At 37.2% G+C, this 72089-nt stretch overlaps 1 protein-coding gene across 2 annotated transcripts; it reads right to left on the bottom strand.

Annotated features, from left to right (window-relative positions):
• Positions 1-40855: 40855 nt before the first annotated feature.
• LOC127104993 (uncharacterized) lies at positions 40856-43340 on the bottom strand. 2 transcript variants are annotated; one of them, XM_051042142.1, is made up of 6 exons: positions 43204-43340; positions 42731-43086; positions 42229-42353; positions 41748-42068; positions 41480-41649; positions 40856-41393 (listed from the first exon to the last, which is right to left on the bottom strand). In XM_051042142.1, the coding sequence occupies exons 2-6, from the start codon at positions 43064-43066 to the stop codon at positions 40975-40977; spliced, it is 1371 nt and encodes a 456-aa protein (XP_050898099.1). In that variant the 5' UTR covers positions 43067-43086; positions 43204-43340; the 3' UTR covers positions 40856-40974. The 2 variants fall into 2 exon arrangements, with proteins under 2 accessions (XP_050898099.1, XP_050898100.1); XM_051042143.1 differs by having other exon boundaries at positions 43209-43317.
• Positions 43341-72089: the final 28749 nt, after the last annotated feature.

The following is a 72089-nucleotide window of genomic DNA, read 5'->3' as shown; positions in this document are numbered from 1 at the left end:
TGGTTGTGGCGCATGCATTGACCCTCATGAGGATGCGCCAACGCCTCTGGCGCCTGAGTGTGTTTCTTAAGGTGGACGCCAATTCAACTGGCGCTCACGTGTTTTGTCGAATAGATGTTCCGTCTCTATAAATACCACGCCTTGCATACAATTATTTTCACTCAAATTCATCTCCTAGTCTAGTTCAAACATCAATTTCAATTTTCTTTGTTTCAACAATGTCTACATACATTCAGAAACGAAATGCTGATGTAATATTTTCTGCCGTTGCGGCTCCGATACAAGTTCGACTTTGGAACACATATACGTTTTAACGTCTTAATCGGACGTTGTACAGTTGGTTAGAGGGAGAAATTAGAGAGGGTGAACAGATTAGAAGAATACAATGGCTTGTGTCCACATTCAACCAACACGGAGAAGTGCGCGAATGGGTGGATATTAAGACCGACCAAGACGCTCGTAGGATGATGCATTACATGTTCAAAATTGTTTTGATGGTTGTAATCATTCTAGTTGTTTTAATTGTTTGTGTTATTTTTTATGAACAACTGTCTTTTCGTCACAAACGTCTACTATGAAGTAAATTTAGTTTTCCATATATTGCAACAGAGGTACTTTGAAATAAATTTAGTTTTCCATATATAGTAACAGAGGTACATCTGAATTTATCTGGTTGTGCTCGTTCCAACACTAGGACAGTTATTACGATTGTGACCTGGTTGACGGCATGAACTACATAGTCTAACCATTTTGTTCGCCGTATCCATTTCGGTTCGAATCCGGGTGCTGTTAGGGTGACCCTTTTTCTTCCTTCGCATAACTTCGTTGTGCCAGACGATGTCCCCTTGATATTCTGGCCAATAATCTTCTTTTGCCACTACCGAAAAACTAATTTTATAAACATTTGAAAGGCTGACGACTTTGTAAACTTCAGATAGCAAGTAGGATGGATCCCTTCGAACCTTTGAGCATGCCGCAATGACATGGGAGCAGGGGGTACGAAAGACTTGGAAACTTCCGCAGTCGCACCAACCTCTATCTAGTTCGGCTCTGTATTGTCCCATCGGCATGCCCTCATTGTGATCCATGGACTCGACAACACTAAACCAACCTTTAGTTCGGTCAAATACCGTAACCACATGTGTGTTTGCTTTGGCAGCTTCATGTCTGATGAATTTCATTGAAGCATCACTGAACAACTGTCCAGATTGCAACACTGAACTCCATTTTGAGCGTCTGGTTTCAAACAACGCCCCTAGCCTGAAATATGTAGCTTGCACCAAAGCGGTTATTGGTAGGTTACGGATGCCTTTGAAGACAAAGTTCATTGCTTCCACAAGATTTGTTGTCATATGGCCCCAACGCTGACCGTTGTCGTATGCCCTAGTCCACTTCTCCAACGGAATACTATTGATCCACCGAACCGCATCTTCATTCGACAATCTTATTTCCTCGCGGTAGTGTTTGAAAGAAGGTTCTGATAATGCGTAACCTGCATTGACAACCTTCTTACGCAACGTCTTATCTTTGATTTCCCGCATGAAATTCTAAGCAATATGTCTAATACAAAACACATGCGTCGAAGGAGGATTTTGCCAGCCATTATCAATGTTATTATATGCACTGATGATTGAGGGGTGTCTATCAAAGATCAAAGACAAGTTAGGCTGAGGTGCAACGTGCAATCATAGATTTCTTAGGAAAAAACTCCATCCCTCAGCAGTCTCCCCTTCAACTAGGGCAAAGGCGATCGGAAAAATATTGATGTTCCCATCTTGTGCCACTGCCACCAGTAACGTTCCTTTGTATTTTCCATACAACCATGTACCATCAATTTGTATAATTGGTTTACAGAAAGAAAAACCTATGATACACGGTTGATACGCCCAAAATAGAGGGTGTAATATTCTATTTCCAACAGCACACGTACCATCTGGTGTATATGCGGGCAATGTTTCCATCTTGAAAATTGTCCCGGGAGCATAGTGTTTTAGAGCCAACAGGTATTTTGGAAGTTGTTTGTAAGATTCCTCCCAATTGCCAAACACTTTTTCAATAGCTTTTGTTCTAGCTATCCATGCCTTCCTATATGATGGAGTGTACTCGTACTCTGTCCTAATATGCAAGATTATTGTACTCACCTTTAACGACGGATTATCGCCAATGACAGACAATATTTCTTCGCATATTAGCTGAGAGCTTAATTTACGATGATCCTGCATTGGGTTTGCCAGCATGCATGTGTGATCTGGATCCATTGATCCAATCTCCCAAGACCCGCTCCTCTTCCGGTACGAAGCTGACAACCTAAAAAGGCAGTGCTCATTCGGACAATAAACTTTATACCTCGATGCGTCAGTTCTGTCTACTCTGAAATCTGCTGATAGTTGCATGTGGAATTTCTTAATGGCTTTTACACATTCCTCTTTTGTGCGAAATGTGTCTCCTTGTTTCAGAGATCCTTGCATTTGCACGTAAGAATTGTACCATACATCTACCGAAGGTTCATCTGAACCCAAATTTAACCTTGTCATGTGTTGGGATGGGCAATATACATGACTTGCTGGTATTGGCTCCTCTTCCTCTTCAACGTTCACCATCGAATCAACCATGATCTCAGGTTCCTCTTCTTCATCGTCTGGAACATTCACCTCAGTTTGTTCGTCATCAGTCTCACAAAATACTTGTGACTGATCAATGTACTGAGACTCCTGTTGTTGATGTGGTAATATATAAAACTCTATATCGTTGTAACCGGATTGTTCGTGACTGCCAAACATATGTTGAACATCATCATCATCTCGAATCTTCTTATGATAAAATTTTACCTGGTTTTCTGCAAACCTAACCGGATTTTTATAGATGATCTGACCCACATTATTGCACTGCAATTTCTTTTCTATTCTTTGTTTCAGATGTGAAAAATTTGCTCGTTGATTTATTGTAAACCGAGTCACCTTTGTGTTTCGAAAACAAAAACCAAACAACTGATGATTAAATATTTCACCTTCGACATGTGCACTGATCATGTAATGTTGTGTGGAAGACATTGTGTTGAAATATTAAATATGTAGATAGTTTGAATGGAATTGAAACTGAATGCATTGCTAAGTTGTTCAACTGCACAACATAAATAGGTTGGTCATTGGTAAGTTGGTCGTTGCATTGATAACTTGGTAATTGTCTGTTCAGACTTGACCATGCATGCAATTGAAGGAATCTAGCACGCAGAGAAAAGATTGAAAAGAATACACAAGCGCCAGGGAATCAAAGAATCTCTGAGCTCTGTGCCCTAAGATTCCAACCTAGGCGCCCATTCCCTAGGCGCCATAAAGTAACTGAGGCGCCAAAGGGTTGGGCGCCTCTTCATAAAACAACACTTAGGCGCCACTATGAAGGGCGCCCCTTCCAATTTCCCTACACTAAGGCGCCAAGAGGAAGGGCGCCTCTTCCTTGCATGTGAGAAATCACATGTAGGCGCCAAACTCAAGGGCTCCTCTTCCCTTGCATGTTCTTTCTTCACATGCGCCAAGAAGATTCCTCACATGCTAGCTTTCTCTTCCATGCTGAATTTTGTCATTCTCTTGTCTCTTCTTGCCTTTCCATGCAACCAATCACACTCTTTTTAGGTTCCAAACCTACTCACTCATTCATCTATAAATAGTCTCTCATATCAACAATATCAAGTCATCTTCATCAATACTCAAGTATTTTCTTCTACCACACTTCTTTCATCTACCAAACTCAAGCTTTGCAAATTCAAATCATGTCTTTGTTGACTATGGGCGATGAACACAGAGGCACAATCGAGAATATCTCGACATTTGTATGTTATCTCTCTCTTTTAGTTTCTATTTTTGAATTACTTCTAATACATATCTTCTTTGTGTTATACCTTTGTAATCTCTCTCTTTTTAGTTTCTATTTTTGGATTTCTTCTAATACATATCTTCTTTGTGTTATACCTTTGTAATCTCTCTCTTTTTAGTTTCTATTTTTGGATTTCTTCTAATACATATCTTCTTTGTATTATACCTTTGTAATCTCTCTCTTTTTAGTTTCTATTTTTGGATTACTTCTAATACATATCTTCTTTGTGTTATACCTTTGTAATCTCTCTCTTTTTAGTTTCTATTTTTGGATTACTTCTAATGCATATCTTCTTTGTATTATACCTTTGTAATCTCTCTCTTTTTAGTTTCTATTTTTGGATTACTTCTTATAGATGTGTTTTTGTTGAGTATGTATTTCTTCTTCTAATTGTATTTTCTTACTTTTTTGTTATTAGGATCCAAAGCGGTTTAGATGCCGTGTACATGAATATGTACCCCACGATCCTTTAATAGAACCATATATTAGAGGATGTGGATTTGGAAATCTACTAAACATTGTTTCAATCCAACGTTGCAATCCATTCATACCACCCACCCAAACACAAAATCAAGAATCAAACCCCACAACCACAACCGTCTATAGCCCAGATGATTCATATGGGTCACGTCATCGTAGCCCCCACCAATGAACACCCAACCACTGTTTAACTATAGTATGCCCCAGGAACCATTGCTTCGTTTTCAAAACGACTCAATGGCCCAATTTGGGCAACTATACCGTCCCCAATTCACCCAACCCCAACGCCCTAACTACGATGACATGAGCACCGAACTCCATTACGGAAGCGACATTGGCCAGAGCCCCTCCGGATATTGGGAGCAAATGATGACACATCTGTCAAATACCGCCGGAACTTCCGCCGGACCTTCCAACTAGCCATCGCTCGATCAGGTCAGCATCCAAAGACCACAAACACCTCAAGAAAATCGTGGGAGACCTCGGAGACAAACTAACGCACCGGAATGTGGAACCGGGGGATGTTATAATCGGGCGGGTCATTAGGTTTTTTGTCTTTCCAATGTAACAAATTATTACATATTTAATGAATTTTTTTTCATTATTATTTTTTATATATTAAATAAAAAATATTAAATATTAAAAATAAAAAAAATAAAAAAAGTTAAATAACTAAAAATATATATATAAAAATACTAATAGGAGGGGGTGTATGCGCTAGATGAATTGGCGCATACACTCAGGCGCCAGAGGCATTGGCGCCTCCTCATGAGGGCCAATGCAGGCGCCACAAGCATTGGCGCCTCCTCATGAGGCCCAATGCATGTGCGCCAATGCTACTGGCGCCTCCTCTTATTGGTATGGGGGTGCGCCAATTCATCTGGCGCATCCTCTACCAAACTTGGTTATTTTGGTATTTTTTTTGAAAAATTGGTTATTTTCGATTTTTTTTTGAAAAATTTGGTTATTTTGGAAAAAAATTCTATAAGTGATGTGTAATTTTACTTTTGCTACTTACATCATCCACGTCATCACATCATAAAAAATCAAACTAAACGAAGGCGAGGGATTAAAATTTCAATAAATTAAAATAAAGAGTTTTTTACTAAAATAATTTAGATTTTGAAAAAATTTCGCAAAATAACCTGATTTCAAAAAAAATCCCAATCTACCACACTTTTAATAGGAGGCGCCAATCCAATTGGCGCCTCCTCTTAAACTTAGAGAGGAGACGCCAATTAGATTGGCTAGGGCACATGATGCAGCCAATCCAATTGACGTCTATGTGTAAAGGTTAAAGGGAGGCACCAATTGGATTGACACCTCAGTGTGTTTTGTAATTTTTTTTCAAAAATAGTCTTCATGATACATAAAGTCGAAATCAGATCAATTCATATTAATATTAATTCCCGTTTACACAAAAAAGACTAATGTTGATGACCTGGATCACCTAACCGACCTCCCGTCCCACATCCCCTTGTTACCCGAACCCGTGGCCCTAATCCACGTTGTTGATTCACCCTAGGTGTTTGAGCATCTGAGGGCCCAAGAACATCACTACCAACTGCAGGAGATGGCCTGTTGAGATAGTCAGACAAATCAGCGTAGTCTTGTGTATGCATCGAAGGTGTATCGCCATAGCTGAGTTCATGACCCATGCCAGAGTAGTTGGGTTGTGTTTGACTTGTTGGAGGGCGACCAGGACAATTGAAGGGAGACATTGGTGTGAATGATGCATCGAGGAAAGGTTGGAAAGATTGTTATGGTGTTTGGTAGAGATAGGGTTGTTGAGGGTTTCGGTTTTGAGATGTTTGAGCTTCTTGGCTATGGTAGGAGGAGGGACGGTTGATGTTAAATGATCGTAGAGTGTTTTGGCTAAGGCGACTTTGGTAGGGTGATGTGTTGGGTGCGAAACAATGTTGGATCTCTGGTTGATGATCTAGTTGTTGGTGGTGGTATGGGGTATGCTCTTGGTATTGTGGTTGGGTGTATGACATGTTAGGGTTGTATGTTTGTGGAACATAAAGTTTGACGGATAGGGGGTTGTGTGTAGTCGGTCTGACAATGTTGTTGGGGGTTAGATGTTGAGGCGTCTGGTGTGTAAGTTGCATGGCGTGGGTCATATAGGTACATATCCTCGGCGATGAACTCAAAACCAACCGATTTGTACCAAGTCATATAAGTACAACTTGGTTTTTCTTCAGTTGGCATCACAACGTCAGTTAAGACATGGTCATGGCGGTGCTTCCATTTGTGACACTCAGATCTAGCGAAGCTTTGCCATGGGTTGAAGTTCCATTGGTTGAAGTTCCATTGGTTGTTAACTTTGCGTAGATGCCATTCTCCTAGGTTTGCTAGGGGATCTGGGATGTGTTGAAGCATACCGAACTGCAATTTCACACGACCATTATTGTGCATCTCCACAGTGGTGAATCTTATGATCGGTGTGCATGCAGTCCATACGGCTGCGTCTTCTTCGTTGATTTCATGGTCATGATCCAAATTTTGGTATGGACGCCAAATGAAATGAAAAGTGAACGTATGTTAGATTATAAGCTTGGTAGAAGAAATTAACAAATTATTACGAAATAATTAGGTTATTATCCATACATCTGTCGGTCGAAGGTGATCCAAGAGATTGCGATACTGGGTAATATAGTGTCTAGGACATCTGTTATAACTCATACCACGTGCCGACCATCTGCACCATAAAGGTAAAAATATTAGTTAGAGATAATAATCGGTAAAGTAAGTAAATATATAGCATTTTAAACAACTTACTTTTATGCATACGAGAATGTGAAAGGGTTGTTGTTGACCAACCTCATGCTTAGAGCAAAACAACACATCCAGAAAAGGTAGATGTGTCTTTGTGTGAATTTTTACACAAAGAGCTATAAAGATAGGCCAGACAAGCGGATCCCCAAATGTAACTTCCTATTCTATCTACATGTCTTAGTAAAGGTAAATACATAACATACATACTAGAACCATTACCTTAGAGAAATAAAAAAGAACCAATTAAAATCATAATGTAACACCTAGTTTTTATTATTCGAGCCTCTTCAGTAGAATGCTCATCTAAATGTAAGCTGTTATAGTATGCCTTAAGGCGTGAAAGGAGTATACCTTGACCTCTTGAGTTATCATCTAACAAATCAACATCCAAGAGGTCCATGCAAATTGAATTCGCATAATTGGTTTTACCATTTACAGCTTTACCTTTGATAGGTAGTCCAAATAGCATGTAAACGTCTTCGAACGTCACAGTACATTCACCGGTTGGAAACCAGAATTGGTGTGTCTCGGGACACCATCTTTCACATAACGCAAGAATGAATTTATTATCCACCGACCAAGATATTATTTTGCTTATATGTCCAAAACCGGCGAGTTCGACATACAGTTGAATCGTCGGGTCCATGTGTACATATTCGTGGACCCGAGTACGAAACCTTGAAACATCCTATAAAGAAACAATAAAACACGTCACTAAGTTGACATGTTATTAAAAGGTATTCTAGGCAAATAAAAAAAGAATTAAACGCTTACATAAGTTGCTATGTTTACAACTGTTCCTTTGTGCGATTCGCCCATTGTGAGGATAAACATCTTGTCGGAGATGAAAGAGGTTGATGCATATGAAAAAGGTTGTTGCAGATGAAAGATTTGATGTTGTTGAGGAAGTAGTGAGTGTTGGTGTGGGAGAAATGTGAGAGTCTCTTGCCTATTTATAAGGTGTGACATGCAAAAGTGTGGAAGCTTGGAAAAATGTGATATCATGTGCTAGCCAAATGAATTGGCGCCCATGTGCATTTGCTACATGCTAGCGCTAATCGAAATGGAGCCTCCCTAGGCTCATGCATGACACATCTAAAGCTATCCTGGTGCATGCATGACTCTGCATGCTTGGTTACGAGGTCTGCATGCAAGACATGGTGTCTTAAATTGGACTGGCACCCATGTGCAAGCATTGGAAGCAAGCGCCAATTAGATTGGAGCTAGGGCTTGCATGTGTGACACGTGGCTCCCCTCTCTCTTGCATGTTTGACACATGAGTCTGAGTTGCTTGCATGTTTGACGCATCACTTTGACTTGCTTGCATGTTAGACACATCACTTACCTATTTAAGTGTCTTAATATCTACATCCAACAATCAACACACATTTATCTGCAACAGGAAATTAATTTTGATATGCACAAGAAATATTACAATGTCATCTTCACCAAAATATATTATCAATATTCACTGCAATGGTGAGACATATGAGTCTGAGCTATACGGGTTTTGTTTTCGAAACACCGATACCATTCGACTTACGATCAAGAGAAATTCAAATTTCTTGCATTTGAAAAAACGAATTCAATTCGGTATAGGATCTGGTATTGTGTCAAAGATCACGTATCAAAATCCAATTTTTTTGAGAACAGTCAATGCAAGTTTTTCCCGCTAAAGGTACAAGATGATGAAGATGTTGAATATATGTTTGTTAGTCATGAACATTCTGGTTGGAATTGTATTGAGTTATATATTACTCTTCAACCAAGTATACCATCTCAGCAATCTCAAATAACTAATCAGGATGAATCTGATGAATTTGATTCATAATACTCAGATGACGTCAACCCAGAAGCAGAAGCAGAAGTCAACGCCGTTGATGAAGAAGAAGAAGAGACCGAGACACAAGTCGATCATATGTTGAACAAAAAACATTGAAGATGATGATTAACTAACGCCATTACCTCCAAGTCATGTCTACAATCTACCTCAACATATGGCAAACATGGATCTGCATGACGATGAAACATCCAATAATGTTTTTTATAACCCATATCCACAATCAGAAGGCGAGTTAAAGGTGGGACACATGTTTCGCACAAAAGAAGAATGTGCGTGAGCTATCAAAAATTTTCACATGAATAACTCTGCTGATTTCATAGTGAAACACACTGATTCGAGAAGGTATGTCATCGAATATCGTAACATCCTTTGTAAGTTTGGCTACATCTCACAAGAAGAAAAGCGACTCTTGGCAGATAACTTCAATAGACCCATCTCACAATTGCATTGCAACTAACGTTGAACAAGATCACTGTAAATTAAGCGCTGCATTGATATGTCAAGACATTTTGCCTCTTGTTAACAAAGACCCATAAGTGAAGGTGAGTATAATAATATCTCATATCAGAACAAGATATAATTATACTCCATCTTACAAGAAAGTATGGATTGCAAGGACAAAGGTTGTTGAACAGGTATTCAGCAACTGAGAGGATTCATACAAAGAATTGCCATGACTTTTATGGGCACTAAAAACATACGTACCAGGAACTGTTGCAATTATGGAGACATTGCCAGCAATTACGCCAGACGGAACTTGTGTTGCTGGAAATAGAATCTTTCACCGTCTCTTTTGGGTGTTTAACCCGTGCATCAAAGGTTTTGCATTCTGCAAACCTATTATTCAAGTTGATGGAACATGGTTATATGGAAAATACAAGGGTACTTTGCTTATGGCGGTTGCACAAGACGACAACAACAATGTCTTTCCTATTGCCTTTTCCCTAGTTGAAGGTGAAACCGCTGGTGGTTAGGGTTTCTTTCTTCGACATCTCAGAACACATATGGCTCCACAAGCCAATCTCTATTTGATTTCTGATAGACATGCTGCCATTGAGAATGCTTACAATAACCATTACAACGGATGCCATGATCCTCCTTCTACCCATGTCTATTGCATTAGACATATCACACAAAACTTCATGCGTGCAATCAAAGATAAGAACCTTCACAAGAAAGTGGTGAATGTTGGGTATGCTCTAACTCAGCCTTCATTTTAATATTACCGTGATGAAATTAGACTATCTAATGAAGATGTAGGAGGATGGCTGGATAACATACCAGTAAAGCAGTGGACAAAGGTATTTGACGAAGGCTGTCGATGAGGCCACATGACAACAAACCTTGTGGAATGCATGAATGACATATTCAAGGGCATTAGAAATATACCAATAATCACTTTGGTCAGATCAACCTATTATAGGTTGGCTTCTACCTTTGCAACCAGAGATGAAAGATAGTGTGCAATGTTAATGTCTGGGAAAATATTCAGTGAGTGTTGCATGAAAGTGATGAAAGAAGAGAGCATCAAAGCTAGCACACACGCGGTAACAGTCTTTGACCGTCATAGGTAAAATTTCAGCGTACAGGAAACAATGGACCATAATGAGGGGAAAGCAAATTTATCCTATGCTGTCAAACTAAACAGAAGCCGGTGTGACTGTGGAAAGTTCCAGGCCTTCTGCATTCCTTGATCCCATGTCATTGCAATATGCGCACATACTCGCAAGGACGCTTACAACCATCTATCTGATGTTTACAAGGCCATTACCGTCATGGATGTGTATAACAAAAGCTTATCAGTGCTACTAATGGAGGAATAATGACCTCCATATGAAGGTGACATAGTTTGGAACAAGGATGAGATGCGTAGAAAGAAAAAAGGACGGCCAGACTGCACGCGTATTAGAACAGAAATGGATACGACTGATAAAATGATAAGACTATATAGTATATATCGTTAACCAGAACACAATAAGAACAACTATCCCAATTGAGGAGCAACATCTGCGTCATAATCTTTTTGTAACCTTCAATTTTTATATATCATTAACTTTTTGTTACAACAAGGTTAACAACAAACATCACTATAACATAAGCAAACTTAAAATAGAATATTTCTAACTGATTACAACAATCAAACTAATGTTATATCGTCCAAACATCATTTCCCTAGTATCCTTATCAGTTTTGATTCGCACCCAACCAAATATACTGTCGAGTCTCTCAATACTTCTAATTTTTCTCCCTTCTGGTATTTTTCCATCTAACCAACGAACCAACTCTCTCTTCAGTTGATCGAAAGTAGTGATGTTCCATAAGAGCATTAACATCTAAGGTTTGTCTCTAGAATAGATCACCTTTCCATAGCGACGACGAACACCAAACATGTTTTTAAAATGATGAAATGAGATGTGGAAAAATGATTCACACAACACCTCAATTTATAACAAAAAAATTGCACTTTACCCTGAGGCGCCAGACCAATTGGCGCCTCCTTTCAAAAGTAACACATGGGCGCCAATTGGATTGGATGCAACATATACCCTAGTCAATCTAATTGACGCCTCCTCTCTAACTTTAGGAGCTGACGCCAATTGGTCTGACGCCTTTCTTAAAAGTGGGTAGTTTGAGATTTTTTTTGAAATCAGGGTTATTTTAGAAATATTTTTGAAAAATTGGGGTATTTTGGTAAAAAAAAGCAACAAATTAGCCAGATTTATATTTTGCACAATTTATATTCCGTCAGATTTGCACAATTTATATTTTGGCTAAATTAAAGTTTTAATTTTTCAATTTTGTCAGATTCACAAAATTAATCTCTCTATTTTAAATTCAAATGATTTTGACCCCCTATTTTAAATTCAAATATTTTTAATTCTCTTTCACATTTTTTATAGAAAATCGATGAAATGTTCATTTTTTTAAGTTATATATTTATCTATAAAATTCAACAATATCTTTATATACAATAATTTGTCATGTTTCACAAGTAACTTGTCATTTGAAAAATAAAAACATCTTTTATTTTAAATGCAAACTTATGATAGAGGACAAAAACTGTTAAAATAAAAAAGAGTTTAATTGATATACACGGATAGTATAAAGATTTTTTACACTGTCAGTTAATCACAACTATTGATTTATGTGAAATATTTGACTTTTATTTAACCACTTGAAAAGTAACACAAACAGATGGTAGATGGTTGTGATGCATAGTGGAAAAGTTTTTTTTACAGTGACAATGCATAACAATCAATTTCAAAAAAATAGAGGATTTAAATTTAAAATAAGGAGAAATTTCGTAAGTTAGATAAAATAAGAGAAACAAAATTGTAATTAAATATTAAATCTAAAATCTAAAATATAAAAATACTTTAATTATTTATATTAAAATTTTAAATATTAATTTTTTATTGTAATAATTATTTTATTATTTTAATTATATTTATTTATTTTGAAAAGTCATTTATATATAAATAATTTACAAAAGCCGGGTTCAAAACCCCAAACTCTTGGAGAATTCAACTCGCCACCCCCTCTTATACTTGACACCCTCCAGAATTTTAGAATTCCTAAATCATCCATGCTATTATTTACCAATCAAATTTTACTTTTCTTCCAAAAATTTCACTCTTAATAACATATAAAAAACAAAATTTCTTGTAGTTATTTTGTAATTTCCGGTATGCAATTTTTTGCATTTATGCAAATTCACGCATTTTTATCGGAAATTTGAAAATTTTCGGAAAAAAAACCCAAAAATTTTAAAAAAATATTGTATCCCGTACCAGAAATTGTCAATTTTTTTGGAGAAAAACAAAAACTTCCGAAAATTTACAAATTTATGGAATATCAGAAATTCGCAAATTTCTGGAATATCGAAAATCTTGAATATATTTGAAATTTCCGATAGCAGAGTAGAAAACAAGAAAAATGCTTTATTTGTATGGTCTGGAGCCGGCAAAGCCATCTACATATTTGTGTATCGATTATACGCAATTCTTCACCACAAACGCAATATGTTTTCTATGTAACAAGTTTGAATTAAATATTTTCTTGCCCTTATATGATATTGATAACATATTTTTTATGTGATGTAAATGACATATATTTGAGTCCCGATCGGAAGTATTAGTCTGAACACAAAATATTGACAAACAACCTGGTATTATTGTTGTGATTGTTCGTTATGATACTGCAAATGGAAAGAGGAAAGATAAATTTGTTATTGATTGAGAGAGGAGGAAATCATAAAAGGAAGAATACATATGAAAGTAGTAAATCTTCAGAGGACATTTATAATTTGAAAATGAAATGCCATTTTAGACTGAGATCTACGCCGAGTGGCAGCGGTTGGAAGGTAATGGTTAGGTGTGAGTTGCACAATCATAAACTATATAAGGATTTAGATGACCATGACATATTGGATCGTCTAAAAGTTAATGAGAGACAGTTTGTGAATGACATGACGAATTACAACATGGCTCCACGGTACATTCCTGCCTTGAAAGACAAAGATCCAAAAAACCTCACCCGTGTTATCCAAGTGTATAAAGCTAGAGCTACATACAATGCGAGCAAGAGAGGTCCATTGACGAAAATGAAAATATTGTTGACTTTTATTCATAGAGAAAAATACATGTGATGGACAAGAAATAAGGAAGACTCAAATGTTGTTACTCATATCTTCTAGACACATCCTGAATCCGTGAAATTGTTGAATATGTTTCACTTGTATTGATTTTTGATTGTACATACAAGAAAAATAGGTAATGTGCATCGTGATCATACTTTGATATTATTTCGACATACTTTGATTGATTAGATTTTTGATTATGTGCATCATGAACATACAAGTACCGGCTATCACAACTTGAGATTGTTGGCGCTACGTCAACAAAGTTGACGTTTTCGGCAGCCTTTGCCTATTTGGAACATGAAAGGGAGGAGAACTTTAAATGGGCACTGGAGAAGCTGAAAGAGTTGTTCTCTTCCTAGAAATTACTACCGAATGTTATGGTGATGAACCAAGAACTTGCGTTGGTGAATGCAATTGAAGTTGTATTTATAAATTTAAGTCATATGTTATGTTCGTTCCATATTTAAAAAAACGTTAGCATGAAATGTAAAGAGTATGTTAAATCAGAAAGACATGAATATGTCATGGATCTATGGAACAACATCATGTATGCTAATAGAGAAACTAAGTTTGTCGCACACTTGAAGCACTTAGAGATTGTTTGTGTTGATATTCCTTTGTTTGTTAAGTATGTGGGTGAAACATGGTTGCCACATTATAAAAAAAGGTTTGTTACTGCTTGGACTAACAGAGTCACTCATTTAGGGAAGACAACAACTGACAGGTACACAGATTTCTTTTTGATATCATTATATTACTAAGCATAACTTATCATGTTGGCTCATTATGGTTTAATTATTTTTTAGGATGGAGTCTGCTCATTGGACATTAAAAACATGTTAACTACATGCCATAGAGATTTATGCTGAAGTTGGGATGTTGTGAACACCATGTTGAAGTTGCAGCTAGGTTCAATCAGGGTCTCGTTTCAAAAAAGTATTTTCAACATTGAGCATCAGTATAAGAATTCATTCTACACCAACTTGCAAGGTGTTGTTTCAAGGTAGTATATACAACAAATTGTGAGGGAACTAAAAAGGGTAAAGCTTGTTGATACAAGCAAAGATGCTTGTGGTTGCTTCATTAGAACAACACATGAGTTACGTTGTGCATGTCAACTTGCAGAAAGGGTGAAGAGAGTGATGTGCATCACCATCCTTAACAGTGGGAGTATGGTGAGGGCTTGCAAGGGAGTCAGACTACAAAGAGATCATGCACGAAACTAACAGGAAGTCAACCGTCAAGTTTGTCAGGTCAAAGTCAACCGTCCACTACATCTTCGAGGCATATTTACTTGTCTCATTTTCCTGGTTTTTTGCATCCATACATTGATGACATTGTCGATGTGAGTGACGATGGAAATTGTGGTTTTCAGGCTATTGCAGTTTTGCTTAGATGGGGTGAGGAGTCATGGTCGTCGATTCAGACGCAGTTAGATACTCAAGCTTATCAACACCCTAAACCATTTTACAATTTGTTCTATGACACAGTCTCTGAAGTTATGAATGTCTTAAAAGTAGAACACTTGGGTGAGCATGATCAAAAAAATGGATGAAGATTCCTGATATGGGTTACCCTATTGCTTGTAGGTACATTGTCAAATTTGTCTCCTTGTCAGGTTCAAGTGGGGGGTGTCAAATTAAATGTTCAAATTTTTAGTGAGTGAAAAAGATCCATTGAACCAAATCCAAATGAGATAATAATTGTTGAGGATTTCTTAATGCACCCTCTATGTTTCTTAGCCACCACGCAAAATTATTTAATTGTCTCCAGATTCCATAGATGCATATCCAAACGTACCAAATTCTGAATGAACGTTGAAATATTCCGGAGATGCATCTCTGTAACAATCTAAAACATACTATACATCACACTCAGAAGCCACGCGTGAATTGGATCGGAGATGCATCACTGTGAATTGATGAATTTTATTATTATTAATTTTTATTAATATGAATTAATTTTGGAGAGGTATTTTAATATAAGAAATTATAGGATTATAATTTAATATGATATGTTAAGTAGTTTTCTATAAAAATCAGTTGTCCTTTATAACTCTTAATTATTCATTAATAATTAATTAATTTTAAATAACTGAAAAACTTTGGCATGCTTACTAAGTCATCCTTTATATAACCCACTAATCCATGATCTCATAATTATGCATAAGTGTTTTATCTGTAACTTTCATTTCTTATGCCAATATAACTTGTTAACTTAGGATAACATCATACTTTCAGGAATCAAAAATACTTTTTAATAAGTTCATTTTATTATCTCTTTCATTTTTATATCTCTTATGTCCTATTCTTTTATTATTACGATTATCGTGCTTCACCTTTGTCTTTTTAAAGATATTGTCTTTACCTTCATTTTATATATTTAGATGTTTGTGATTAATTAACGGTTCTGTATTCAAAATGCTTACTACTACAAAGTGATGATTCATTTTAATGTTATGGAGTTGATTGTTTTGTGCAGCTATCAAAGTGAGATTTACCCATGCACGTTAAATAAATAACTCAATTTTGAAGACCCGAGAAGGAGTGGTTTTGGTAAAGATCTTGAGGAGGTTGAACGTTGAACACCTATAAGTTGTTTTATTAATTTTATGTAAATTTTGATTAAGTATTCTGTTGAATTATAATTCCTTGTGTCGAAATAAGTTGTTCGATAGAGTAAGGAAGTGTCGAACCACCTAGTGTGTTGAGTTGTGTCAGTGTGTCGAAGTGTCGAAGCATTTTGTAATTCACATAGGATTTTGACTTAAGTCTATTTTAGTAGTGTTAGCTATTTTGGGTTTTTATAATTTTAGGCTTTGGTTTGAGGTCCAAGTTAACATAAATCTATAAATAGAGAGAATAACCTTTATTTTTGCAAAAGATGTGAATAGTGAAGGAGAATTTGCGACCCAAAGCGCAGCGGAAATTAAAATTTCTCCTTTAGAGATCCTTACGAATGGTCATGATCAGTGATAGAGTATTTACCTCTTGTGACGGTTGAAACCTTTGGTGCAGATCTCTTGTGACGATCAAAACCTTTGATGCAGATCCACGAAGCGATCACGAACGTTGAACGATGACAACGTCTCTACTCAGTCCACACGAACGGGTTCCTTCAATCTCAGTGCTAGCTGGTACGAATGAAGGCTTTGAGTGAGAGAGAGAGAGTGAGAGAGAAAACGAAAATAATGCAACCGCAAATTTTTGCTTCTGCACAAGGGTTCTATTTATAGAACCACTTGTGTGGGCTTCAAGCTAAAAGCCCACTTAAGTGTATTTTGGCCCATATCTTATAATATGCCCAAAATCACTTAAGCTCATGGTACCTTACCATATTTCGTATTCTACTCAAGTACATCGTACCTTACGATGCTCTATAACTCACTTAAGGGCACCGTACCTTACGGTATTCCTTAGTTACTCTATCTCTCATCAATTCGTCCTTTGTGTGTGACCCTGTAGGTTTTCGTGACGTTGGCAATTATATTAAATCACACATTTAATATAATAAACAGTGAGCGGTATCTAGCAACACATCACTGCTACCCAAGACACGAAAATGTCATGTGATCTGACAAAACCATCTGTGATAATAATTATGTGTATAATTACCCTTTTGCCCTTATGTCTATATTGAACACAAGGCATAGACCGTGTCATCCTTGTCCAGTTCAATATTGGGCCCATAGACATTTATCCTATTATGCAGGATGGGCAAATTCCATCTAGGTCACTCATGTCCCTCAGCATGCTTCGTGGAGTACCCATCAACTGTCTTTATGGTTATCCAGTTACGGACAACGTTGGATCAGCAATAAAGCACTCGACTCTACATCTAGGATCCATAGTGGTTTCAGGTCGAAGAGTGGAATACACTATTATCACCATGAGAATAACTTATGACACCTTGCATAACTTTCTATATAGTATTCTCATAGCGGGTCAATCCGGTATAAATATTACTCCTAATATTCATACCTATGTTTAAGACTTGATAACTCTTTATCCATGATCCATGAGATGTGATCATCAGTCTACAAACATAATAGTCTTAATGCTTTAATGTTATCCCACTTCACACTAAAGCTCGACTACGGATACTTTAGGAATAGTGTCCTTATGTTTAATGTGTTCTCATGATTAAGTCACACTTAATACATTAAACGGACTATCTATTCCAGGGACTTTATTAATCAACCATAATAAAGAGAATGCCTTTTATTATTCGATACAAGTACCAAAATGTATTGGCCTCTAGGGCTTACACCAACAAATAGAGTATTCATAACACTTGTAATTCACAGTATTTTGTAGTTGCAAAGTGAATAAGAAGTTTTTCACAGTTTGTGGGCAGAGAGAAACTCTGCAGAACTTTAATTCTTCTTCTTCTTCTTCTTCTTCTTCTTCTTCTTCTTCTTCTTCTTCTTCGTTCTTTACTTTCTTTCTCCATCGTTCTTCTCTTTTCATTGCTATTGTGTGAGTGATAACAATCTTGTTCATCAAGATTGATTGAAATTCTCCATAGGTTTTGGTGGATTTCAACCATCTAGTATCAAGAGCTCTGATTTAATCGGTTCGTGGGAAGAAAATCACCATGACAACGAATCATCAAAACGGGCATTTTCCAGCAAATCTTCCGATTCTCAAGAACAACAATTATGAGAATTGGTGCAAGCAGATAAATATTGTGTTATATTATCAAGATCTTTGGGATCTTGTGAATGAAGGAATAACAACGCTTGCAGAAAACACGATAGATCAAGAAAAAACTGCACATAAAGAATTGAAGAATAAATATTATAAAGCTCTCTTTATAATCCATCAATATGTTGATGCAAATAACTTTGAAAAGGTTAGTGATGCAACGTCAGCGAAAGAAACATGCGAAATTCTGGAGAAATCGTTTGGAGGCGCGGAGAAGGTGAAAGAGGTGAGGTTACAAACTCACAAAAGAACCTATGAATTACTTCAGATGGAAGACAATGAAAGCATAACTGATTTTTTCACCAAGGTTACGAAATTAGTGAATCAAATGAAGGTATGTGGAGAAGTGTTGACATCAAGATCTGTTGTTGGAAAGATCTTGAGGTCGTTGGCTTCAAAGTTCGACCACGTGGTAACAGCCATAAAAGAGTTGAAAGATTTGTCAAAATTGACAAAGGAAGAGCTTCAAGGGACTCTTGAATCTCATGAACAAAGAATGGCTGAAAGAGCTGCAGGAAAATCGAAGAGTGATATGGCTTTGCATGCTCAATCATCAAAAGAAAGAAAAGGCAAAGGAAGCTGAAATGGCAACAAAGGCAGAGGAGGTTACAACAATTCGACTGGTTGAAATCAACAAGAAAGAAACTGGTTGAATCAGAGAAAACTCTGGAACCAAGGCAACCAAAGAGGTTGTGCTGCAAGTAGAGGAAGAAGTGGTGGTCAAAATCCAAACAAGAGTCACATTCAGTGTTACAATTGTCAAAGGTATGGTCACTATTCTAGTGATTGTCCAGAAAAGCAGAAGAATCAAGAAACTTATGCAAAGCTGGCAAAACATGAAGAAGAAGAGACGTTGTTGATGGTTACAACAAGAGAAGAAGAGAGATTCAAGGACCAATGCTACTTGGACTCAGGATGCTAATCACACATGTCTGAAAGAAAATATTGGTTTGTCAACATAAAACCCTTAATAAAGAACATGGTGAAATTTGCAAATGACAACACTCTAGCAGCTGGAGGTGTTGGTGATGTTCTGATTATAAGGAAAGATGGCAAGAGGTCAGTAATTTCAAATGTGTTGTACATACTAGGCATGAAGAGTAATTTGCTCAGCATAAGGCAATTAGTCGAAAAGAACTACAGAGTGTCGATCAAAGACAAGATGATGAGAGTTCTAGACTCAAATGGAAGATTGATCTAGAAGGCTCTAATGTCTTAGAATAGAGCCTTCAAGATTGAACTAAATGTGATGGAGCATAAGTGTCTTCCAACAGCAGCCAATAGAGATGAATGGATATGGCATTATAGACTTGGCTATCTCAATTTCAAAGAATCATATATTTGAAGAGAAAAAATATGGTTTAAGGATTACCAAAAATTGACATTCCAAATGAAGTGTGTGAAGAATGTGTGCAGGCGAAGCAGCATAAGAACAACTTCAGTAAGGATGCATGAAGCAGGTCGAAGGCAATTCTTGAAGTCACATACTCTGATGTATATGGTCCTCTCCAGGTGGATTCGATTGGAGGTAACAAATACTTTGTTACATTCATAGATGATTTCAGTCGAAAACTGTGGTCTTACCTGATCAAGAAGAAAAGTGAAGTGATCAAGGTATTTGCCAAGTTTAAATCTATGGTTGAAAGACAGAGGGGTCGAAAGATCAAGATTTTGAGGACTGATGGTGGTGGAGAATATGTGTTGAAAGATTTCGATGCATTATGTGTGAAAGAAGGGATTGTGCATGAGGTGGTGCCACCCTACACTCCACAGCAGAATGGAGTCGCAAAAAGGAAGAATAGAACCATCATGAATATGGTTAGAAGTATGTTGAAAGGAAAGCATCTACCCAAAGAATTATGGGGAGAAGTTGTGTCGATTGCGGCATATATCCTGAACAGATGTCCAACGAAGAAGCTAGAAGGAATCACACTAGAAGAATGTTGATCTGGTGTCAAGCCTAGCTTGAGTCATCTGAGGGTGTTTGGATCTATAACACATAGACATGTGCAAGAACAATTGAGAATAAAACTTGATGACAAGTTAAATCAGATGATCCTGATAGGATATCATTCGACTGGAGGATACAAGTTGTTCGACCTAGTGAATAGGCAAGTAGTGATCAGCAGGGACATGATCATAAATGAGCTTAAAGAGTGGGATTGGATTGATAATGTAAATAAAGATTCAGTGAGAATCTTTTGTGATGAACCAGCTAGTGAAGTCGAAAGAGAAGTTCGACAGGAAGAAGTCAGAGGTGAAGCAAGCCCAATCAGACCTCAAAGAACAAGAAACATGCCTGTAAGGTTGCAAGAATGTGTGATTACATCAGATGGTGTGGTCAATGAAGAAGGTGAGCTGGTACATTATGCTTTCTACGCAGATGTGAACTTATCAATGCATATGAGGCATTGAAATATTCGAAGTGGATGAAAGCAATGGACGAAGAACTGAAGTCAATCGAAGTCAACAGTACTTGGTCACTTGTCTAATTTACACTAGACAAGAAGGCAATCAATGTGAAGTGGGTATACAAGGTGAACTTGAATCCCAAAGGAGAAGTAACTCGACACAAGGCGAGACTTGTGGTGAAAGGATTTCTTCAGAAAGAAGGAATCAACTTCGATGAAGTTTTTGCACCTGTTGCTAGGATCGAAACAATCAAGTTGGTTGTTGGTTTAGCAAACATCAACAACTGTAAGATGTGTCAGATGGATGTGAAATGTCCATTCCTTAATGTCCCCTTATAATAAGAAGTTTGTGTTGCACAACCAACTGGGTTTGTGAAACATGGCGAAGAAAGAAAGCTGTACAGGCTGCATAAAGTCCTGTACGAACTTAAACAAGCTCCAAGAGCTTGGAACAAGAAGATAAATGGATTTCTAATGGAGAAGGAATTTGTGAAGTGCAAATCTGAACATGGAGTATATGTAAGAAGAAGCAAAAATGAATTTCTTATACTATGTCTCTATGTCAATGACTTGTTGATAACATGTAGGTGCAAGAAGGAGATCGAAGACTTCAAAGGTGATCTCAACAAGGAATTCGAAATGTCAGATCTAGGTGACATTTCATATTTCCTTGGCATCAAATTCTATAAGAGTAGTAGAGGTTTGATGATGCATCAAATAAGGTATGCAAGCGAAATACTCAAGAGATTTGAGATGCAAGATTGTAACCCAACTTCGACTCCAGCTGAGCCTAGATTACAACTGCCGAAAGATTCAAATGAAGATGATGTCACCCATCCCAATATAGAATACTTATTAGGTCACTTCGATACCTTTGTCATACAAGGTCTGACTTAGCATACAGTGTAGGTATGGTGAGTAGGTTCATGCAGAAGCCAAAGGTATCACATCTAGCAACGACGAAGAGGATGCTAAGGCATCTGAAAGGAACTTTCGACTATGGCATTTTGTTTCCTACAACTCATGAAGGAAAAAAATGAAAATTAGTGGGATACACCGACTCGAGTTGGTGTAGTGATGCTGAGGATCGAAATCCACAGATGGCTATGTGTTTATGCTAGATGGTGCACCAGTTGTTTGAAGTTCGATAAAAGAGCTAGTAGTGGCATTATCGTCGCGCGAAGCAGAATACATAACTGATTCTCTTTGTGCATGTCAAGCAACGTGAATGGTGAATCTGGTCGAAGAGATAACAACGAAGAATCATGGAGCAATTACCATGAAGATCGACAACATGTCAACTATCAATTTGGCGAAGAATCCGATAGCACATGGTCGAAGCAAGCACATCGAGATGAGGTTCCATTATCTTCGAGAGTAGATAACAGATGGGAAGACGAACGTGGAACACTGCAGAACTGAGAATCAGATTGAAAACATCATGACGAAAGGTGTCCAGGTCGAAGTGTTTAGAAGACTAAGAGCTATGATGAATGTAGATAGATTAGACACAATGAATTAGGTGGAGTGTTGAAGTGTAATTCCTTGTGTCAAAGCAAGTTGCTCGATAGACCAAGGAAGTCTCGAACCACCTAGTGTGTTGTGTAACACCCCCAAATTACTACTACTCAAATACACCATACAATTGCATAATCAGAGTAAATTAAAGCATGCATACACGAGGGCATCATATTTACTTCTGCCAGAAACAACACATGTCATCGTCACATACAAGTAACACGAATTTTAAATCAAAACCAAATAACCAACATGCAAACTCACACAGCGGAATAACATCTCTCTTCATAAATGGAAAATAGTGATGATTCCCATAAATTATCTACCACAAAATATTGTTTTGGGCTCGAAGGCCACTCAACATCAAAACCAACATATCCAAATAACAAGATAAAAGAGAGCACAATAATATCTCTCAACATCAAAACAAATACAAATAATCCCATAAACCCGAGTGTTACATGACCAGAGCACTATAGACTACCTAGTAAAAACACAACAAGAACTAGCCTCCGAATCTAATCCTTGTGTGAAGCACCACTATCTCCGGTACCTGAGCGATATCGCGATAGAACATAATTCCAATAGAAGGGTGAGCATTCAAATCATTAAATAAAAATATAATAATATGAAATGTATAACAAACATACATATATTATTAGAATTCGTCACGCTTCATACAAACATGCATCATATCATCTTATTAAAGAATCACATGTTTATCATCATACGACATGGCTCAACAATCCACAAGTATTCATTTATAAATACTAAACGATGTACAAAAGTCATATTTCACAACATATCGATTTCATGTACATATTATCATCCATCATCATTTACAAATCATCATCAAATATGTATACACCTTTCACATGATTCCATAACTTATACAAGTCACCATTTCATCACATATATCACAAATATGCACACATATCACATCAACAAGACATCAACAATTCATATCAAATGGATCACCTAAAATCCATGTATATGCATATCTACCAAAATCACATCCACACAATTATATCACATAATCATACAAACAGCAATTCACACTGACATGTGCGACTCAATGTGTGACTCAATGCGATATGCACGTGGATCCCATCCGTTATCATTTTTGACTTTCCGAGCGTCTCTCAAATATACTAGATAACCACCTCTAAAGCTCGATTCGACCTTAAGCTTTCAAACCCCATTCAACGCTAGGTTCGGGACAAGCAAATAATCTACGTGAGATTACCCAACATTGCTCTCTCATAGACTCATGCTAGTGTAAGTGTGCAACAACAAGACTCATGCAATTAAGACGATCACAACCCCTTAATCATACATAAGCATACCGCATCCAACATTTGCACAACATACACCTAACATGACTTTAATCCCAAACAATACATCAAATAACATTCATCATCTCATCACAACATATTAACATAAAGCAAACAAGTCAATTCATGTTATTCATAAAATTCACCAATTTACACCATCACATATATAATTTCAAATATTATGTTTCTTCACAAAATCCATCTAAAACCATCCAATACATGCCAAACAATAGAAAACATGTCATTCACATTCACCACACATACAACATACATCCATATTAGGATTCTTTTGATAAAATATTAATCTACTATTATCAAAATTAATATCACGTTATAGATAATATTCTTAGCTTCGTAACGGTCCAAACGACACCTCAAACAAAGTTAGGGTTCAAAAGTTATTGAAATTACAAGTTTTTAAAAATGCTGTCAAAAAACCAGAAAATTTGTTGTGGCGAAAATGCTGTCAAAAACCAGAAAATTTGCTGTTGTGAAAATGCTGTCAAAAACCAGAAAAACTGCTGTTGCGAAAATGCTACTGTCCAACACGAATTTTCATCATACAACCACATTAATCCATCATTTTTCATGAAATAAATAGTTATACAACCTATATATATATATATATATATAATATATATATATATATATATATATATATATATATATATATATATATATATATATATATATATATATATATATATATATATCATATAACAACTATTAGGATCATAGAAACAAGATTATAAGCTCCACTAATTTTCACCAAAATCTCAAATCAACCATTTTCAAGTAAAACTCAAACATGCAATTATACACCAAATCATGTTCTATACAGATACCCATTCATGTAATTCAATATAGAAACATCATAGCATAACATAAACATCAATTTCATGGATTAAAACATAAACACATGTTAGGGTTTCTCAAAAATCAAAATTCCCAAATCCTAAGTTCATGATATCTAACTCACATACATTACATACATTATGTTTACCCATGACCACTTGAAATCCCACCCTTACCTCAGTATAGATGAAATCTTTAGGTCCTTCTTCTTCTAGTTTCCTCTTCTCCTCTCTTATATTCTCTCTTCTTCTCTTGTTTTACAAAAATAACTCTAATCTCTAAAACCCTTACTATCTTTTTGACTCATAATGGGCTTAATCCACTTATCCATTCATTCTAATTAATTAGGCCCATTACTAGACCATTGCTATTTCTACTCATAAAATTCAATTATTCAAATAAATATATATATTCAAATAATTCAAATAATCACCTGAACACATATTTAATTAATTATCACACCAAATAATGATTAATTAAAATAAACACCTAATAAATAAATACGGATATTAAATCGGGGTGTTACATGTTGAATTGTGTCAGTGTGTCGAAGTGTCGAAGCATGTTGCTTCACACAGGATTTCGACTTAGGTCTATTTTAGTAGTGTTAGCTATTTTGGGCTTTTATAGTTTTGGGTTTTGACTTGAGGTCCAAGTTAACCTAAATCTATAAATAGAGGGAGTAACCCTTATTTTTATAAAAGATGTGAATAGAGTATTCATAACACTTATAATTCACAGTATTGTGTGGGTGATAACAATCTTATTCATCAAAATTGATTGAAATTCTCCATAGATTTTGGTGGATTTCCAACATATTCAAATAAAATAATTAATTTATATTTTAAATTTGAAACACAATCATAATAATTTTTTTTATATATCACAATTTCATTTTACTTATTCTCTCTCTACCACCATAATCAGGTTATCATCACCACAATCTCATTTTATTTTACTCTTTTCTCTACCACCATTTATTAATAATAACTAGCAAAATACTCGTACGTCCCGTACGGATAAATTTATTTTATACGATATAAAATATATTTAGATACACATATAAATTTGAAATAAAAAAAATTTTAAATTTTTTTTTTCACATATAAAAATAAAAAATTCATCTTTCAATTAAAGATAATTAACTATCAACTATATAACTATTAAAATAATCTGATAGCAATTAATTGTCCTTTTGTTTAAAAATAATTACACTTCAAAAATGACATTTCAATAACATTATAATGTCCAATTTAATCGCACAAATTATTCAACTTTATAATGGATTAATGAGAATAATAATTTTATTTATTTATTCTAATTTTCGCAGGTCTCAAAAAATAGTCTCCACGACCATCCAAAGATAAGAAGATATGATTATAAATTGATTTTTTATTATTAATTTTTACATCGTATTAGATAGAATGGTTGATTTTTTTTTATCAAATATACATCATTTTACTAGGCATGCCCGTTGGTTTTGACAACTTTGGGACTAAGAGTGTTGTCTAGAAATTCTTTTTTTCATTATGTACAAGTCATGATTTTTTTTAAAAATAACCACTATTTAAAAAAAAAAATCTAAAATAACTATTATTTCAAAAAAAATAATTAAAATAACCACCTTTCAAACCAGATGCGCCAGATGAACTGGCGCGTCCATTTTATATTAGAAGGAGGCGCCAACATCACTGACGCATGCTTTGAAGCATTGAATGCTGGCGCAAAGTGAGCTGGCACATGCATTTGCCCTTTGGTGTATGCGTCAATTCATCTGGCGCATCCACCTTTGTATTAAATTTTGATTTTTTTTTATTAAATAATGAAATATAATGTTAATTTTTTTTATTCATGATATAATAAAAGTTACATGGGAATGACAAAAATTTAATGACCGACCCGATCGAAACGTCCCCCTGTTCCACATCCAGGTGGGTTAGTTTGTCTTCGAGGTCTCCCACGATTTTCTTGAGGTGTTTGGGGTCTTTGCATACTGACCTGATCCAATGATGGCTGGTTTGAAGGTCTGACGGAAGTTCCAACGGTATTTGATAGATGTGTCATCATTTGTTGCCAATAGTCGGGGGCTTTGACCAACAGCGCTTCCGTAATGGAGTTCGGTGCCTATGTTATCGTAGTTAGGTCGATGTGGTTGGGTGGATTATGGATGATATAGTTGCCCGAATTGGGACATTGATTCATTTTGGAAATGAAGCACTGGTTCCAGGGGTGTATTATAGTTAAACAATGGTTGGGTGTTTTGATGATGAGATGTTTGAGTGGTCATTGGTGGGGGGCTACGATGAAGTGACCCATATGAATCATCCGGGCTATAGACGACTGTGGTTGATACGTATGGTTGTTGGTGGGTAGGGTTTGATTCTTGGTTTTGTGGTTAGGTGAAGGGAATTAATGGATTGTGACATTGGGTGTTTGTTTGTTGGGTGGATAACATGAATGGGTTGCGAAGTTGGGTGTTTGATTGCTGGGTGTATGTGGTAGGTTGATGGTGTGAGGTTGGTTGTTGATTTTGGATGGTTTGACATTGGTGTTGGATGGGGACTTGTTGTTGGGCGTATGATGACGAAGCTAGTTGGCATGGATCAATCAAATACCGTGGCTCAGACATAAAATTGTTTTGTTGTTACCGACCTATACCATGCCATATATTGTTGAGTTGGTCTTGCACCATGGATGACTGATTCGTTTAAGATGTGTTGTCGTCGATTCCTCCATTAACGACATATCTCTTTTGCGAAGTCTCTCCATTCGGAATAATCCCATTGGGCATCAACTCTTTTTTGAGGACAATCTCCCAAACACGTCGAAGGTTATGGAATCTGTTGCTGCATGTCGAACTGCAGTTTTACCCGATCACTCTGGTGCATCTTCATAGTAGTGAAGCGGATAATTGGTGTCATTGTTGTCCAAACTATAGCATCGTCATGGTTAACCTGATGAACAAGACCCAAATATGGCCTCCAGATAAACTGTACAACAATATGATATGATTAGATGATAAATAATTTGATAAGTATTTTTAAATTAAAATAGAGTTGTGTAGGAGTATTACATCATCTGGTTCAATGTGGTCTAATAGATTACGATAGACTACTATAACGTGTTTCAGACACCTATTGTAGTTCATCCCTCTAACTAACCACTTAGATCATAAAAAAATGAAAAATATTATTTTCAGTTAGTTGTAATATAAAGTATAATTAATTAAATGGTAAAGTGTTAAACTTACTTTGTTGCAAACGGGAACATGAATGTGTTCTCGTTTACCGGGGCGAGTGACAACATTCTTGACCAACCTTAATAAAACAAAAGTAAGAAATACAATAAGAAGAAGTAATATATAATAAAAACATAGATAAGAAAGATATACAAAATAAATATGAAATAAGTAAAAAGAGAGTAATAACATACAAATGTTGAGATATTCTCGAGTGTTCCTCTGCGTGCATCACCTATAGTTAACAAAGACATAATGCTGCAGAGGTTGAGTGTTGTAGAGCTTGAATGTGGAAGAGAAAGAGTGTGGTAAAGAAAAAGTGTTGCAGAGATTGAATGTTAGTGTTGTAGATGATTATATGTTGTGATTTGAAGCCCTATTTATAGATGAGGAAGTCTTACTAGGTTTGCAACCTACGCAGCATATGATTGGATGCATGCATGGCAAAATGTAGGAGGCGCCATAGCCTTAGTCGCATGCATGCAATATTCACATGCAAGGTCACATGCGCCAAGGAAAGTGGCACATGCATGTGAATATTCACATGCTTATGGCGTCTAAGTTGCTTTATGCATGAAGAGGCGCCCATGCTAATGACGCCTAGGTTGCTTTATGCACCTAGGGAATGGGCGCCTGTTTGGACTATTAGGGCATAGATTCTTGTGTGCAGGCGCATGCTTTGTGTGTGCAGAGATTCTACCAGGCGCATGCATTGTGTGTTCTTGTCTCTGCATGGATTCTTTTTATTGCATTGTCTTGTCTGTGTAGATGAATTGGATGATCAATGCATTCAACGTTTACCCTATTTAAGTGCATTAGAATAACATATCAATTCATTCACCTCCAGTAACCATACATATCAAAATAAAGGCTAAAGTTAGATTTAAAAAAATGTCTTCCTCACAACATTACATGATCAGTGCCCATATCGAAGGTGAAATATTTGAGCATAAATTATTCGGTTTTTATTTTCGCAACACAGAGGTAACTCGGTTTACAATAAATCGAAGATCAAATTTTCCACATATGAAACAAAGAATAAAAAAGAAATTGTAGTGCAGCCCTCTGGGGCAAATCATCTATAAAAATCCGGTTTGGTTTGCAGAAAACCAGGTGAAGTTTTATTAGAAGAAGATTTAGATGATGACAATGTTCAACATATGTTTGTCAGTCACGAACAATCTAGGTACAACGATATAGAGTTGTATATATTACCACAACAACAACAAGTGTCTCAGTTTATTGATCAATCACAAGTGTTTTGTGAAACTGATGATGACGAACAAGCTGAGTTGAATGTTGTAGATGACAAAGAAGAAGAAGTCGAGATTTTGGTTGATTTAATGGTGAACATTGATAAAGAAGAGGAGTCATTACCAGCTAGTCATGTATAGTGTCCACCTCAACACATGACAAGGTTGAATTTGGGTTCCGATGAACCTTCATTAGATATATGGTACAATCCGTATGTGTAAAGCAAGGATCTTTGAAAGAATGAGACACATTTCTCATAAAAGAAGATTGTGTAAAAGCCATTAAAAAGTTTCACATGGAACTATCTGCTGATTTCAGAGTTGATAGAACTAATGCATTGAGGTACAAAATTTATTGTCCGAATGAGCACTGCCTTTTCAGGTTGTCAACTTCGTATCGGAAGAGGAGCGGTTCTTGGGAGATTGGATCCATGGGTCCAGTCACACATGCATCCTGATAAACCCAATGCAAGACCATCGGAAACTAAGCTCTCAGCTAATATGCAATGAAATATTGTCTGTCATTGGAGACAATCCGTCGTTAAAGGTGAGTATCATAATCTCACATATTGTAGCACAATACCACTACACTCCATCATATAGGAAGGCATGGATAACTAGGACAAAGGTTGTTGAAAAAGTGTATGGCAATTGGGAGGAGTCTTACAAAAATCTTCCAAAATAGCCGTTGGCTCTAAAACAGTATGCTCCAGGACTATTGTCAAGTTGGAAACATTGCCCGTGTATACACCAGACGGGACGTGTGCTATTGGAAATGGAATATTCCACCGTCTCTTATGGGCGTATCAACCATGCATCATAGGTTTTTCTTTCTGTAAACGTATTATATAAATTGATGGTACATGGTTGTACGGGAAATACAAATGAATGTTACTGATGGCAGTGGCACAAGATGACAACAACAACATTTTTCCAATCGCCTCTGCCCTTGTTGAAAGGGAGACTGCTGAGGGATTGAGTTTTTTTCCTAAGAAATCTCAAATTGCACGTTGCACCTCAACCTAACTTATGTTTGATCTTCGACATACACCCTTCAATCATCAGTGCATATAATAACATTGATAATGGTTAACAAGATCCTTCTTCGACGCATGTCTTATGTATTAGACATATTGCTCAGAATTTTATGCGGGAGATCAAAGATAAAACATTGCGGAAGAATGTTGTCAACGCATGTTACACATTATCAGAACCTTCTTTCAAACACTACCGCGAAGAAATAAGGTTGTCAAACGCAGATGTAGTACGGTGGGTCGACAATATTCTATTGGAGAAATGGACTAGGGCATACGATAACAATCAACGTTGGGGCCACATGACAACAAATCTTGTGGAATCAATGAACTCTGTCTTCATAGGCATCTGCAACCTACCTATAACGGCTTTGGTGCATGCAACATATTTCAGGCTAGGGGCGTTGTTTGAGACCAGACGTTTCAAATGGAGTTCAGTGTTGCAATCTGGGCAGTTGTTCAGTGATGCTTCAATGAAATTCATTAGACATGAAGCTGCCAAAGCAAACACACATGTAGTCACGGTGTTTGACCGCACTAAAGGTTAGTATAGTATTGCCGAGTCCATGGATCACAATGAGGGCATGCCGATGGGATAGTACAGAGTTGAACTAGATAGAGGTTGGTGCGACTGCGGAAAGTTCCAAGCCTTTCGTACACCCTGCTCTCATGTCATTGCGACATGTTCAAAGGTTCGAAGGGATCTATCCTACTTGCTATCTAACATTTACAAAGTCACCAACCTATCAAATGTTTATAAAATTATTTTTTTCGTAGTGGCAAAAGAGGATTACTGGCTAGAATATCTAGGGGACATCATCTGGCACAACGAAGTTATGCGAAGGAAGAAAAAGGATCGCCCAAACAGCACCCGCATTCGAACCGAAATGGATACGACGAACAAAATGGTTAGACTATGTAGTTCATGCCGTCATCCAGGTCACAACCGTACTAACTGTCCTAATGTTGGAACGAACATAACCAGATAAATTCACATGTACCTCTGTTGCAATATATGAATAACTAAATTTATTTCATGTTATAAGTTTGTGGGGAAATACCATTACATAAACAATAACACAAATCACTAAAATAATTAAAATACAATAACTAAGCGATTACAACCATCAAAATAATTTTGAACATGTAATGCATCATCCTATGAACGTCTCCGTCAGTCTTAATATCCACCCATTCACACACTTCTCTATTTCGGTTGAACATGGACACAAGCCATTGGATTCTTCTAATCCTTTCACCATTTCCAATTTCTCCATCTAACCAACTATTCAACGTCCGATTAAGACATTCTAACGGTTCTATATTACAAAGTCAAATCTTTATCGGAGACGCAACGGCGGAAAAGATTAAATCGGCATTTCGCTTGTGAATGTATTCTGACATGGTAAAACTCAAAAATTTGAAGGAGAGTGAAGTTGAATGAAAGAAAATGTGGTTGTAGGGTAAGAGTTGTGTGAAAAATATTGCATACAGGGCGAGGTATTTATAGAGAAGTAAGAAAATGCATGCGTGAAAGGGCTAGGCGCCACACATGTCAAGACATGTAGGTGCTAGAAGCATTGACGCCACCTAATGGGCCAAAATGCATGCGCCATCTCACTTGGCGCCAACATTCAATGCTTCCAAAACATGCGCCAGTGATACTGGCGCCTCTTCCTAATGCAAAATAGACGCGCCAGTTCAACCGGCGCATCTGTTTTGAAAGGTGGTTTTTTTAAAACTTTTTTGAAATAATGATTATTTTGGATTTTTTTATAAAAATAATGGTTATTTTAAAAAAAATCACAAATCATTGTAGTTTAACGATTAATAAATACTATAAATCAGCTTAACATTAATGAATATTGTCAATGAGGTTAATAACTTATAAGATTTATTTTATTGAAAGATCAATGTTTTCCCACCAAACATAACATAACACCACCTCAACGTTTCAAGTGATATTTTCACACAACTAATGATAAACTATTACATCTAACATCATGCAAATTTGTTAATGCTATGGACTTCGTAAACCATATTTCTGAAAAAAACGTATTTCTAATGTGATACAAATGATATGTATTAATTGTATTTATTTGTATATTTTGTATAATTGTCACGAAAATCTCCATGAGATATAACAACATTTTTTTTTAAAATTCTTACATGATTGATTGATAATAGACGAGACATTAACATATAAATAAGATAATAAATGATACATTTCACAAATTACTATCAACACAATGCATGTTTTTTTAAATAAATTTATCACTTAACTTTTATGTTTGTTGGTGTTTTTTAGGGACATAAGTGATCACATAGAATTTGAGATTTTATTGATTATTAAGAAAGACTTCATGAAGTGGCACATGACATAATCAATTCGATTGATGCAAGAAATCATGCATAAATAAATATTATTTTTAATAGATCTAAATTTTGTATTATTATGTATTCCAATATTTTCATTATAATATAATTGAAGAATCAATTCATTCTTACTGTCAAGATAATTTGATGTTATTTGGTAGAGGTTGACTATCACTCATTTTCACTTGTATGTAATGTTGAAAATATAATTGGAATACTTCATGAAATGACACGAGACACAACCAGTTAAATTTAAACCAAAAAATATGCATAAATATTATTTTTAATGTGCATTTCAATATAATTATGCGATAAAAACTATTTTAACATTATTTTAATTAGTTGGTTACTAAAACAAAATAGGTATTGTCCTGATATTGACATGTGAAATGGAAAGTTAATGGTGTGCATCATTATTGAGTAATATTCAATTTGATACATTATAAAATGTTTTTAGATACACATATCAAATTATAAGATTTTTTTTTCAAAATAACCAATTTTTTCAAAAAAAAAATCGAAAATAATCAATTATTCAAAAAAACAACCAAAATAACCAAGTTTGGTAGAGGATGTGCCAGATGAATTGGCGCATCCGCAAACCCTAAAGAGGAGGCGCCAATAGCAATGGCGCATGCATTGGACTCCTCATGAGGAGGCGCCAATGCTAGTGGTGCCTACATTGGGCCTCATGGGAAGACGCCAATGCTAGTGGCGCCTTAATGTGTTTTGGTTGGTGTATGCGCCAATTCATCTGGCGCATACACCCCCTGATATATATTTTTTAATTTTTTTTAGTTTTTTTAATTTTTTTAATTTTTAATATTTAATTTTTATTATTTAATAAATAAGAAATAGTAATGAAAAAAATAAATTCATTGAATATGTAATAATTTGTTACATTGGACTGACAATAAACTAATGACCGGCCCGATTATAACGTCCTCCGGTTCTATATCCTGGTGCGTTAGTTTGTCTCCGAGGTCTCCCACGATTTTCTTGAGGTGTTTGTGGTCTTTGGATGCTGACCTGATCGAGCGATGACTGGTTGGAAGGTCCGACGAAAGTTCCAGCGGTATTTGACAAATCTGTCATCATTTGCTCCCAATATCCTGAGGGGCTCTGGCCAACGGCGCTTCCGTAATGGAGTTCGGTGCCCATGTCATCGTAGTTAGGGCGTTGGGGTTGGGTGAATTGGGGACGACATAATTGCCCAAATTGGGTCATTGAGTCGTTTTGGAAACAAAGCAATGGTTCTTGTGGCGTACTATAGTTAAATAATGGTTGGGTGTTCATCGGTGGGGGGCTACGATGAAGTGACCCATATGAATTATCTGGGCTGTAGACGGTTGTGGATGCGGGGTTTGATTCTTGGTTTTGTGTTTGGGTGGGTGCTATGACCGGGATGCGACGTTGGATGGTTGGTTGTTGAGTGGTTGGCATGAACGAGTTGCGATGTTGGGTGTTTGGTTGTTGTGTGTATGTGGTCCGTTGATGTTGTGTGGTTGGTTGTTGGGTTTGGGTGGGTTCACATTGGTATTGGGTGGTGAATTATTGTGGGGCATACGATGACGAAGCAAGTTGGCGTGGATCCATCAAATACCGCGGCTCAGATACAAATTGCTGAGTTGTTACCGACCTAAACCATGCCATATATTGTTGAGTGGGTCTTGCACCTTGGATGACTGGTTCGTTCAAGATGTGTTGTCGTCGATTCCTCCATTGACGACACATGTCTTTTGCAAAGTCTCTCAAGTCAGAATAATCCCACTGTGCATCAACCCTTTTTTGATGCCAATTCCCCAAACATGTAGGAGATTCTGGAATCTGTTGTAGCATTTCGAACTCCAGTTTGACCCGATCACTCTGGTGCATTTCCACCGTAGTGAATCGGATAATCGGTGTCTTCGTTGTCCAAACTGCATCATCATCATGGTTCACATCATGATTCAGACCCAAATATGGCCTCCAAACAAACTGTAAAACAATACGAAATGGTTAGATGGAAACTAATTTGAGAAGTATTTTTAAATTAAAATATAGTTGGGTAGGATTATTACATCGTCATGTCCAATGTGGTCCAATAGATATCGATAGACTACAATAGCGTGTTTCGGACACCTGTTGTAGTTCATTCCCCTTACTGACCACCTAAGATAAAAAAAGAAGTGAAAAATATTATTTACTGTTAATTATAATAATAAATATAATTAACTAAATGGTGAATGACAAAGTGTTAGACTTACTTGGTCGCAAACGGGAACACGAATGGGCGCTCATTTATCGAGGCGAGCGACAACATTCTTGACCACCCCCAAGCTTGAAGCAAATACGCACATGAAAAAAAAAGTACAGGTATTCTTTTTTGCAGTTCTACACATTGCACTATATAGATGGGCCAACACAGTTGAACCCCCAACTATAAGTGTTTACCTTGTTAATGTTGCGTAATAAAGGTAAATACATTATATTCACAGAATTACCTGTACTTTCTGGAAATAAAAAGTTATCAAATGAAATCATAATATAACACCGAGCTTTTATTATTTTCTCATACTCGGTTGAATCATCGGACAATACTATACTGGCATAATATTGTTTTAGGTATTTTAAATTTATACCTTGCCCCCTTGCTTGACCGGATGTGTCTCCCTCAGTTTCGTCGTCAAAAGGTGAAATGTGTGGGTCTCGGGTCTCCACCTCTCCATCAAAGCCAGAATGAACTTGTAGTCCACCGAGTATGAAACAATGTTTAGTAGATTTCCAAATCCACATCCTCTAATATATGGTTCTATTAAAGGATCGTGGGGTACATATTCATGTACACGACATCTAAACTGCTTCAGATCATAATAACAAAAAAGTAAGAAAATACAATTAGAAGAAGAAATACATACTCAACAAACACACATCTATAAGAAGTAAGAAAAACATAGAAAGTAAAAAGAGAGAGATAAAAAAGGTATAATACTAAAAACATAAAAAGTAAAAAGAGAGAGATAACATACAAATGCCGAGATATTCTCGAGTGTGCTTCTGTGTTCATCGCCCATAGTCAACAAAGACATGATTTGATTTTGCAAAGCTTGAGTGTGGTAGAAGAATATAATTGAGTATTGATGAAGATGATTTGATATTGTTGATATGAGAGGCTATTTATAGATGAATGAGTGAGTAGGTTTGCAACCTAAAATAAATGTGATTGGTTGCATGGAATGGCAAAAGGAGACAAGGGAATGACAAACTTCAGAATGCATGTGAGACAAAGCATGTGAGGAATCTCTTGGCGCATGTGAAAAAACCACATGCAAGGGAAGATGCACCCTTCCTCTTGGCGCCTACGTGTGATTCCTCACATGCAAGGAAGAGGCTCCCTTCCTCTTGGCGCCTTAGTGTAGGGCAATGGGAATGGGCACCCTTCCTAGTGGCTCTCCTAAGGCCATTTTTTGTGAAGAGGCGCCCAACCCTTTGGCGCCTCAATTACTTTATGGCGCCTAGGGAATGGGCGCCTAAGTGGGAATCTTAGGGCTCAGGGTTCAGAGATTCTTTGATTCCCTGACGCATGTGTGTTCTTGTCACTCTTTTCTCTGCATGCTTGATTCTTTCTACTGCATGCATGGTCAAGTCTGTATAGACAATGACCAAGTTATCAATGCAACGACTAACTTAGTAATGACCAAGCTATTTATGTTGTGCAGATGAAAAACTTAGAAATGCATTCAATTCCATTCAAGTTATCTACATATTTAATATTTCAACAAAATGTCTTCCACACAACATTACATGATCAGTGGCCATGTCGAAGGTGAAATATTTGATCATCAGTTGTTCGGTTTTTGTTTTTGAAACACAGAGGTAACTCGGTTTACAATAAATCGATGATCAAAATTTTCACATGTGAAACAAAGAATAGAAAAGAAATTGCAGTGCAGTAATATGGGTCAAATCATCTATAAAAATCCGGTTTGGTTTGCAGAAAACCAGGTAAAATTTTATCAGAAGAAGATTTGAGATGATGATGATGTTCAACATATGTTTGTCAGTCACGAACAATCCGGTTACAACGATATAGAGTTGTATATATTACCACATCAACAACAGGTGTCTCAGTACATTGATCAGTCACAAGTGTTTTGTGAGACTGATGACGAACAAGCTGAGGTGAATGTTCCAGACGACGAAGAAGAGGAACCTGAGATCATGGTTGATTCGATGATGAACGCTGAAGAGGAAGAGGAGCCAATACCAACAAGTCATGTATACTGCCCACCCCAACACATGACAAGGTTAAATTTGGGTTCAGATGAACCTTCGGCAGATGTATGGTACAATCCTTACGTGCAGATGCAAGGATCTATGAAACAAGGAGACACATTTCACACAAAAGAGGAATGTGTAAAAGCCATTAAGAAATTCCACATGCAACTATCAGCTGATTTCAGAAATGACAGAACTGACGCATCGAGGTATAAAGTTTATTGTCCGAATGAGCACTGCCTTTTTAGGTTGTCAGCTTCGTACCGGAAGAGGAGCGAGTCTTGGGACATTGGATCAATGGGTCCAGATCACACATGCATGCTGACAAACCCAATGCAGGATCATCGTAAATTAAGCTCTCAGCTAATATGTGATGAAATATTGTCTGTCATTGACGATAATCCGTCGTTAAAGGTGAGTACAATAATCTCACATATTAGGGCAGAGTACGAGTACACTCCATCATATAGGAAGGCATGGATAGCTAGAGAAAAAGTTGTTGAAAAAGTGTTTGATAATTGGGAGGAGTCTTACAAACAACTTCGAAAATACTTGTTGACTCTAAAACACTATGCTCCCGGAACAATTGTCAAGATGGAAACATTGCCCGCCTATACATCAGATGGTATGTGTGCTGTTGGAAATATAATATTTCACCGTCTATTCTGGGCGTATCAACCATGTATCATAGGTTTTTCTTTCTGTAAACCAATTGTACAAATTGATGGTGCATGGTTGTACGGAAAATACAAAGGAACGTTACTGATGGCAGTGGCACAAGATGGGAACAACAATATTTTTCCAATCGCCTTTGCCCTAGTTGAAGGGGAAACTGCTGAGGGGTGAAGTTTTTTTCTAAGAAATATCCGATTGCACGTTGCACCTCAGCCTAACTTGTGTTTGATCTCCGACAGGCACCCCTCAATCATCACTGCATATAATAACATTGACAATGGCTGGCAAAATCCTCCTTCAACGCATGTGTTCTGTATTAGACATATTGCTCAGAATTTCATGCGGGAAATCAAAGATAAGACATTGCGGAAGAAGGTTTTCAATGCAGGTTACACATTATCAGAACCTTCTTTCAAACACTACCGCGAGGAAATAAGATTGTCAAACGAAGATGCGGTACGGTGGATTGATAGTATTCCGTTGGAGAAGTGGACTATGGCATACGACAACGGTCAGCGTTAGGGCCACATGACAACAAATCTTGTGGAATCAATGAACTCTGTCTTCAAAGGCATCCGTAACCTATCAATAACCGCTTTGGTGCAGGCTACATATTTCAGGCTAGGGGCGTTGTTTGAAACCAGACGCTCAAAATGGAGTTCAATGTTGCAATCTGGACAGTTGTTCAGTGATGCTTCAATGAAATTCATCAGACATGAAGCCACCAAAGCAAAAACACACGTGGTTACGGTATTTGACCGAACTAAAGGTTGGTTTAGTGTTGCTGAGTCCATGGATCACAATGAGGGCATACCGATGGGACAGTACAGAGTCGAACTAGATAGAGGTTAGTGCGACTGCGAAAAGTTCCAAGCCTTTAGTACCCCCTCATCCCATGTCATTGCGGCATGCTCAAAGGTTCGAAGGGATCCATCCTACTTGCTATCTGAACTTTACAAAGTCGCCAGCCTTTCAAATGTTTATAAAATTAGTTTTTCGGTAGTGGAAAAAGAGGATTATTGGCCAGAATATCAAAGGGACATCGTCTGGCACAACGAAGTTATGCGAAGGAAGAAAAAGGGTCGCCCTAACAGCACCCGGATTCGAACCAAAATGGATACAGCGAACAAAATGGTTAGACTATGCAGTTCATGCCGTCAACCAGGTCACAATCGTAATAACTGTCCTAGTGTTGGAATGAGCACAACTCGATAAATTTACATGTACCTCTATTGCAATATATGAAAAACTAAATTTATTTCAAATTAGACGTCTGTGACGAAAGTACCATTACATAAACAGTAACACAGATAATTATAACAAATACAATACAAGAACTATGCAATTACATCCATCAAAATAATTTTGAACATGTAATGCATCATCCTACGAGCGTCTTGGTCGGTCTTAATATCCACCCATTCGCGCACTTCTCTGTGTTGGTTGAACGTGGACACAAGTCATTGTATTCTTCTAACCTGTTCACCCTATCCAATTTCTCCCTCTAACCAACTGTACAACGTCCGATTAATACGTTCAAACGTATTTGTGTTCCAAAGTCGAACCTGTATCGGAGCCGCAACGGCAGAAAATATTACATCAGCATTTCGTTTCTGAATGTATGCAGACATTGTTGAAACAGAGAGAATTGAAATTGATGGTTGAACTAGACAAATTATGGTTTTAGGAGATGAGTTTGAGTGAAAAATATTGTATCCAAGGCGTGGTATTTATAGAGACGGAACATCAATTATACAAAACTTGTGGGCGCCTGAGGGATTGGCGCCCACATAACCATCACATGCAGGCGCCAGATGAATTGACGCTCACACAACCAAAACACACTAAGGCGCCACTAGCATTTGCGCCTCCTCATGAGGACCAATGTAGGCGCCACTAGCATTGGCGCCTCCTCATGAGGAGCCCAATGCATGCGCCAATGCTATTGGCGTCTCCTCTTTAGGGTTTGGGGATGCACTAATTCATCTGGCGCATCCTCTATCAAACTTGGTTATTTTGGTTTTTTTTTAATAATTGGTTATTTTTTATTTATTTTTGAAAAAATTGGTTATTTTGAAAAAAAAATCAAATTATAATATGTTAGTTAATTGTAAAATAAACAATGATCATATAAGTTCAATTGTATTAAATAATCATATAAAAATGATCCGTGAAATGGAGAAAAAAATCACATTTAAAAATAAAAAAAATTGCCTCTTAAATAAAAATAATTATTGATTAAAATAAAATAGATATTATCCTTATAGTGCCTCATGAAATAAAAATTAAATTAGTTGTGTGCACCGTTATTGAGTGTTATCCAATTTAATACAATATAAAATGTATTTAAATACACATGTCAATTTTAAATGAGTTAGTTAATTATAAAACGAACAATAGTCAATTATATTTTTATTTCAAATAAAATATATTTTAAAATTTAATCTTTTTCTGCGTTCTTCGTTAAATTAAAAAGTAGTTCAAATTTTATTATTTATATTTTAAAAAAATGAATAAATAAAATTAAAGCTTAAAATAGTCTATTGATTAGTGTAAATTAGCAAATTTTTGAATTTGATCCATATTTTTTTTTGTCTGAGTCCCTCTATAAAACCAACACATCTTTTAATTTTTTACAACAACTTTTTATATCACATAAATGATCTAGAATTACCTAAATAGTTTAATTATTTTATATCATTAAATAATTAATTGGTATTTCAAGTATCCAGTATTTAACTATTAATATTTCAACTATTTATTTTATTATTATTTTAACTATTCAATATTTAAATTATTTAATTTATTTAATAATTAATTTATTAAATATTTCTATTATTTAGTATTTCAAATATTTAATATTTCAACTATTTAATATTTTAAGTAATACTTAGTTTATTAAATATTTTAACTATTAATATTTTAACTAATAAACAATTTATTAAAAATATTAGTTTAAATATGAAATAATTGAAATATTAATATTTAAAATATTAAATATTTAATAAATTAATTATTAAATGAATATTAAATAGTTAAAATATTAATAGTTGAAATATTTAATATTTCAAGTATTAATATTTCAACTAATATATCAATATGACTTCCCACATACAATTATGGACTAAAATATTATTTGCCTACTTCTTTTTTAGCTTTAACTTTAAATTCTATCATTTATGTATGAAAGATAAGTTGATTTGTAAAAGATATATTAGTATATGATTTTTTGTTTATACTTTTATACTTTGCAAGTTTTGTTAATTATATTAAATATAAAATATTATATTTTCATAAAATACAACTCTTAAATTGTTGATATTTTTTTACAAAAACACAATCAATATGTAATACTTAAATTATTTTTTATAATATATATTTATTAATAATAATTTAACAAAATGTATCCGTCCGAGGAGACGGCTAGTATGTATATAAAGATTAAAAGCAAAGAAAAAACAACATATTTAAATGGTCCAAATACATATTTAAATATTGGCTCAAAGCAATAGTTTGAATATACAGTATTTTCTAAAAGATACAACAATAATATCAGAAATATTGGCTCAATGATCATAGAAATACTTCAACAAAAAAAATCAATGCACAATTAAACTTGACCAGAAAATTTAACAATAAGATTAAGAAACAAAAATACTGCAAATGATTAACAAAATTATGTTAGAGAATAGAATACACAACTTCTAAGTCTCTATAAGAACCTGAATTCCTCTCTCACTAGTAGAAGAAGAAACATTGGAAAGCTTCAACTTGATAGCTTCAAACTCTTCATTTTCCATCTCTTGGCTACTCAACCATAGAGGTAAACAATGATCAATCAAATCTTGTCCATAATTCAAGGTTGAACCTCCCTTAAAAACCCGGCTTCTACCAAACCTTGTAATCGTTTCTAGGTTTGTATCAGAAGGTTCCTCAGCATAACACTCCAATATTTCCCTTATAGCATTGCACCATATAGGCCTAGCTACCTTAAGAAAGTCATGCAAAACTAGTACCGGAAGGTTCACACTTCCCAGTTCAGATTCATGGTGTCCTCCTCTTCCGTGATAGTCTGCTCCTCCGATTTTCAGAAGTCCGTAGGTATCCGCCAGGTCGCTATATGCTGCGTATAAAAAATCAACATTCAAGAACAAAACTAAAAAAGACGATAATTCTAAGCTATATCACCGTTTTGACATATTAATGTACCTGCGAGCCTTCCATCACTTTTGTAGACCTCCATCCCATGAAGGCCTGCTTCTTTTAACCTCCTGACAATGGCAACAGGGTTTTTCAAAGCCCACGGATGAGCAAGAACGGAGACACCCCCGGTATCGCTAATCATTTTTATTGCTTCCTCCACATCAGGTTCACTTCCCCTGAAAAAACAACCACCATATCATACGATGCCAAACCATTTTTCTTAACTACACAACTAGTAACTAGCAATCAATATCTGAAGGCAACGCAATATTACTTGGAGTAAGCAGGTCCACCATCAAAAAGATATCGGGCAAAAGCTTGTTTGAGATTTTCAACGTAACCTGCTTCAACCATAGCACGGGCTACATGGAGCCTTCCGGGAGCAACTCCGTTGCCTGCAATCCTACAAACTTGCTCCCACTTAAGAGCCATTTTTAGCTTGTTCAGTTTTAAGATCATGTTCTTAGCTCGAAGGTAACGTCCGTCCCTTATGTTTGACAAAAACTTGTCCAGCATTTTAAACTTTGAAGGTCCAATACTGCTATAATATGCTAGAATGTGAACAGGTTCCTCTCCTTCAGTGTCTGTGTCTCCACTGCCAACAGATTCGCAAACATCAGAACCATTGGAGAAAAAGGATGTTAAATACAATTGACATTATAGTTTTATAAATTTCACACTTTTCCTCGGTAAATCGGGTAACTTATGCACCAACCTAATTAACAAACATCAAGAATCTTGATTTTAAAAATTACCTAGGAGAATATATTGTACTAATTTCAACACCCGGGATTATCTTGATGCCATATTTACGAGCCGATTCTACAGCCTCAGGGATGCCTGCCATAGTGTCATGATCTGTTAGAGCAAGAACTTTCACCTGTTATGAGCAAATAGTGTCAATTAAAAAAAACGAACCTGCTACTTTTTCATACCAAGAAAACCTCAAACAATATACAAAACATTGATCCATAGTGTGATGTTTTGAACATCAGATACTATGAAGCACGGAGACCGGAAACACGAACACCAGAAACATGACACGACACTAAAACGTCGACACAGGTGATAATTTGCAAAATCACAGAGCCATTGAGTGTCATCTAAATTCATGCTACTTATATCTGAGTACAATTTTTGTTTTATTCTAATTAGACTATGAGCAAAACATGAAAATGAAAGAAACAACCTTAAAAGACATAAACAAAAAGCAATACTATGATGAACAATGAAAAAACAAAACAAAACAAAACTTACGCCATTCATGTGAGCTCTCTCAACAACCTTAGAAGGAGACAAAAACCCATCACTACATTTAGAGTGCGAGTGCAATTCAAAGAGGACTCTGTCACCATTTTTCCCAACAGGCTTCTGTACCCCAAAATCATCGACAAGAGATGAAGGAGCCAAAGCCAAAGAAGAAGAAGGGTGTTCCAGAAAAACCCATTCAGTGACCGACTTAAAAGCCAAAACTTGTTCGTGGGTCATCTTCTTCTTGCTTCCACCTCTATTCTTCTTCTTCTTCTTCTTTTTCTTATCCTTATTACCCTTAATCGAATTACTTGTGCTCTGAACTGCGATACCATCTCCCATAACTGGATTCAGTTTTTTGCCTAAAGATTAAATTTTGAATTTTTGTTAGGTCATTTTAGGGTGAGTTTGTTAGAGTACAGATGCTTCTATATAACACGGGAAGAAGAAAAAACATAAGAGGGAAAGAGAAAGGGTACCTGACCCTTATACTGAGTGTCACAGGTGTCCTCGCCCTTCAACCCTATGCTATGATAGGTGTACCCAATAGATTTTGATATGTGCCATTTACGGCTAACCCTTTTATCTTTTTGTTTTGGTTATGCATAATTCTTTTTAAAATTTAATTTATGAGTGGAATTTTAAATAAAATATTTTTTATTATGAGAGATTTATATTTGAAGTGATATATTTGTTAGGGTCCCCATCTGGCGCGAGATATGTCTTATCTCATTAGACGTCTGCCACATAATGCATCACTCTCACGTACCAGAGGATTTGTCCTAAGTGGAAACATGAACAACAATACTTACTTAGTCCATAATTATATATGTGAAGTCATGTACATGACTTTCTAAAAAATAGGTTGTCAACAATCTATCTAGTTAAGGTGGAGCGATTACTATTTTTTAGGAGTTCCGTAAACCTAGGCCCATAAGCCTCTCTATAAATACATCACCTACAGAGTGAGAAAGAGGGAACTCACTACGTACATAAAATACCCAAGAATACAATGTTTCTCACCTCGCGTAAGCTTGCTCTCTTCATAGCCGAAAATACCACCAAACACGGTTTCTCACCACCGTGAGCAAGCCCTAACCCATAAAAAATCACTAAGGCCTCTGGCCACCCTACCAGCATAGGGGTGCCACACATTATGTACTTTTTGATAAGTACAATGACACCCACTACGAGCTCCTGATAAAATTAACTTGGGCAACACCTTTCATTACCATCACCACTTCGGTAGTCACAAAAAGCTCCATTTGTAGACCTAGTTGCTTCCAGTCATGATTGCTAGAAGACCACAATCCCCCACACATGAGGATATTGAAGGTAGATGTGATCTCGACATCATGGCGGAAATGCACACTACCATGGATGAACAACGCTTCCAGAATCAAATGTTGGAGGACAATGGCTACCCCTATAGATGAGATGGAACTTTCAAACGAAAAATGGGAAACACCTTGGCAAAGTTTGATTGCTGCAGTGAAAGCTATTATCTGGCACTTCCAATGATGCAACCTTACAATGGTATATGAGCCTAGCCCGAACTTTCATCACCAACTACCAAGAGTTTGTAAAGAAAATCGTACACTAGTTCGCAACTAGTCAACACATGAAGTTGTCCACCACTAGTCTGATTAACATTTAATAGGGGCCCTCATAATCGCTGATGGAATACCTCACCTGTTTCAATGAAGCCACCATAAGATTCGTCCACCCGAACCAAGAAATGTCCGTGGGGGCGTTTCATAATGGTCTCATAGCATGACACTTCAACATGCCTTTCGCCTAATGGCCAACATCTTCGTTAGCAGAGATGGTCACAAGGGAAAACTGCTACATAAAGGGTGGAGAAAGTAGTGTTTAGGAGAAGGTCTGAGATGTAAAAGACTATCTACCTAGCTTCGAAGTCTCACAACACTTACAGAAGAACACGTACACATCGCCCATCAACGACAAAGCTGCATTCAACCGAGGTGGCAAGGTCGTGGAGAGCTTTACACCCCTAAACACTCGCCTTGAACAAATCTAGTGGGAGGTTCTCCAGTTACGTAATATCCCCGTGCTTCCATACCCAAGGCGGGTGTTATGGGGCCTGAGGCAGGAAAATGGTGTAAGTTTCATAAAGTTAAAGAACACCACACAAAAAAATGATATCAGCGTAAGAAGGAGATCGAGCGGCTGATCCAAAAGGGACACCTTAAGAAGTATGTCAAAGGTTCCAACTCCCGTTGGCGGGACGATGCAGGAAGCCCCAAGCCTATAAAGGGAAAAGAGTCATCCAAAGATGAGGGCGACTTAGTCGTACGCCATACGCTCAATACTATTGTAAGAGGGTTTGTTAGGGGCGGGAAGACTAGCTCCTCTTGAAAAAGATATGCCTTCCAAGTATTAAATATAGAGGTCTCCCCAAAGAGCTAAAGGAAGGCGAGATGAAGACGCTAGAGATCGAGATCACCTTTTTAGAAAAGGATGAAACAAATATCCACCCCCAAAAGGACGACCCCTTGGTCATCACTATGAGGTGCGATAATTAAGAAATAAGAAGAGTTTTGGTAGATCAGAGAAGCGCTGCTGATATCCTTTACTGGGATGCGTTTGAAAGACTTTACGTCAACCCAGGCAATCTAAAAGCTTTCAAAGGATCACTAGTTGGGTTATTTAGGGAGCAAGTACAAGTGAAATGCTACATAACATTGAGGGTCACCTTTGGAGTCGGAGAACAAGCCAAAGAGATCAAGATCATGTATATGGTAATAGACTTTCCATCTTCTTATAACATGATTATATGGCAACCAACTTTAATCAGTTGAGTGTCATCTTATCTACTTTATATTTATGCATGAAATACCCGGTCTCTGATGGGTGGGTTGAAGTCATCCACGAAGACCAGGAGATCACCAAGAAGTGCTACGTAGAGAGTTTCAAGCTAGAGAGGGTTTGAACCTTAGGCATAAATACCAAGAAGGTTGGTTCAAAAATCAAGCCACCAAAAGAAGCGCGCAAAGGGGAAGAGGCTCCCCCTTGAGAGAATGAGAAGACAGGAGACTGAAGGCTCAATGGGGAGACTCCTTAATGTATTATTCACTTTATTGTTGTGTTTTGTGGTTATTTTTTTTATCAAGAGAGTATTATATCTTTGTTGTCTGTAAGAACGTGTCATTTTATTGGGACACACTCATTTCCCTTGTGCCTCGTGAGGGGGCAAGGGTTTTTAATGAGGATCCTCACTTTATTATTTATGTGTGTATTTTTATCTCTCCTATTTTTATTTGTAAGAAACTTAAAGAAACTACCTTGTGAGGAAGTCACTGATGATGCACCCTCATAGTGGGATCCTCGCAGCCCTGTGAGGTGATCATAAATGCTAGATTCCTACGAGGAATCCTTGTCGCCTTACGAGGTGATCAAAACTTTGGATCCATATGAGGGATATTTTCCTCCCTATGAGGCGATCCAAATGTTGGATCCAAACGAGGAATCCTTGGCGCCCTTTGAGGCTATCAAAACACTGGATCCATATGATGGATTCTTGCCTCCATTTAAGGCCATAAAAACACTAGATCCCTATGAGGGATCCTTTCCTTCCTTTGAGGTGATCAAAATGTTGGATCCTTACGAGGGATCCTTTCCTCCCTTTAAGGCGATCAAAATGCTAGATCCCTATGAGGGATCCTTATCGCCATTTGAGGCGATCAAAACAATGAATCCCTATGAGGGATCCTTTCCTCTTTTTGGGGACATTACAAATGTTGGATCCTTATAAGGTGTTCTTGTCGCCCTTAGAGGAGATATAACATTTTGCATCCTCAAAGGAGATTCTTATCATCCTTTAAGACAATCACAAATGTTGGGTCCTCATAGAGGTATCTCTGTCGCCCTATAACATATATTGGATCCTTACGGGGGATCCTTGTTGCCTTGGAAGCGATATAACATGTTACCCCCATAGGGAATCCTTGTTTTCCATCGAGGCAATTAATATGATGGATCTTTATGGAAAGATCATTGTCGCCCCCTTTTGGGCAACTAAATCATGCAATACCCTTAACAAAGAGCCCTCACCACTATATCTAGGGAGATTAAAGGTGTAGCAATCATTTTCACTTTGATAAAAACCGATAATAGAATGTAAGAGAAAAAAGTGGCCCGATACAAAAGGGATAAAACCAGAAAATAGTAAACAAACTAAGTTATTGCATACTCCTCTAGAACATGAGATATTACAAAAAAAAAGGGGATCAAGGTGCGGGGGGGCTTGTCAGGGGATATACTCATCATCCACCAATTGGTTGTATCAAACAACCTTGAATAGGTCCATCCAATTAAAATCTAGGTTCGGGCAGAAGAAGGTCACCCGTTCATTAACCCTTTAAAAATTATGGTTATAGGCGGCCACAAATTCGTCCTTGAGCGATGGTGTCTCCTCCTTCAGATCTTTTAGGAAATTAAGAGTTTCCTCGAGCAATCCCTCCAAGTGCTTCCCATCCTTTACAAGAGCAATAGACTTTGAAGCCAGGTCCTTGGCGCGAGCCCTCAAATTATTATGTTTCTTTATCATGACTATCATCATCTTCTGATGCTTTGAAGGGGAAAGGATACCTTTGGCAGGGACGAAGATGGTAGACTTGGAGATGTAACACAATAAAGTTGCAAATTTTAGCATTGTTTATGCTGATTAGTCATTTAAGAACACTCTAAAGCACATTGAGCTTCTCCACAGTGAGATTAAGATATCCATATAGGCTATCAACCCCGACTGGAAATTAGTGGACAAGAAGATTGTTCTCTTTGGATTTGCAGCCTCATTTTCTCTAATTTTGATTTATTTGTTGTACTTGTTAATTTGTAATGGCCATGCTGGTAAGACTTTTAATGCAAGTTTAAATCATCCTTTTCTTTACACGTTTGTCTTTGCTCCATTGTTCATATAAAGTTTCGTTTGTTACCTATAAAAGGTGATAAGTGTATTCCAACTATTAAGTTGAGCGTGTTGGTCCTATCTATACAAGCTCCTTGTCGGCCTTTTGTTAGGGGTTGATGGCCTAAGGTCTTTATGACAATTTCAGGGATCTATGTTAGACTATTTTCTAGATGTTTCTAGGTACTGATCCTAAAAGGATTTGTTCCTCGTCCCTTCCCCCAAGCGAAAAATTTGTTCAAGGATGACATGTTTGAGTGTATCATCACCTTTTTTTTTGTAGTGGTTAGTTTCTATACATGTTTAGTAATTTTTGTTATGCACCATCTGTTGGTGTAAGCCCTAGAGGCCAATACATTTGGTACTTGTATCGAATTATTTATAAATTATAAAAGGCTTTTTCTTTATTATGTTTGTTTAATAAAGTCCCTATGATAGCTAGTCCGTTTAATGTATCAAGTGTGACTTAATCATGAGATCACATTAAACATAAGGACACTATTCTTAAAGTGTCTGTAGTCGTGCTTTATTGTGAAGTGGGATAACATTAAAGCATTAAGACTATTATGTATATAGACCGATGATCACATCTCATGGATCATGGATAAGGAGTTATCAAGTCTTAAACATAGGTATGAATATTAAGAGTAATATTTATACTGGATTGACCCGCTATGAGAATACTATATAGAATGTTATGCAAAGTGTCATAAGTTATTCTCATGGTGATAATGGTGTATACCACACTTCGACCTGAAACCACTATGGACCCTAGATGTAGGGTCGAGTGCCTTGTTGTTGATCAAACATTGTCCATAACTGGATGACCATAAAGACAGTTGATGGGTACTCCACGAAGCATGCTAAGGGACATGAGTGACCTAGATGGAATTTGCCCATCCTGCGTAATAGGATAAATGTCTATGGGCCCAATATTGAACTGGACAGGGATGACACGTTCTATGCCTTGTGTTCAATATAGACATAAGGGCAAAAAGGGTAATTGTACACATAAGTATTATCATAGAAGGAATTGTCAGATCACATGACATTTTCGTATCTTGGGTAGCAGTGATGTGTTGCTAGATACCGCTCACTGTTTATTATGTTAAATACGTTATTTAATATAATTGCCAATGCCGCGAAAACCTACAGGGTCACACACAAAGGACGGATTGATGAGAGATAGAGTAACTAAGGAACACCGTAAGGTACAGTGCACTTAAGTGAATTATAGAACACCGTAAGGTACGATGTACTTAAGTAGAATACGAAATATGGTAAGGTACCACGCGCTTAAATGATTTTGGCATATTATAAGATATGGGCCACATACACTTAAGTGGGCTTTTTAGCTTATAGCCCACACAAGTGGTTCTATAAATAGAACCCTTGTGCAGAAGCATTTAAAAAGTTTTGCAATTTCGTTCTCTCTCTCTCTCTCTCTCTCTCTCTCTCTCACTCACTCACTCAATGTCTTCATTTGTAGCAGCTAGCACTGAGATTGAAGGAATCCGTTCGTGTGGACTGAGTAGAGGCGTTGTCATCGTTCAACGTTCGTGATTGCTCTGTAGATCTGCATCAAAGGTTTCAATCGTCACAAGAGGTAACAATTCTATCACTGATCATGCTCATTCGTAAGGATCACTAAAGGAGAAAATTTTAAATTCCGCTGCGTTTTTGATCACCATCTACGCGTTTGAGGATTTTTGGTGTCTTTGTTTGTGCATCACCTATGCATTATAGGTTTTATGTTTTTAGCTTTTGCAACACTTGTGCGTTCGAGGTATGATGTACTTTCCTTTTCCCTTTATTGTGCCAACACCTTCACGTTCGAGGTTAACGTCTACATGAATGATGTAAGCTTTACCTTGTCATTAATTTCAATAACATGATGAAAAACTCATTTATCAATTCTATCATGTAGAACATTACATTATATATATTTACACAAATTAAATAAGGCATATAAAGGACTTAGTTGTAGTAGCGTTTGAGCTTGGTTATATCCCACATCCTCAAAATGAGTACCCCTGTATAGCCCTTACAAGTGCCACCTAGCCTCCCCCAACCTTTTTTTCCTTTGATGCTAGTTCTTCAGAGGACACAGTCTTCGGGGTGAAACTCTTTGGGCTTTACTCTCTTGTTGTATTTTCTCGATATGGTATGTTTGATTGTGGTACTGATGAGGGAAATAAAACATCTATTTTGATCCATAAAATGTATTTGTTCTTGAATCACTTACGCGTTTTCCTCTCCCTGGAAAGGGTGCGTTGTTCACCAACTGAGCTCCCCTACTTCAACGAGGAAAACAACCTTATTACCGTATGTGACCATGAATGAAGTCTCCCTTAGTTGTGGATGTTGGAACAAATTTGGTTTGTACTATATCTCTAAGATTTTGATTATAACAAAGTATTTAAATAACAATAAGGTATACTAACAAATGTTCAAGTGTACAAGATCATAGACTACAATTTCTGAAAGAACCTAATAATGATACGGATAATGTACATTTAAAGAGAAGCTAAAGATCCAGGTTCTGAAAGATCAAAAGTTGAAAGTCAGACTCTAAAGACTCAAACTCTAGATGACATCATCCTTTTAAGATCTAGTTAACGTAAGGATCAAGGAGATTTTGATAAATCACTATCAGACTCTGAAGATTTTTTGTCTTCTTCTGTAGGATGCAACGTATAATTCCTTTTGTAGAAAATGGATTTCAAACGAGCTTTAAACGGTATTAACCATATCAAGAAACATATCAACATCTCTAAATTAAGCTTCTTAAAGACTCTCTTGTGCAAACTCTTTAACGACTCTTTTTAAGGAGCTGGAGACTTGAAGAACTATATGAACCATTTGACGTTCAAATAAGCAGTTACTCTGTCAAATAAAAAGCAAAAGTCTAACTTAGAATTTATTAACACTTGTATATTATATAAATTATTAAGTCTTAAAGAGTCTTCTTGTGTTGTATTTTGTCTACACCTCTGATTGTATATCAAGTGTAGTTTTTCATAATCTCTTAATAGTAAGTTAGAATTTAAGAAGTCTCTTGTTAAGTGCTTGAGCATTAGAAGTCTCTTACCTGTGTATTTGAGTGTCGTACCCCAAAATTTTCCATCCCCTTTTCATCTTGTCACTCAACCTATGACTTGGGATTCACCTGTACACGTTCATCTTCATTCATATGCATCATGCACTCATATTAATATAAGCATCATAGATTCAAAGCCTGTGGTTAATTAAAGCTAGGGTATTTCCTGAGTATTGGAGTTTGGCTCATCATATGAGGAGAAACCCTAATTTCATACTCTTTTAAACTTTGGTTCAAGAAAGTCACAATCATGACACCCATTCATGCGTTCAAACCCTAATTCTTGATTTAACCATCCTTTGACCTTATGAGCTTTCATTTATGCATCTGAAGCCCTAAATAGGGAAGGTGTGATCTTAATGTGCCTTATGGCTTGATTTGTCACCATGTGCTTGATAAAAACCCTATTTCATTGGGGAAAGATGTTTGACTATCATATCATGCATCATCCATCATCCACATGCCTACATGGTTGGTATTTCATCTGATTCAAACATGGCCTAGGCCATTGACTTAGGTCTCTTGGTATTTGCAAATGCATAGGTCTATATGTCTTGATTCATTTTATTCATATAATACAAATAGTTAAGGGTGACTGATCCATTCATATATTGATTCCATTGATTCATTCATTTGGGATTAAATAATAGCATATGTTTCATATGAATCATACCTTGTTCGCAATCCTATGAAACCCTAATTCATGCCTCTTAGTTGACTTCGGCCAACTGTTGACTTTTTGGTCAAATAGTTGACCAAAGTCAACCATTCCAATTATGATCTTTCTATACCTAACTTATCTTATTGGCATAGCATTTCCATATTATTTTAAATGGTTAGGATTTGTTTAGATAATAGCATTGATCATGATTCATTTAATTAATTTTTGTTTCTTCCACATTAACCAAATTCATGTAGAACTAAGACTTTTAACATATGGTATACAATTCATAAGGAATAGCATGATAAATGGGACTTTGACTTGGTTTTTAATCATAATTAATTTGACATCAAAGATATTTGTTCAAGGTTCACACCGTACATTCAAAAACATTTTACATAAGATAGTTCAAACATTTTGTATCATGACTACATGCATCATAAGACCATGAACCATAACCATTCTTCAAATTTTAAACCAAGTAACTTTAAACCTTTTTTAATCATGTTCATATAATCAAGCCATTGTCATAAGTAATTTACAATGAGCACTTTCCATTCAAAGGTTCAAATTCAATTCAAAATGTCATACTTGTCAATTCATTCAATACACATTAAACCATTTCCATAACTATCCATTGTCATTTATTCAAGCATTCATTCAAATTAAACATTATATTCAATGCAATTCATTTACTTTCCATACAAACCCATTTTTCAATTCATTACAAACGAATCCATGTTTACATTTCCAATTCATGATTCATTCACTTTCAAATTATAAAGTTCAATCCAAAATCATAGAATTTCAAGGTTACAAATTAATTTCTTATTACAAAACTACATGAAGTAAGATTAAACAATCCCATGCCAATTCCATCCACTTTTATAGCCTATCTTCAAAAAGTCCAAGCCTCCATATGCAATCTATTCCAAGTCATGTATTTCTCCAAGCCAAGCATGCCATGCATATCATTACTACAAATAAATTCAAACATAAGTATCCATTGCATAATTTGGATTCAAGGGATATCATCCATAATCTATAACATACTAATAAATTCAAATCCTAACAATTCATATTACATTTCCAAAATTGATCCAATCCAACAGAGGCTTGCCTATGTGTAACACCTCAAAATTTGCCCTCCTTTCTTGGGACTAGCATATCATATTGCATATCATTGTTAGGTCATTAGGCATTGCATATTGCATATCATGTGGTTACATTGTGCAAGTCATCCTCCCAAGTCTTGATCAGAAGATGAGGAAGTCAAAGGGCAAGCTAGGGTTTCATTGGACTGGTTATTGATCATCTGAGGATGGGCAAGTTCAAATTAGGGTTTCATGATTCTCAAAGGATATTGGTCTTCATCTTGTTTGAAATGATACATCATCATCATCATGATTTGGTTTCATCAAGTGTGGGAGCATTCCTTGGAGATTAGGGTTTTGACCACTGGTCAACCCTAATCAGTTGCATTGGGCCAATTAGGGCATGATCAGGAGATGGGGGTTATGATGGATGTGGGGATCATTTTGTGATTGTATTGAGCTAATTGAGGCTAGGGTTTCACCCTTGAGCCATTTCATCAGAAGATTGGAGCTCGGTTTGATCTATGCATTGCCAAATTCATCTATCAGTTGAAAAAGACAATTGTGGTCAACTGTGCTTGATTTTATGGATTTGGAGGTGGAAATGAGTTGGATACACTTCATTCATGTTGGAACAAGTGTTATTTGACATTGCAAAGCTTAAGAATGGAGAAAATCAAGTCAGAACAAAAATTGCCAAAAATAGAAAGTGACTTGTAATAGAAGTTTCCAAAAATGGAAAGTTTTTGACCTCAAAATTACATGTCCAAGGAAGCTTCAAATGAAAAATTGTTCAACATGAAAGTTGTAGATCTTGTTCTCACATTTCCAAAAAGTCCAACAACTTGAAAATCCCATGTATGGTTGGCAAGATATGGTCCAATGAATTTCAAAAATGACCCATAATCAGAGGAGCATAACTTCCACATGGAGTGTCCAAATTGGGTGTTCTTTATATGCACAAACTCCATTTGACATGTACTTTCATGGTGCATAATTGGATTTTCTCAAAAATGGTCAATGCAAAAAGTCAAATTTCAACTGTACAGTTAAATGAACCAGGGGCAAAATTGTCCAACTTGAGAAATAATGGGAATTTTTGGATGGGGATTTTTGCAACACTTCACAAATGGCATTTGAAACTTGTTGGAATACTCATAACATGCCAAGGCTTCATGGTTTGGAAATTGGCTTTTAAAATGAACTTGAAAAAATGAACAAAGTGCCATCACATGTGGAAATTCTAAAATACACATCCAATGAAGATGAGACAAGTTGCAATAGCTCATGACAGATATTTAGAGTGTGTATGAGCTGGCAATGAGCTGTCACAAGGCCCTTATGAAAGTACCATTTTGCCCTTGCCTTTGAAAGTGACATTTTGCTAAACACATTCTATTTTGCTAATTAAAGTGATTAGAGCTTGATTAAGCTGAGGTATAAATTCCTAATCCTAACTAACTTCTAACAGAAAATCACAATTCCCAAAATCACATCAAAATTCTCCAAATTCATCACATTCTCTCAAGAACACACAACACAAAAATCCTTCAATCTCTTCCAATTCTTCATCCTTTTGCACGATTCCTTTTGTGTTGATCTCCAATCAACATCGTCTTCTGCTGTTTTTGAGAATCCACACCAAAAGCCTTGCCAATCGTGACTGTCCAAGCTTGCTCCATTAATGGTGAATCGAGATTTTGTGCACTAGAGGCTACTTCAATCGAACCTAAGCCTTGCATTCAAATTCCTGGAGCTTCTACTACAACTGTTTGGGAGAAAAACGCGCAAAGAACATCGATTCCACCACTGCCTACAAATTAAGGTCAGGATTCGAAACTCATGGATTGGTGAATGATTATGTGCGTTTTATAGAGTGAAGAACATAGAGCATCGTGATGTGATTAGTTTAGGAAACGGATTAGTGTAGCTCATGTAATCTTGATTCGAAGTTAGAACACCAAACCCTAAGTCGTTCGATTTGCAAGATTTAGAGACAATTAGGTTAAGCCATGGACATATTTGGATTCTACGGTAGGAGACCGTTCCAACGCCTATCTGATTGTGCATTTTGATGCTGGTTCGAAGTTCATGCGTTCTTGACGTTTCTGGATGAAGATGATGCAATTTCTGGAAAATACATGTGTTTGATCCGTTTTTCGTTTTGAATTTTTGAATATGCTGTTTACCGCGCCACTGTTTGATGTATTTACACAATTGCCATTAATGAATTCAATTAATTTATAATATATTCAAATAATTATGTAAAAATCATAAACACCTTAAAAAATTCATAAAAAATAATTGGAAGGTCACAAAAATGTGAGGATTTTTTCTATGGATTCCAATTTCCCTGTAGAATTTTATGGACATGAATTTGCAAGTTGTGCTTGGTAAAAAATAGGTTTGACTTAGAGATGTTTGACTTAGGTCATTTTTGTGCACATTTTGCCATTCCTATTGTGAAATCCTCATGCTCTAAAAGAAATTCTTGAAAATTTTTGTGGTGATTGTAGACATATCAATGGTGATTTACATGTAAATTTTATGAATTTTGGATACCTGATGATTGAGTTGTGAATTTTTGAATCTAGGTGTGACAATTTGTGTCACACCTAGCTAGGTCAACTTTCTGGATTTATTTTCATGACCTAGGCTTGTTTAAATGACTTGAAATTTTATATGTGTGATCATTAACATGTTAAGATGCTATGTGAATATTTCTGGATTTTTATGTGGCATTTTCAATTTGATTGGTATTTTTCATCTCTGTTGGTCAAATGTGCAAGTTCATGTGGTACATGTTTGGAATATCTTTGTGAAATGCTCATATGGTATTGGATGATGATGAAATTTGGTATGCTGGTTGTAGACACATTGTAGGACATCCCTGTTTTGGTCCCATTCATTTATTAACTGTTTTCATTGATTTATGAATTTTTGAAGTGAATGCATGTGTTGATGATATGGTTTGGCTTGAATATTTGTGTCTGTTTTTCTTGATTTTCATTGACATAGTTCCTTTTGTCCAATTGAGCTGAAAATTGACATGCTATACCCTGAATATGTCCTGTTTAGGTGTAAATTATTTGAGGATTTTTGGAATTGTTTTGATATGCTTTTGATTGAAGTTATTCTGGTTGGATGTTTGGTGTTATGTTTGACCTAGTTTGGCTTGTTTTGGTCATGAAATGAATATGGTAAATGATATAAGCATGGGACCAATTGCATTTGCTTTTGTTTGGTATTAATTTGATTTTGGTTAAAGATTGCTTGCTGTTTAGATTTTTTTCTCACTTTTTGGACCCTAGGCTTGGCCTAGTGGTCTTGTCTCTCACATTTGCTTGATTTTTCAGGATGAAAAGCACCATGCTTAGGGAGATTGAACCAAGTGGATTAATTGACATTGTTTGATGTTGAGAACTAACATGAATTTGTTTTGTAGGTTGTGAAGCTTGAGCTTGAGCTTATAGCTTGATTGTGTGTTATCTGTATAGTCTGACTGGTTAACATTTGCTGTTTATGATTGTCTGTCTGAGCACTGATAATACTTGATTGTTTTCAGGTACCTTTAGTTGCTTACAGTTCTTTAAGAACTTGCTTGCTGCTGCTTGGTTTTTAAACCACTTTAGGTAGGACTTCTATTCTTCATGTAGTCTGGAGACCCGGTCTGTTATTTGGCCGGGCAAACTGTCTGAAGTCCTCCTTAAGAGGCGATGCTTGTGATTGTTTAATATTGTGCCTAAGCAGGTGAAGTCCTCTATGAGGCAATTGGTGGAAGGTAGGGATATGCAATCTATCCCCCACTATTCTGTGAGTCGTCCCTCTGCTCACACTGCTGTGTGTTGATGCATTGGGACACAAACCCAAGATCCTGTGCTGTTGCACAATCGAGTCAGAATCTTTGAGCGTAGAAGGGTCCCTCCATTCTGGACCCACGCTCCTTTGTCAGAAGCTCTCCCTGGTCAGGGATAAGAGCTGTGAGGTCCCATCCTCACTTCACCTTTTCATCTGCTTCACCTTAGCCTCGTAATGGCAAGGTTAAGAGCGAATAATACCCATGTACAGACGACTTGCTTCGGCAGTCAAACCCATTGTTTGAGCCCACTTGATTGGTTATAGTGTGTGCTTTGTGAATATTTGTTTGACATGGTTGTTTGAAATGCTTGATGATTGTATGCTTGTATGCTTGCTTTCTTCCTGGATAGGAGTAGCTTGCAGTTGTGCAAGTAGGTAGAAACCTGAACGTAGGGTAACGATGCATGACAACACTAGGCTCGAGTACAGCTCCCTGGTAGTGTGTCTTCCCCTGGTTTCTGGCTAGATTTTTCTTTCCCTTTGAGGGGAACTACATCGCCCTGATCCTTGTTCCAGACGAGGTATGTAGGCAGGTGGTCGTGCGAGACCACTCCGGGCAACTTTTTTCTTTTGTGTGTGTTTGTTTGTTATCCTTCTTGTGTATGTTTGGTTCGGATGCCGACGTAAGTCCAGTGATTGGCTATCGGGCTCCACGTTTGCCGTTTTGTGCGTGTTTTGGTTCGGATGCTGACGTAATTCCATCGAGTGGTTGTCGGGCTCCAGGTTTGCCATCTGTTTGTGCGTTTTGTGTTGTTTGGCGTGCGTAAGCCGAACTACAGTGGCTCTGATTCTCGTTCCAGACGAGATATGTAGGCATAGGATGCGATGTCCTATCGAGCTCCCTTCTCTTAACCCCACCTGCGTTCCCCTGTGTGTGTGTGTGATGTTTAGCAACCTTTTCTTTATTTTAGAACGTGGATCCCGTCGAGTACGACGGACGTGAGGGGTGCTAATACCTTCCCCTTGCGTAACCGACTCCCTTACCCTTTCTCTTTGGTCGCAAGACCATTTCCTTTCCAGGTTTCTCTGAGCGTTTCCTTTCCCTATCTTGGGATAAATAACGCGCAGTGGCGGCTCTGTGTTGTGTTTTTATTTGAGTCCCGCCGGTTGTTTTTTCGCGGATGCGACACTATGCTTATGTTCTTCCTTTACTAGCACCACATCATGTACAAGAGAAAACATACATAACATACAAACCATTAAGACAAACTTTTCAAATTCAACATTCCAAATTCATGTCAAACTGTGCACCAACCAAACTCAAATTAACAAAACCATCACACAACCAATGTTCCTAACATGAACTGACATTAGTTAACTACTTAGAATTTTCATAATAATTTCACTAAGTGATTCCCAATTAACAGCTTGCCAGCCAAAACTACACAAAACCTGCAATTCATTTAGCCATTCTAAGCGAAATGCAGTAAACAAAACCAATATCGTGGTTTTATTTCATTTAACATGTTTCTAGAAAAATAATTGACAGCTGTTGTATCTTAAAATTTGCCCCCCCTTTTCGCTTCTCACCTGACTTATGGCTTAAGACTCATTCGTATTTAATTTATGTGCATTATTCATTCATGATTAACACTTGCTAACATGCATCATAGATTCAGGGTTTATGGCTAATGAAAATCAGGACTTTGGTTTGAGGATTATGTTATTTCTGATCATGTGGAGAGAAACCCTAATTTCTTGATTCTTTAGGACCTTGACTCTTGTGGCCTATATCTTGACATTCATTTGTACATCCCAACCCTAATTCTTGACCTTTCTCATATGGGATTTTTTATTTGACCTTCTGTGTAATTAAACCGACTTCTGAACCCCAATTGTGGGTCCATGGTTTGAGGTGTTGCCTGTTGAGCTTTGGGTTTTGTTTAAAACCCAAATCAGGGATAGTTGATATTCAGGTGCTTTACTGGTTTGGCTTTCTGATCTATGGTTCATCAAAACCCTAGTCCTTGGCTTTGAGGTTTATGAACCCTATGGTTTATATTGAGGTAGTGTAAACCATGGTTGTGGTTCATGGCATTGATACACCATTTGAGTTGGCTTCTCACCTGGCTCGAGATTCTTGGTTGAGATATAGCTTTGAACTTTGACCTAGTAAACCCTAACGCATGGTGTTATGTGATTGATTCAAGGCATGTTTGCATTCATGTTTCATTGACCTCATGGTCTCATGATCCATTTGATCCGAGTCTTATTTCATTCCCACTTAATCCATTACTTTCATAGTTTTATTAAGATGTCAAGATTCATCCATGCTTTGATTTATAGTCCCGTTGATACAATTTCATTGTCCATTTGATCAAGTCATTCCATGACTCATTAATTCCATTTCATTCATTCATTCAAAGAAAGCCAAGCCATTATGCCTCATACATGAGCCCATGCATCAAAATAAAGGAAAAAGCCTTTTTTTCATGATGGTAATCGATTACCGTGTTTAGGTAATCGATTACCCTGCTTCCAGTAGCCAAAAACACCATTTTACATGATTATGCAACAACCAACCATATCATTCATGCATTGAACCAAGCTCTTAACACTTCAATTCACCAAACTTCTCAACATTTGTGAGTTACTTATAACAGTCCCAAACTAACTCCAAGCCCCATTCAACTAATTCTAACCCATTTTAACTAACTCCAAGCCTCATTCAACTGATTCTGAGCCACATCAAAACTAACTCTGAACCTCCATTTGATCCAAACCTATAATCTAGATAAACTCATCACTCTCATCAAATCAAAGAAAGTAACCAAAAATCAGAATCATTCTCTCAAATTACTCATTGTAAATTCAACTTTTCTCCTCTTACTTCATCTTCTCAAATTCCTCTCCATACACCAAAGCTCAAATCACCATTGGAGCAAGCTTCACATTTAAGTTTGTTATCAATTGAGCTAAACCTCTTACATTCAACATTATTCCTACATTCATATAATCAACATCAACAATAACAATTCAATTCATAATTTTTCAGAGTTGATTCTTGAAGAGGAAGAGTTCATAGTAGAAGTAGAAGATTAAAGGTTCAAAGTAGCATACCTCTGGTTTTAATTTCATCTTCTTCATCTTCATCACCTTCAAATTTCAGCAAGTTCCAAGACAATCCTTTGTCTTGCAGGTCGGTGAATCTTCATCCTTGTTTGTTTGCTGAATTTTTAATAACACAATGTAGCTTGTGTAGTGGAGAATCAAAACCCCAAGGTTTGGTGGTTTGATTCTCCTTCATCCCCATTTAATTTCAGATTTTATGCTTAGGGTTCTTGACTCTAATAGCTCTATTTCCAAAATTGATTAACTTCTAGTTAGAATAGATGAGAGATTAGGATAGAAAACGTTGAGAGGAGTAGGAAAATGGTGTTTTTTCTTGATTCCGACCAACTCCGCCGCCTCCGGCGCGGTGGTGTCGGAGCTCCAGTGGTGCTTATGTTTTGACATGAGAATTGAAAGATAATATGTAGAGAAGAGAGTGAGTTGCTGAATTTTTTCACATGTCCCTTTGCAAATTTTGTTGGGCTTAGCCATTAAGCCCAATAATTTGCTTTCTACACCCCAGTTTTTCTTAACAACATACTTGCCAAACCCAACTACACTTCTTTGTATTTGAGCTTATTCTGTTGGGCCTAAAGCCCCTATTGCTGAATTCTGCATATTATATTCAGGTTCTGCAGTCATTTTCTTGGGCTTGTGTTTATGCTATTTGTTAGTTTTTCTAAATGGATTAATATTAGAATTTTCAGAAATGTTGACAACTAGTTTTAATTAGATTTTTAGGAAATTAGAACTAATTGGATTTAATTAATTTTTAATTGATTTTCATTCTATATCCATATTCTTGTAAAATGACCATTCTACCCCCTTTAGGGTTTATTTTGGTATTTTTACCATAACAAATGCATGTTCCCTTAGGATTAATTTTGACTTAGGATTTTAATTAGTTTTAAACCTAGTTTTAATTAACAATTGCATGCTCCCTTAGGAATAGATTTTGAATTTAATTCTAACCTTTAGATTCAGATTAATCATAGGTTCCAAGTTAATTTAAACCCTCTGATTCAAATAGATCAAAAACAATTTTGATCAATTAAATACTTTGGTGATGTATAACCCCATAACCCATTAGAGTAATCAAAAGTCCCTAAGCGAGTCTCTCCTAGCGTTCTAGGATTAGTTTAGGTTGCTTGTGTTGTATTATTTATTGCATTTATTCTTCTAACCCTCTATATTTGCATAAATATTTGCATGCATCATACTATCATGCTGTTGCCGTCCTCTGTGCAGGTGGTTCCTCTGTTTTGGGGTGGGTGTTCTGAGTGGGGCTAAAACCCAGGCCCGAGTATACACCTAGGATTAGTGTGGTCTCACGTTCCTCATTTGCTAAATCAGTATATTGTTGTAACGTGACATACCACAAGCCGGACGAGGTTCATTTGATAGTGCTTGCCTCTGTGGGGTACTCCACTTTGGTTGAGTTACTTCATCTGAACTATTGACTCTGGTGACCGATCATTTCCCGGATCTTTGGTTTAGACGATCTTAAGGGAGCTACAATGGCACACCCGAAAGGGCAAACCCATTGAGTATCTCCGCCTGATTGTCGAGACTATTATCCGCCTTAGGATGACCTGATTAGAATTTACCTGTGAGGGGAGGGTGATTCTTTCAGATGCATGTTCAGATGGTAACTTTGATGGTGACTTTTTGTTCCGTGGATCAGAGTCCTATTTATAAGTCGGATTTATGGCCGTTTATTTCAGAGACGCCAGAGTGCTGTCCGTGATTTATTAGTGGGGATCCGTTTATTTCAGGATTCCCCGGGCCGAGCTGTTATCAGTGGGGATCCATTTATTTCGGGATTCCCCGGGCCGATTCAGATGGTTGTGAGTGTCTGCTCAGAGACTGGTGATGATGATGATGTATCTGTCTTCCGTTTATTTCGGAACCCGTGGGTCGGATTTGTGATTGTACATTCTTCAGATGGTTATGATCAGTTCAGAAACCAGGCTTCAGTACAGATGATCAGATGGCTTGGAGGATGGCAACGCATTGCATTCATTCATCAGCATCATTACATCTTGCATTAATTACATTTAACACATGTTTACCCATATGCAGGGACACTTCTGATCGAGATTCTGGTGGAGAGATTTTTTGCTCAGACATGAGAACCGGTTTGAAGCACAACATTGCCTATAGTTTCTTTGATCCTGAGATTGGTGTGCTGAAGGATATGATAGCATTGATCACACCCGAACATGTGGGGATGTTCAGAGAGGCATACGGTAGTATCCTGAAGATGGTTTTCCGACTCAGTGACAATGATAGAAGCGCCATTCATACTCTTCTCCAGTTCTATGACCCGGGGCTGAGATGCTTCGTGTTTCCAGATTATCTGTTGGGACCTTTGATGGAGGACTATGCTAGTATCCTGGGTACCCCGATTCGAGATCAGATTCCTTTCTGTGCTATTAGAGGAGAGCCTGACGTCCTTGGGATTTCCCGTGCTCTTTATTTGAGTCCGGAAGTGACCAAGGGGGGTTTAAGAGAGAAAGGAAAATTACCGGGTTTTCACTTGGGTTTCTTGGAATCTAAGGCCAAGGAACATGCTGCTGTGGGTGATTGGAAGACGGTTTGCGCATTGATTGCTGTGAGCATTTATGGGATTGTTCTGTTTCCTAATCAGAAGAATTTTGTAGACCATAATGCTATCAGGTTGTTCATGCAGAGAAACCCTATTCCTACTCTGATCGGAGATGTCTACTACTCGGTCCATAATCGGAATGAGAAGCTGCGTGGGGGTTTGATCAGGTGCTGCGCTCAGTTGCTCTTCAGGTGGTTTATGGGGTATTTGCCTTCCCGAGGTGCTTTTGCTCACCTTGATCCTTCTGTCAAGTGGTCCTTCAGGTTGATGGGTTTGCGGGCTGATGATATAGCGTGGACTCATAATGGTTTGGTTGGACGGGATTTTATCTATAGCTGTGAGGCTTTGCCCAATGTGCCTCTTATAGGAGTTCAGGGTTGCATTAATTACAACCCGACGCTTCTTAGGAGACAGATGGGGTTCGCTATGCAGGTTCCTCCCCTTGAGTGTGAGACTCAGGAGTCCTTTTATTTTCCTGCGGAGGGCAATCAGGCCAAGCTGATGCAAGTGTCTGGGGCATGGCGCCACATTTAGATGAAGGGTAAGGTTCCGTTTGGCAAAGTCAACTGCCGGTATTTTCCACTATTCGACGATTGGTTGCGGAAGAGGATTGAGGTTACATTTCTACCATTTCCTGGAGGTGACCCTGTGTGTCCTGTGATTGAGGGTCCAAGTTCTTCTGTCAGCATGGAAGAATTCCTCGAGATGAAGAGGGCCAGAGATCAGTTACTTGCCGAGAAAGTTGAATTGGAGAGAAGTGTTGCTCGGTTTCAGATAGCTAACCAGGAGATCAAGGCGAAGATGGAAGATCAAGACAAGCGACATGCCCTAGAAGCGAAGCGCTTTGAGATGGATACCGCCTACTATGGGAAGATCAGCCAAGCCTTGGCATCTTCAGCAAAGGAGCACGACGTCACCAAAGAGAGATTGGCCAGAGCTTCAAAAGTCATTGAAGATGAGAAGAGAAGGCAAATCTCGGTGAGGGATCAGAGGGATGACCGAGTCCGAGTCCTCATTGCTGAGTGGGAGGCAAAGCTGAAGGTTAAGGAGTCAGAGAGTCTGAAGATCATCGCCTAGAGAGATCATTATATTGCAGAGCGAGATCACTACTTTAGGCAGATGAAGATTCACCAGAAAGAGGTGGGGAGATTACAGCAGGAGAATATCGAGCTCAGGTTCGCCGCAGAGTTCGCGAGGATGGAAGATGAGATAGGGCCATCTGTGGGACCCTCATCCAGCTAGTTCTTTCATTTGTGTGGATTACCGTCAGGCTTGTTGACGGAATCTACTTGCTTGTATTTCTTTCCCGATTCTGGAGGATTGTATTTGAATTTTATCTGATTTGATGTATGACTATGGCACTTATTGTGCACTTTTGGCTATGTGATGGTTATTTTTCATTCAGTGATTGGGCTTCAAGCTTTATTTGCTTTACGTATGCACTCACACAAGCACACACATGGTTGGGGGTATCATGCTAAATCATATATCTCCGATCTGCACGATGAAATCAAATGCTGAATACACAATATTGATGCCGGGTTATTATTTATCTCGATGATGCCAGGATCGAGAGACAAAGTGTCCTTCATGTGGATGAACACTGCATTCATGCATTGATCATAATAACTTGTGCTTTATTTTGCAGGTATATGTTGCTAACGTGCTTGATTGTTTCAGGAATCATTGCTCGTGCTCGTAGAACTGTACCTTTGCACTCAACACGCCCTCACAGATATTATACCAGACGCAATACTCCTAGACTCATGGAGCTTCCTAGTGCAGACATTCTCGAGCTGAAAGACAAAATGACTGAGCTGATCAACATCATGCAAGGCTTTGCAGTTGGTCAGAAGGCGTTGGCAGATAAAGTTGAAAAGCTCGAGCGGGCTTCTGCAGCAAACAGCGGAGTTAACCTGGATGGAGTCTCCAACCAGGGGCAGGGGTCTCGAGATGGTGGAAAGAGGACCATTGTTGGTATTGTGAATAATGCTGGTGGGTTCGGTGGTGCTGGTGGCCAACCGGGGCAGAATCAGAAAGATAATTTTGTGCCTCCGTTTTATGGGTTTGATGAAGACCAGGAGGAAGACAGGGAGGCCGACCAATTCTCCATGCAGAATGAACCGTTCGTTCCTGTAGCGGTGTATTCGTCGCTATATGATCTATTGATTAAACCATAAGCAAGATATACAATGAATTTCGAGTCGCCACCGCACTTTTATTTATCCAAAGGATTGGCTAAAAAGCGAACAAAAGCCTAAGAAGTTTTACACGTAGAAAACTAATAAAAAGATCAGAGAGTCTGGGTAAGGGGTAAATTACGCAATGGGAAGGTGTTAGGCACCCACTACGTCCTAGGTACTCCTAGGGAGCCCTTTTCACACTTGTTGTATAAAATTGTTATTTGTTATGACATAAACATTGTGCAAACATGATTGGGATGATGAGAAAAGAATATACAATTTTTATTGGGTTTGAACGGATGAACCCGTTGCCTACGTACCTTCCATCAAAGGTAAGGATCAAAACGCCGTAGTTCGGCTAAAAGATTTCCAAAAGTTGGTGGATTCAATTTTAAACAATAGCACTGAGGCTCTTCATTATCAATGGGAGAAAACTCGACCAAGGAACAACATCCACCATGCGAGGATAGCTTCGACGTACTAGAGGGGTTAGCCCTGTTTTCAGTACGGAAGTCTTACTGTCGACTCACTAAGGATAGGGTGAGGTTTACATCAACCACAATGATAATTGAAACCTATGGCTAATGCATGAAAAGATTAACAATGGACAAAGCCAAAACAAGTGAATGGGTGAAGTTAATTGATTGTGATTATGAAAGTGAAGTCAAGGTATGATTAAGATTAATTCAAAGAAGTATTATGAAATGGAGTTTGAAAAAAGTCAAGGACTTGGGGTCCAGGTTTTTAGTTTGAAAACATGAAGATGTTTGCACAATATCTATGTCAAGTTTGAAATCAAAGTGTGAAAAGGTTTAGGACATAATGAGGATGAATGGATGAAAATGGATTGTAAAACTTCTTAGAAGGTTCACTTCTTGAAATCATATAGACGATGATTCAAGTGTGTCCTTTGGAATAGGCAATGGATAATAATAATGTAAGCAAGCAAATGATACCGGATGCCACTCAATGGTCTTACTCCAATCTCACAAACAAAAGCGGATATCGGATACCAATAGATGGATTTACACCAATCTCCTAAAACAGAAATGGATATCAGAGGCCACTCAATGGACTTATACTAATCTCCTAAAACAAAATGAAACTTGGATACCGGATGCCAATCTGTCTGGACTTATACCAATATCCAACATATGATCATAGGAAAACAAATGCCAAATTACACGGACTTACAATTGTATCCTCACATACAACAAACAAATGCAACTTATGATCACAGGAAAGCAAATGCCAACTTACAGGGACTTACAATTGCATCCTCACATAAACAAAGAAAAGCAAAACATGGACGTCAGATGCCAATCTATCTGGGCTTACTCTAATCTCCACAGTATGGTCCTAGGAATACAAATGCCAACTTGCAGGGACTTATAATTGCATCCTCACATACAACAAACAAAACAACATGTGATCATAGGAAAGCAAATGCCAACTTGCAGGGACTTACAGTTGCATCCTCACATACAATAAACAAATGCATCAAGCAAAGATAAGATGAGTGGCCAATGTGATGGTCTTATACTCACTTCCATATCCTAGGAGCAATGGCCAATGGATGGTCTTACAATTGTCCTCAATGGGTAAACAACAATGATAAGTCACAAAGACAAATGAAATGGTCATGCACTAATGAGCAATTAATGATGATAAATGCATAGAGCATGCAAGCAAACATGTGTATATGAAGCAAGTGATCAATCAATGAAGTCAATCAGCACACACTATAACCACACAATGAGGCTCATACAAAGGGTTAGGCATTGAAGCCAACTGGAATAGGTTAATGGTGCTCTTAACCTTGCCATTGAGGGGGCTAAGGTGAAGCAGATGAGAGGAGATGAGGGGTGTGCCTCATTGCTCTTATCCCTGGTCAGGGAGAGCATTTGAATATCAGAAAGTGTGGGAGTTCAGAAAGTAGGAACTCTCTCCACAGATAAGACTCTATAGATCTTGGGCTTGGATCTCAATGCTACAACCATGTAATGGGAGCAAAGAGAAGACTCACAGAATAGTAGGAGATAGATTGCTTATCTCTTTGACCTACCAATTGCCTTATTTAAAGGACTTTTCCTGCTTGGGACAAATGTAAACACACACAAGCATGGCCTCTTAAGGAGGACTTCAGACAGTTGCCTGGCCAAGTAACAGGCCAGGTCTTCCAGACTACATGAAGAAAAAGGGATTATACCTCAATGCAAATTGCTATAAAGCAAAGCAAAGCAAGTTCAAAGAACTAAGCAACTAATGGTACCTGAAATAGTCAAACAGAATCAGTACACCATTCAAAAGTCAAAGCAAAATGAGAATAGAATTAACAGTCAACATAATCAGATGAATGTGCAAAGCACAAGACTCAAATCATATGAGTCAAGCCACCTACAAAACAAAGAGGTTAGCTCATGATAAACAATCAAGCTTATTCAAATTTGTATGATCTCTTTGGAGCATTTGTTGCTTAACCTGAAAACATGAACTCAAACATAAGCAACAGGACCACTAGGACAAGCCTAGGGTCAAAAGAGGATGAGAAAATCAAAACAGCAAATGAAAGTCAACCAAAATCAAGTTTAAACAATCAAGAAGCAAACTCAATTGGTCCCACATTCATATCATTCATCATCATGATTTCATAAGCAAAAGAAGTCAAAGCATGGCAAATGAAAGCTCATAGAAGTCAACAGCAAGACTTAGGTCAAAACCAATCATAATCAATTCCAAAAATCATCAAATAATTCATGGTTAATCATAATCCATAACATGTCATGCATATCAAATTTCAGCTCATTTGGATCATGGGAAGATAGTCAATGAAAATCAGAAAGTCCAAACAATTTCAAACATGCCCAAAGAAGTCAACCAAACATGCATCAACTTCAAAAATTCATAACTCAGTGATAACATATAAGAAATGAATGGGATCAACACCATGGCAAAGCTTAAGATGTCTAGTAATCACATGTAAAATTTCAAATTCATCCAATAAAGTATGAGAATTTCACAAATGAAATGGCAATATGTATCACACAAGTCAACATTTTGGTCAAACAGGATAGAAAATCTCAAACAATTTGGAAATGCCACAATTAATCCCAAGAAAATTCACACATAAACTAGACATACAAGAGTAGGTTCATGCAAAAATTCACATCAATTGGAGGTCAGGAAGCATGTTAAAGAAAATCATGAAATTGCATATCAATGGTGTGACACAAATTGTCACACCCTAATTCAAAAATTCATAACTCAATGACCAGATAAGATAAATTCACAAACTCTACACCAAAATCACCATGAATGAGTCTAGTTTGTGTACAAAAAATTTCAGATCAAATGGATAATGCATGACAATTTCACAAAGGATTTGGCAAAGGGTACAAAATAATGACACATGAACAAAACCCTAATGCCATTAAAAATCCAGTCATCCAAAAAATCAGCAAAAATCATGATAAAAAAGTAGACATTCATATGAACAAGATGCAAAAATTTTCATGAATTTTGGATTTGAAATGCACGGGTTATGATTTTTGTAAGATTGAGTATCAAATTGAAATAAATGAACAAAATAAACATGGATTGATAGGTCAAAGAGTTGACCGGTGGCATTTTTGTGAATATCACACCAAATAAACCAAACGCATCGTTTAGGGAGGGCAGAACGAAATGTTCTGATTGGCCCATGCCAATAGAACAGTAACAGCATACATGCAACACGTGAAAAAATCAAGTTTCTGGAAATAATTAGGGTTTGCTACAGTACAGGATTTGTGAAGGCTACAGTGAAGCTTCATCACTCTCATTCAATCGAAAATTTCAAAGTGCCCAGAAATCACAATTAACCACACCAATCGAACCAGCAAAGTATGAATAGCACAAATCCAGCAATAGATTTCATTAAATCATCTCAATCAAAGCAAATCGAGCAAGAACATGTTTGAGCATAGAATTTAAAATCCAGATTTCTCTTAACACAAACAACCATTTCAAGTGACACAAAGTTCAATGGAATCAGCATCAAAAGATCTATCCTAAGCACCTCATGATTTTGGAAATAAAGAAGGTCGAAAACTTACTTGTATTTGAAGAAAAGAGTGAAACAGTTGTTATCTTGGTGATGTAGGCTCAAACAGATGAAGATTATGGTTGGTAATGATGACTGGAGGATGGCTTGTAGCTCAACAACTCTTGGAAACGCCCAAATCGAAAATCACCATTGTTGGGTTCATGGAGAAACAGAACTTGAAATGCTGTTCCAGCTGGTGTTTGATACTTCAAATTGCTTCTAAATGATGGCCAGGTGATGAAGCAACAAAGGAATCCTCGGGCTCTTTGGAGTTTTTTTGCAGAAAAATCAAAGATGAGGAAATGGTGATTTTAGAGAAATGAAATATTCTGTGTGTAATGGCTGCTGCCCTAGGGTTTGAATGACAGAAAATGTGTCTTTATACTTCTGTTTAATGAGCTAAGTAAGAATGCTAAACGTGATTATCTTAAATGAAGTCAATTGCACCTTTTGCTAATTTTCACCAAGTGCACATGGAGGGTGTGGTTCTGTCCGAGTTTGGGCCTTCAAACATGACACAAACCACATTTCTGAACTATTTCAATTGGCAAAATGGCTTAGAAATGATTATTTTGAAAAGTCAAAATTCAACTTCACTTGAAATTAATTAAGGCAAGTTCAAAAAGGCCATTTTGAATGGTGAAGTTTTGGTGAATGAGGATGACATTTTTGGAAAGAGGGGATTAAATGTGGTTTGTTGGAAAAAACCTCACCAATTTTGGCCAAATGGTTTGAGAGATATGGCCTTTTGAAGTTCACAAATTTTTGAGATTGAATTGATCATATCTTGACAACCATACATGGGAATTGAGAGTTCTTGGACTTTTGGAAATGGGAGAACAAGATCTTCAACTTTCATGTTGGGCAAACATTCATTTGAAGCTTGTATCATGATGTAAGTTTAAGATCAAGAAGTTTCCATTTTTGGCAAATTTGAATTACAGGTCAACTTTCTATTTTTGGAAATTTTCTGTTTGACTTCAAATTCTTCCATGATGATGTTTGACATGATATATGAGGCCTATATGGACATGAATGAGCTCCCCCAAACCAAATCCCAACACCAAATCACTGATTAAATGGACAGTTGACCAAGTTTGACTTTTCTAGGGTTTTGCCTGACTGGGCCATGTTCTGATGAATTCCAAACCCTAATTCCTTGAGATCTTGATTCCAAATGATGTCCCAAGTTATATGAACTCTTGATGATTGATCATGGTGCCCAAATTCTGCAAGAATGGCCACCATCCACTGCAATGACTGACTTTGACTGATTTTACCTAATTGGCTGATGATTGCTTCAACTGCAAGTAACATGGTTAGCTGACAATATTTTTGTACTTTTTGGTTAGTAAACATATGAAAGGAAAAGATATACAAATGCAAAGTATGCTTGGTGATCAAGAACCACACTCACAAGGCAAACCACCCACTAGGAGGGAAGCTAGGGCATGCAATGATCCTTGAGGCCATGATATGATATGAAATGGGCCATGAGGGATCTTAGGGCCAAAATTGGGGTCTTACAGATGCCCCTATTTAAGGTCATTCTAGCCGGAGAAGTGAAGTTTAGAAATCTTCATCTCGACGTGGTAGAATGGGCTTAAATAACAGTAATGAGACAAATTTTGGTCCCTAAGAGACCTCATGATGCAAATGTATGCATGTAAAAGACACAAATTCTATGGGGAATATGATTCACACAGAAGAAAAGACGATCCATCGGAGTAATACACTCACCAGGAACAGAGACTCTAACAAAACTCTAGTTGGGGATAGTAAGAGAAAAAGAAATGCGTGAACAAGACACGACTCTGATTAGGGAACAGAAAACAGACTGGAGACCTCACTGGGGAGTGAAGGACTCACACTGGGGAAAAGAAATCCAAAGGAAAATAAATCCATTGGAGAGACACAAGCTGACTCCTGGGGAGAAGCAACAGGAAAACTTCACTGAGGAAGCACCAAAGAATGAGGTGTTACTGGTACAAGGGTAACAAACTCAGGAAGAATGAATATCTAAGACCGGTATAAGGGTGAGAGATATCAATCAACCAAACATCTGAGAAAGACCTGGAAAAGGTACATAAACTCAGGAAAATCTGACTCCACAGGGGGACCGAGGTCATAATAGGGAGCAGAAAGGAAGGAACACCAAAGATACCGGGTTGTAGGTATGTAACAGGTGACCGACCAAAGACGTGAATTGGTGTGTGTTCCAAAACACTCATCATCCTGAAGAGAGCGAAAGCAAACTTGTTTATAGGATGGATATTTGATTCTGTAAAGAATGCAAATCTTACTCAGTTGGGGAAACAAACAAAGTGTTCGACAAGAGAGTGCATGAGATATATTATCTATAGCCGTCAAAACGTAGATAATGTACTCGCATGGAAAGTTATCCTGAACCGGGTTGTAGGTTGTTTATAGGATAAGATCCGAAGACATGAATTGGTTTGTGTTCCAAAACACTCATCATCCTGAAGAAAGCTAGAACAGCAGACTTGTTTATAGGATGGACATTCGATTCCACAAGGAATACGAAACTTACTCTGCAGAGAAAACAATCAAAAGATTGACCCAAGAGCGAAAGAGACATAATATCCATTACCGTCAGAACGTGGATAGTACACTCAAAAGGAAGATTATCCTGAACCGGGTTGTAGGTTGTTTGTAGGATAAAATCCGAAATCGTGAATTGGTTTGTGTTCCAAGACACTCATCACCCTGAAGAAAGCTAGAACAGCAGACTTGTTTATAGGATGGATATTCAATTCCACAAGGAATATGAATCTTACTCGACTGGGGAAGATCAACAAAGGATTCCAACCAAAGAGCGCATGAGACATATTATTCATTACCGGCAGACCGTGAATAATACACTCGAAAGGAAAAGACACCAGAGATACCGAAGTATATAATAGGTGACTGACCAAAGACGTGAATTGGTATATATGCCAAAACACTCATCATCCGAAAGGAGGGCTTGAAAAAGCAAATCGACTTACAGGATGGACATTCGAATCCACAACGGGAAAACGAATCTTACTCTAATGGGGACACAAACCCAAAGAGTGCATGAGATACAATATCCATTACCGGCATACCGTGGATAAGAATACTCGCATGAGATATATTATCTATTACCGTCAGAACGTAGATAATAAACTCGCATGGTAAGAAACACCAGAGATACCGGTTACTGGGTATATAATAGGTGATCTACCGAAAACGTGAATTGGTATATATGCCAAAACACTCATCATCCAAAACACAAACTGGTTAAAGGATGGATATTCGATTCTACAAAGAATATGAATCTTGCTTAGCTGGGGAAAATCAACAAAGGATTCCAACTAAAGAGCGCATGAGATATATTATTCATTACCGGCAGACCGTGAATAATAGACTCGAAAGGAAAAGACACCAGAGATACCGAAGTATATAATAGGTGACTAACCAAAAAGAGAGACAATCGATACCAAGCATCCGGGTAAACGAAAGACAACTCAAAGGATAAATTGCAAGCATCCGGCAATTATCCAACAACCAAGAAATATTCGATTCCACAGAGGGAAATAACGAATCTTACTCAACAAAGAAAACACGAAAGGCTTCAACTGAAGAGTGCATGAGATATATTATTCATTACCGGCAGACCGTGAATAATATACTCGCATGGAAGATTATCCACAACCGGTTACTGGGTTAATAAAGGATAAATCAACCGAAAAGAAAGGCATCGGGATACCAAACTAGGTATATAATGATGACCAATCAAAAGGAACAACAGACA

Source organism: Lathyrus oleraceus, chromosome 7 (assembly GCF_024323335.1).
Source record: "Lathyrus oleraceus cultivar Zhongwan6 chromosome 7, CAAS_Psat_ZW6_1.0, whole genome shotgun sequence".
NCBI lineage: Eukaryota > Viridiplantae > Streptophyta > Magnoliopsida > Fabales > Fabaceae > Lathyrus > Lathyrus oleraceus.
The sequence above is the reverse complement of the archived record's forward strand: the minus strand, read 5'-3'. Positions and strand labels throughout refer to the sequence as shown.

What these genes read in the sequence shown, in the direction of transcription:
- LOC127104993 (XM_051042142.1), bottom strand. Translation starts at nt 43,066, where the DNA reads ATGGGAGATGGTATCGCAGTTCAGAGCACAAGTAATTCGATTAAGGGT. An exon ending in AGAGAGCTCACATGAATGGC is followed by an intron (nt 42,354 to 42,730) that starts GTAAGTTTTGTT and finishes TGCTCATAACAG; the next exon opens with GTGAAAGTTCTTGCTCTAAC. An exon ending in AAGTGATGGAAGGCTCGCAG is followed by an intron (nt 41,394 to 41,479) that starts GTACATTAATAT and finishes TTTTATACGCAG; the next exon opens with CATATAGCGACCTGGCGGAT.